We start from the raw sequence: 68,837 nt of genomic DNA, 5'->3' as shown, positions 1-68,837 counted from the left end.
GAGGCTCAGAGCAGTGAAGTGACTCGTCCAGGCTCACACAGCAGTCAGGGTTGTACTTCCCTCACTAAAGCTCTCCACGTGAGGAAGAGCTCACTGCACACAGAGCTGCTCCTCTCGCCCAGCATTTGCTGTCCTCACTTTCGGGCCTTCCAGAGACCAGGGGTCTGCTCTCTCCTCCGTTCTTCCACACACATGGCTGGGCACAGAGAAGGGGACTCGGGTGCTTATCTTGCTCAACATTCTTAGAAGAACAAATAAATTGAGACTCAGATGGGTCAGTGATGTGGCCAAGGTCACACAGCAACTAGATGGAGGAGCCAGAGCTGCCCAGGATCCTGAGGGGGCTGGGCAAGCTGGGAAAAGAGGGACGTGGCACTGGGGCCACCACTCTCCAAGCCTTGTCTGTTCTTCCTCCCTTTCCTGTGGATCCACCTCCTCCTCTCCAACCCTGCAGCCCAGCACCACCTCCTCTGCCCCGACCAGGCCTCTTAGCCCTTGCCCGCACCATTGCACAGCCTCTGAGAGCTCCCACTGGTCCATCCATAAACCTGCCTATTCCACACTCCTGCTCTTCGACAGTTCCTCATCTCCCCTAAGGTAAGGGTCACTCTCCCTAACCTGGTTTTCAAGTCCCTTCTTGGCCTGGACTTGCGGCCACTACCCACTTGCATCACTCTCAGTCCCCAACCCCCACCAGACACTCTAGTGAGCTTTGTAGAGGTCGCGACATGGGCTCCCTTGCCCCAGGGCCTTTGCACATGCAGAATCTCTTGCTTGTATCACTCTTTCTCTTTTGCCTGATCCTCATCCTTCCTGGCTAGATAAAGCATCACTTCTTCTGGGAAGCCTTCTTGGCCCCAGGCAAGGTTAGGCCTCCTCTGGGCCCCTCTGGACTAGCTTCCCTCCATCACACCTCTGATGACACTGGGATTATAATACTCAATTTACACATAATATATAGACCAGCGCTCTCCAATAGAAATATAATGTGAGCCACAAAGGCAAGCCACATATATAATGGAAAATTTTCTAGAAGCCACATTAAAAATGCATAACAAAACAGGTAAAATTAACGTTAATAATTTATTTAACTCAATATATTCAAAATATTATCATGTAATCAATATAAAAATGAGGTTTTATGAGATTAATATTAATAAGATATTTTACATTCTTTTTGGTACAAAGTCTTTAAAATCCACGTACACTACAGTTTACACTTACAGCACCTCTCAGTTTAGACTAGCCACATTGCAAGTGTTCAGTAGCCACGTGTGGCCACCGCATTGGACAGTGCAGGTGTGAGCTTCTTAAGGGCAGGAGCCCTGGTGGTCTGTTGGGTCCTCAGTGTCCAGCTGTGCTTGGCCCTGGGGTGGGCCCCACAGCATTGTGGTTAAGCCTGAGCCGGGAGCTCGGCTTTGCTGCTTCACAGCTGTTAAGCGGGATTGGCCAGGCCCACTAGGGCCTCAGCTGCTTCATCTATAAAGTGGCAATGATGATATTTTCAATATGGTTTATAATGTTAATATAAATTATTTTTACAGATACAGTTTACAGATCTTTACAGATACAAAACTGAAGGTGAGGGAGAAAAAACAGCCAGGCAGTGAGTGCACAGGATATGCGGGGAGGACCCTTCTCCCTGGCCTCCTGCCCTGAATTTGGGGCCTGGGCCTGGGCCTGGGCCTACACTCCGCCTCCCAGAGTCCCGATCTGGGAGGGGTCAGACAGAAGGTGGGGCGGGGGCTCTGGTCTAACGCTGGAGGCCCCAGGGGCTGCAGGCTGCTGAGCTGCCTGGGGGGTCATAATGTGCCATAGACTGGCTGAGGGTTTATTGCCCACTTGGTCAGTGGATGGGGGGCGGCAGGGTAGGGGGCTTAGGGCCAGGCTGCAGGCTCCATCTCCCACTGCTGCTCACGGCTCCCTGGAGCCAGAGCCGTTTGTGTGCTGGGCTCTCTGGTGCTCTGCCAGGCGGGTGCCGGGGCCCCAGGCTGCCTAGGCCTGCAGACCTATAGGGTGAAGCCAGCCTGACTGCTGGCCCTCTTCTCTCCCCTCTGCTTTCCCCTTTCCCTTTGGGGCCCCGTGCTCCTCGGGACCCCTTTTACAGGGCTCACCCAGTCTAGGGGGCAGAGGTTACTGTACTGGGGTCTGCCGGCCCCTCCAGACTGACGGCAGGGATCTTCCCCACCTCACCTGTATCCCCCTGTGCCCAGCACAGGGCCAGGGGCAGATGGGGCCTCACCTCGGAGAGCTGGCTGAGCCAAGGAGCAAAGCAAAGTGGTGTGAAATGCCACAGCAGACATCCACAGGAGGCTGGAGTCTACACAGCTCCTGGGAGGAGGCGAGCCTGGGGCTGGAGCGAAAAGCACAGCAGGATCCAGTCAAGGGCGGGGGAAGAAGCAGGGGGTCTGGAGCGGGCAGGGCTGTGGCTGGGACATGAGCAATGCCCACCAATCAGAGATTAGGAGGAGCTGACACTTACTGAGCACTTACTGTGTGCAGTACGTGCATCCCACTGACTCTCAGTCTCCCCGTTAGGACGGCTCTGTTACCACCCCAGGGACAGGTGAGGAAGCTGAGGTTTAGAAGGTCACAAAACTTGCCCAAAGCCACACAGCTGGAAGCCAGAGCTGCCTGCCTAACCAGACCTCAGTGCCATCGTCGGGCTCCCGGTTTACCCAGCCTCCCAGGCCCCGCGTCTTGTGAGACCCTGCTAACGGCTCTGCAGGTTTTGTCCCCAATGTAATGGAGGGAGAGGCTCAGACTGAGGAGCGGGCGTGCCGGGCCTGGCCCCTGGCTGGGCACCTGCGTTCCTGATGGCGGCAGTGACAGTGGCAGTTCGTCACCTAACAGCACCAGCTGCTTTGCATCTGTCATCTTGCTGGCTCTTCACAGAAGCTGAGTTTAGACATATTATCTGTGTTGTAAGATGAGGAAACTGAGGCTCAGCGAGGTCAGAGCCACTAAGTGGTGGAGGAGGACTCGAACAGGGGTCTATGGGACTCCAGAGTCAGTGCACCTGACCTATTGCCTGTCACAAGTTATCGCCCACAGAGACATTTTCTAAGTGAGTCCCTGTAAAGAGAACTCCAGGGACCAGCCTGAGCCAAGCTAGGCCCATGGGCTGTGGGATGATGGAACTCCAGCATCTTCCTCAATGGCCTGAGGCCACCCCCATACCTCCTGTCTCTACTGCCCCAGGGACCATGCTAGGGAGTGGTCTCCTGCAGGTGGCAGGGGTCATGTGAACACAGCAGGGCCTGGCGAGGGCAGCTGAGGGTGTGAACACCAGGAGGGTGACTTGGGAGGTCCTGGGGTGGCAGCAGCTCCATTCACTGATGCCAGACACAGAGAGTGGCTCACAGCCCCATGTGGGAGAACGACACCTTCACGTATTCCCAACCCAACCCAACCCATGCCAAGCCTGGGGGAACATAGTGACGGAGGGCCCTGGGGCATTTGAGTCTTCCCAGGGGACGCAACGCTGGAGTTGGTTCTTAGAGAAGCTGCTGATTGCACAAGAGAGAGGGAGGGCATTCCAGGGAGAAGGAACAGCATGTGCAAAGGCCTCGAGTGAGAAACCACTAAACAGACCCGTATAACTGGGGCAGGGGGCTGGGGGAGTTGGAAGAGAGGCAGGCCAAGTGCTGAAGATCCTGGAATGACGAGCTGAAGAGCTGGGACGCACCCTGCTGGTGCTGGCCCGCCATGGCCTGTGGCTGCTCACAGCACTGCCTGTCTCCAGGCAGCGGGAGCTCAGCAACGTCCAGGCCAAGCCTTGCCAGTCACAGTTCTTCCTGGGCCTCAGCTTTCCCTTCTGTGAAGTGGGGCACAGATTCCTGGGGGCCGGGCCTGGTAAGGGCTGTGGGAGGTTCCGCAGACCTGCCTGCAGATAGGGCTTCAGCTTACCCAACCCCTGCTCCAGGGGGGGCAGCCCTGACGGGGTGGTGCAAGGGAAGGAGGGCTCAGCAGAGCAGGTAGTGCTGAAGACAGGGTCAGAATGGGCTCTGCCTTGTGCCGGGGGCCCACTCTGGCTTCCGTGAGCCCCAGCCTTGTCCCACTGTGCCTGACAGGTGAGGTCGCTGGCGCGAAGGCGGGCTGCCTCGGCCCGCAGGCACCATGGCGCGGAGCAGGGCACTGCTGCTCCTGCTGCTGCTGCCCCCGCAGCTGCAGCTGGGCCCTGGGCTGGCAGTGAGGGCCCCCGTGTTTGGACGAAGTGACGCCCACAGCCGGAGCCCTGAAGAGAACGAGTTCGCGGAGGAGGAGCCGGTGCTGGTCCTGAGCCCCGAGGAGCCGGGGCCTGGCCCAGCCACCATCGACTGCCCCCGGGACTGCGCCTGCTCCCAGGAGGGTGTTGTAGACTGTGGCGGCATCGACCTGCGCGAGTTCCCCGGGGACCTGCCGGAGCACACCAACCACCTGTCCCTGCAGGTGAGGCGGCTGCGCGACGGTCGCTGGGGCTGCCCGTGCGCTCGTGGTCCCAGCCCAGGAGCCCCCGTACTCATGGCTGCTTACCCCAAATGCAGGTCAGCTGCGGGGTCTGGCCCCGGCAGGTGCACCCCTGGTGTCCGTCACAGAGCCCCGGGTCCTGTCACCCGCTCCCTTTCCCTCGGAGGCGTCTGGGCCGAGGCCGTGGGTGGAGTCAGGTCCCGTCTGAAAATGACACAGCCCAGCAGTGTACCCTCCGAGTGGACAGTCAGGGCCTCAGACACCATCACAGGCCAGGAGAGGAGGAGCAAAGTGACCCCAATACAGGGCTCGGGGGCTCTCCCCAGCTGAGGCACAGGCTAGATTTGGGAACCTCGGGAAGCAGACACGGCTTTCCAGATGGGGGGCTCTGGGAGCACAGGTGCACCCGCCATCACCCTCATGCTGCCCAGGCCCAGTAGCCCTGGGGGAGGGGAGGGGCTGCTACACCCATTTCCAGGGGAGGTCAGGCCCAGGGGAGGAAAGGGACCCGCCCATGGTCACACAACCCTGTGGGTCTGGGCTGGCAGTGGTGGGAACCCAAGTCCGGGGGAGCCTATGAGGGAAAAGGACAAGCTCAAGACAGCACTTGTTTCATTTGCTCATCAGCTGTTCATAAAGCATCTCCAGAGTACCTGCCCTAACCCCTGGCCTGGGTGGGGTGCCAGGCACGTGGGAGGATTCAGACATGCCCTGCCCTTGAGGCCTCACAGTCTGTGGGGGAGGCAGAGACAACCTGGTAGAGAGAACAGATAGAGATAGGAGGACTAGTGCTATGAGGCCTGGAGCACCTCCTAATCCAGCCCCCGATCCAGGAAGGCTTCTGGAGGAGGCGGCACCTGACGCAGGTTTTTAAAGCATCCCAAGGGGAGTGGGGAGGGTGGTGTGGGGATGCCTGTCACCAAGTGGGAACACGCAGGGAACAGGTCTGGAGGGGAGATGGCCCTCCACGGGTTAACTGCCCAGATGCCTGTGGGTGTGTTTCTGTGGTGGGGGGCTCCTAGAAGGCAGGACCCTCACGTCTGTTGTGGTCACTGCTGTGCCTCCAGCGCACAGATCCAGGCCTGGCTCAGAGCCAGCACCCAGGCTCTGCCCACCAGGGGAGAGAATCCCAAGGATGGTGCCCAACAGAGGGACCAGCTCCCGGGACTGGGGCTGAGGGTGGGGTGGGGCTCTCGTGGGGCAGGAGCCCTGTGCACCTCCCCTCCCCCACGCCGCCTCCCCACCCCACAGAACAACCAGCTGGAGCAGATCTACCCCGAGGAGCTCTCCCGGCTGCACCGGCTGGAGACGCTGAACCTCCAGAACAACCGTCTCACTTCCCGAGGTGAGGGGCCCCGGAGCCCAGGACAGGACGGGATGCTAGGCGGGGCCCCGGGTGCCCCTGGGGGAGCCCCACCCTGCAGACCCTGGGATGCGGAAAAGAGGAGGGCTGGGCTGGCAGGGGGGCCTGAGGCCTGGGGCGGAGCGGGGAGGGGCTCAGACACCTTGTCACAGACTCTTCAGCTCGCAGAGGCCTTTAGGATCAGAGTCCTCAAATTTTAAAAAGTTATTTTTTCTAATGATGAAAATAATTTATGATTATAATAGAAAATCTGGAAATATAGAAAATAAAATGGGGAAGAAAAAACCCACTCATAATTCTGCCACTTGGAGTTCATCCCTACTGACATTTGGGTATATTTCTTTCCATTCTTTTGAAAAGCAGCTTCATTGAGGTATAATTTGTATACCATAAGATTCGCCCAGTTTGATGAGTTCTAGTAAGTGTATACAACTGGACAGCCACCACCACACCCAACCCAGTCTTTTTCTTCTGTGTCTTCTGGTTCGTAGCTGAACTTAGATATTGGATATGGATATTATCACTATAGCAAGTGCTTTGTTTCTAACCGCTCAGCAGCGTTTCTCTTGTTGCTGAGAACTCTGGGTGGCCCTCATTGCACACAGTGGCGGCAGAGCGTCCCGTGGAGGGACACTGCCCAGTTTACGTAACTGTTCCCTCTCGTTAGATACTTGGGCAAGTCCCAGCATCTGAGGGTCTGGGAGCCTCAGGACTGGAGAAGGGCCAGCCTGGCTCAGCTCCCAGTGACAGTCGCGTCCTGACGCTACATCTGCCAGATGGAGCAGGGGTGGGCCAGGTGGTGGGGAGGCTCAGGGGCCACAGGCCTGTCCTGCCAGGGGGCCAGGTATAAAGAGGGTCTCTGGCCCTCTGGGCTGCCCCTGAGGCGAGTACTCCTTCCTGGCAGGGAAGGGTCAGGCTGGGGCCTCTGCCCCATGGCTGTCTTGTGGGGACCCATTCCTGCCCAGGCGGCCCTGAGCAGGTGCAGGATCAGTCATCGCTCAGCAAACACATCCCAGCTGCTCCTCTGAGCTTGGGCCCCTGTGAGCAAGGGGAAGGCTGGGGGCCCAGGCAGGCCTGAGGGGACTGGCTAGGAAGGGATCGGAGTGGCTCTTGTCACAGGGTGCGCCCTCCCAGTCCTGGCAAGTGGGGCGGCATGGGGGTCAGAGGTGGTGTGCTCCCCTGTAGCGTCTCCTTCATCCAGGGCTCTGACCGATGCCTGTCCTTTGAAGGGCTCCCAGAGGAGGCGTTTGAGCATCTGACCAACCTCAATTACCTGTACCTGGCCAATAACAAGGTGAGGGCCCACGGCAGGGTGGGGCTGTGCTGCCCCAGCCCCCAATGTCGGGGACTGAGCTCAGGGAGCTTTCACCAGGGCCTCTGCTGGGCTGGCTGCTGGGTCCCCATTACTACTCAGACGTGGCCCTGGGAGGACAGACCCAGACCCTTCACTGGAACCCAGGGCATCAGAGTGGTCAGATAATGAGGACAGAGGCCACGGCCTTCGGGAGTATAAGAGAGATAGAGCTCGTCCCCACAGGGATGGGGCACTTTAGGGCTTCCTGGAGGAGGTGGCATTTGAGCAGGGCCATGAAGGGTAGCAGGATTTCAGGCAGGGGCCCCGAGGGGGAGGGCACTGCCGTGGAAGGGACAGTGTGAGAAAAGGCACAAGGCGTTCAACCTCAAAATACTGGTGTGCCCCAGGGCTCTGTCCCAGCCCTTCTTGCTGAACTCTCTCAAGGGCCACACCGCCCCCCCCAAGCTTTGACGCCCATCCACATCAAGGCCATCACGGCCACATCCAGGGGCAGTCTCCAGCCCTCCGAGACTCAAAGATCTGCTGCCTCCTCGACGTCTGCCCTGGATGTCTGATGGAAGGTCTCCAACGACCTGCAGCCCCACTGGTCTGCGCCCAGATCCGGGAGTGCCTCACTCACCACATCCAGTCTCACAGCAGGCCTGAGCTCCCCCGCACAGGTCCGCTGTCCCCCACCAGGACGCCTCTGCCTCCTCCTTTGCTGCCGCTTCTCCTCGGAGCATCCAGGGTGACCTTTAAAAATCACTTCTACCCTTATATCCCTTCGGCCCACTTAAAACCCTCTCACGCCTTCACCTTCCACCCAGAATGAGAGCCACACTTCTCTGTGGCCCCCAAGGCCCATGGTCTAGGGTGCCTGCCTCTCTTAACTCATCTCCCCACTCGCTCGCTCCCACTCCACTCCGGCCCTCACACTCCCAGCAGCCCCCACGCAGGGCTTGCACTCGCTGTTCCTGCTGCCAAGGATGCTGTCCCCTCAGATGGCATTTATGGGGCCATCATCTGTGAAGGTCATTGCAGGTGACCTGCAGTGTCACCTGTTCCCTGAGCGCCTGACCCGTCACTCTCTGTCTCAGCCTGTCTGAGTCCCCTGCATCACAGTGATCACTGTCGGATACTGTCCTTGTTCATTGTCTTCTCCACAAGGATGTGAGCTTTTGGGGGGCAGGAACTTCTCTGCCTCGTTCCCCGGGACATGCCCAGAGAGCTCCTGGAACCGTGCCTGGAATGTTGTGGACTCAGTGGCTCCCGTTGAATGAATGAAGGGTGGACTCTGTGGGCTGTGTCTGAGGAAGCGTGGTGCTCACTGTGGCCGGACAGAGGCCGTGTGGGGGAGCAATGAGGGGAGAGACCAGGAGGACAGGCCGGGCAGGGGACAGGCCAGAGGACTTTGCATGCCATGCTCAGGGTTGTGGGGGAGCCGTAGAGGTTCTGTTTCTGTGTAACCAGGGCAGTGGATGGGTTTCCGTTTTAGACAGATAGCTCTGGCTCCAGGGGGAGAAAAGTTGAAGGGGCCCAGGTGAGCAGCAGGCAGGGGGGCCCTGAGCTGGCCTCTGCCCCTCCATGGGCCTTTCTGCCCCAACTCTTCCCTTTCCAGCTGACCTTGGCACCCCGATTCCTGCCAAACACCCTGATCAGTGTGGACTTCGCTGCCAACTATCTCACCAAGATCTATGGGCTCACCTTTGGCCAGAAGCCAAACTTGAGGTCAGAGGTCAGAGGGGGCCCTGGGCTCAGGTTGGGGAAGGGGGAGGAGCTGAGGCAGAGACTGCCTGCCCTGAGCAAGGCAGAGAGGACCCAGACGTGCCCTGGAGGAGGGGCGTGCTGTGTAGTGCGGGCTCAAAGCCCCTTGTTCACGGCTGTGGTAAGGGACGCCCAGGGGCTTCAGGCTCACTGGATCTGAAGGCTGAGACCTAAAAGATGAGGAAGAATCAGTCCAGGGAGCAAGGACAGAAGGCGATGTCTGCGGAACTGTGGGGAGCTGGGTGAGGGCGTTTGCCCCCTCCCCAGCCCCTGGGGGAAGGAAGCATCTTCCAACAGGCAGACCAGTCCCTCACTGAGAGCCACTCTGGGAGGAGTGCCACCCCACAGCACAGGTGGCTGAGCGGGGCAGGGTGGTGCTGGGGGCTCTGGCGCCACTTCTGTCCCTGAATCTGTCACCTCTCTCAATTCTCTCCACCCTCCCTGGGGAGCCAGGGTCACTGTGCATGGTCCCATCCCACAGATGAGAAGGCTAAGGCCCAAGAGAGGCCATACAGCAAGAATGAGCTCTATCTTCAATGGATTTCTCTCGTTCCTGTCTTCTCTTCCTCTAGGATGTCAGCTCCCTGAGGGCAGGGCCTTGTTGGTGTGTCCACTGCCATATCTTCAGAGGCTAGAGCAGTCCTAGCACGGAGGGCACTCAGTACATATTTGCTGAATGAATGAGGGGTCACCTCCTCTGAGCCATGCCCTGTGCTGAGCACCGGGGACAAAGAGGCGGCAGGGACAGTCCCCATCTTCAGGAAGTCCCACAGAACTCAGCGCCGGCTGTGTGGGGTTGACAGGCAGGGACTACAGGCTGCAACAGTCAGGGAATGACTGGGGACCTTGGAGGATATGGAGGAGCACGGGCTGGGGGTCAGGAAATTCTATTTCTGCCACTGACTTGTGGGGCAACCTCTGGTGGGTCCTTGGTCCCCTTGGCTGCTATCAGGGACTGGATTAGGCAGGTCTGAGTTTCTTCAAATGGGACCAGGGCTTCCTGGGCCCCAGGCCCAACCTGAGCAAGGTTTAAAGACTCACCAGGTGAGCTGGTGCGGGGGTGGGTGGGAGGTGGCTTGGGTGGGTGAGGACCTGCACCTCGTTCCCCAGGTCTGTGTACCTGCACAACAACAAGCTGGCGGACGCCGGGCTGCCGGACAACATGTTCAACGGCTCCAGCAACGTCGAGATCCTTATTCTGTCCAGCAACTTCTTGCGCCATGTGCCCAAGCACCTGCCGCCTGCCCTCTACAAGCTGCATCTCAAGGTGGGAGGGAGAGAGCAAGAAGGGGCTCCCAAACAGCAGGGACCCTCAGTGGGGGAAGAGCCCAGGCCCACGTGGGCACCGTGGTGAGGCTGGGAGGCCTGGGGCACATGCTGGAGGGCACAGCGTCTGCTGCGGAGAAGCAGGCAGAAGCCTGGGCACCTGGCCATCAGACCCACACCCAGAGTGCTCCAGGCCTGGGCCCCTGCCCCAGGCTCCCCCAGACCTCATCCCCAGGCTCTGCCCCTGCCCTTGGCTGTCCCTCATGCTCCCCTCCCCACCATACCACCTTCCAGAACAACAAGCTGGAGAAGATCCCACCAGGTGCCTTCAGCGAGCTGAGCAGCCTGCGTGAGCTGTACCTGCAGAACAACTACCTGACAGACGAGGGCCTGGACAACGAGACCTTCTGGTGAGCCCCCACCTGGCCCGCAGGGTGAGCACGGCACCTGGGACGCTCCCCTCAGGGCCCACCCAGCAGGCCTCCTTGCACATATCCCTCGCCAGCCTGGCCCTGGTCAGCTTCTCTGGAGAAGGAACTTGGAGGATTGTGCCTCTGCTGGCATTTCTGTCCCCAAGAATAAGAGCTATGTATAGAGCAGGTCTGCCAAACTTCTAGTGTACAAGACAGAATTCTTGGTACAAGATAGAAATTTAAGCATTCTTGTTGAAGGCAAATATATTTTCATTTTTTAGGACCAACAGTAGCCTCAAAAGGCCTTAGTTAAACAACTGGTCTCAAATGAACCCCTAGGTGTCGGAAACCATGCTAGCTCTTTCCTACACCAATATATCATTGAATCAACCCAATGAGAGGCTTGGAGAGGGTCGAGGTCCCCCAGTCAGTTAGTGGCAGAGCTGGGATGAATTAGAGGCAGTGCCCCTGCCACCTCCCTTGGGAATAATGGTGGAAATGAGCGCCAGGTGGGCTCCTGCCAACGGCCTTAACCCCCGCGCCCCCCAGGAAGCTCTCCAGCCTGGAGTACCTGGATCTGTCCAGCAACAACCTGTCGCGGGTGCCAGCGGGGCTGCCGCGCAGCCTGGTGCTGCTGCACCTGGAGAAGAAGGCCATTCAGAGCGTGGACGCGGACGTACTGACCCCCATCCGCAGCCTGGAGTACCTGCTGCTGCACAGCAACCAGCTGCACGCACACGGTATCCACCCGCGGGCCTTCCAGGGCCTCAAGCGGCTGCACACGGTGCACCTGTACAACAACGCGCTGGAGCGCGTGCCCAGCGGCCTGCCCCGCCGCGTGCGCACCCTCATGATTCTGCACAATCAGATCACCGGCATCGGCCGCGACGACTTCGCCACTACCTACTTCCTGGAGGAGCTCAACCTCAGCTACAACCGCATCACCAGCCCGCAGATGCACCGCGACGCCTTCCGCAAGCTGCGCCTGCTGCGCTCGCTGGACCTGTCCGGCAACCGGCTGCACACGCTGCCGCCGGGGCTGCCGCGCAACGTGCACGTGCTGAAGGTCAAGCGCAACGAGCTGGCTGCCCTGGCGCGCGGGGCGCTGGCCGGCATGGCCCAGCTGCGGGAGCTCTACCTCACCGGCAACCGGCTGCGCAGCCGGGCCCTGGGGCCCCGCGCCTGGGCCGACCTGGCCGGGCTGCAGGTAAGCGGGAGGGGCGGAGGCAGGGCCATGCCCGTGGGGGCGCGCTGCTGGTGTGGCTACCCTGAGCCTACCCATCTGCTGGGCCCGGGTGAGGGGTGGGCAGGAGAGTTGGGCCCTGAGGGAGGTACCCGCTAGGGAGGCTGGGCCTTAGGGGAGGAAGGCCTGGGCCATGCAGAGGGTATGGCTGGCATGCCAGGGTACAGGAGTGAGGGGCAGAGTACAGTTGGTGTGGCCAGGCCAAGCTCACACATGCAGGTACAGGCTTGAGGAGGGCTGTGGGGATACGGGGAGGTCATGGCTGCAGGTAGTGGGGCCCACGGTTCAGGAGGACTGGGGGTCAAGGGCAGTTCAGGTGGCATGAGCTAGTCCAGCTCACTCACCTGCAGGCACAGGAGTAGGGGCCTGGAGAAGGCTGGGCTTGGGGAGGGGAGGGGAGGCAGCCACCCTCAGCAGCCTGTGGAGGAGACATCTGGGGGCTGGTCAGAGTGTGGTTGATGCGGCCACAGGCAGGGTCAGGTGGGATACCTGGCCATAGGAATCTAGCCTTTTTGCTTACAAGTGAGACCTTCCAACTCAGAGAGGGACTGAAAGGGCACTTTACTAGAGAAACCTGGGGGTCAGGGCTGAGCTGCGAGGTCAGGGATGCTCCCTACCAGGCCTGTCTCCCCAGATATTCTCAGGGCTTGCTCCTCCCGCCTTCTCAGGGCTCTGCTCAGATGTCACCTGCCTCTGCTCGGTTTTTCTTCATAACTCTCCTCCCTGGGGCATTAGGTCATCTGCTTGTGTGCAGCCCCCTCTTCCCATAGAAGGAGGGCAGGCATTTTGGAAAGTTGTGTTCACCGCTGGCCCCAGGGCCCTGGCATGGTGGGCTCACAGTACATGCTTGTGGGGGCAGCTGTCAGGATGGGATGTCTGAGTGGAGTGCAGAGGAGAGGCCCAGAGCAGGGCAGGGTGAGGGTGGGGGATGCGGGCAGAGCACTGAGGGTGGAGCCTGTGGGAATCGGGGAGGCAGCTGGCCCTGCAGGAACAGCCGTCAGCTGTTAGCTGGGTCTCTCCTCACCCAGAAGCCCTGCCTGGTGCCAGACACCAGGGTCCAAGCCCCGTGCCCACCCCTCGTGGGTATCCCTCAGGGACCTGTGCTCCAGGGACTCCAGCCCCTCTGTCTTCTCCTCCACACCTGCTCCTCCTGCTGCATTTCCTAACTTGCTGAAGGGGGCGACGTCCACCCAGGTGCCCTCAGGACATCTGGACACTGCCCTTGACATCCCTTTCTCGAGCTGTCTACCCCGCAAGGCCCGTTGTTCCTAAACCCTACCCATTCTACCATCGCATCTCTCAATCTGTCTGCATCTCTCCATGCCGACTGTCCATCACCCCAAGCCAAGTCACCCCTATTTCTTGCCTGGATCCCAGCTTCCTAGGCGCTCTCCACTCCTGTACTCCTTATGCAGTTGGAGGGTGTCTTGAAAAACACATGCTCACCTTACGCTCCTGCCCAGAACCCTCCCGTGGCTCCCCATTGCCCTTAGAACCCAGACCAGAATCCTTGCCACGGCCTCCAAGGCCTGCTCTGCTCCTGCTCCCAGCTGGGCTTCTGTTTCCCAGATGCACCAGGCTTTGCTCATACCAGCCCCTCTGCTGGCAGGACCTTCTCCACTCTGTTGACACCTGCCACTCATTCATTCCACAAGCCTGTACTGAGCCCCTGCCCTGTGCCAGACACAGTTCTAGAACTGAGGACTAAGTGGGGAATAAGACAGGTGGAGGAGGTTCACCACCGTCCTGGGGCTTTTACTTAGGACTCAGCAATGGTGTTACCTCCTCAGAGAAGCCACCAGTGATGGGCAGCTTAGACACCTTCCTGGGCCTGCATGAGTTCAGTCAGGGATGGGGTGTCTGGTGGTGGAGGGAGTTCTTCCTCTCACTGCTGGATCTTTCTACAGGCAGCGGCTCCTGCTGCTTTAGAGCCCCCACCTGTGCTGACTGCTGTCTGCTCCCCTGACCTGAGGCTGGGTTGGCCCCCTCCCCTGCCGGAGCTTCGTCATCGTAGCCCCATTCCACCAGCTGTCATTGTCAGATCTGGTGTTCATCTCCCCTGCCAGCCTGGATTCCTGAGGGTGGAGGCAGCATCTCAGTGGATTCCATGTCCCTGCCACCTGTGGGCACTGAGAAAGTTTGGAATGAATGGGAATGTGCTGGAGCTGTGTGGAGGGGACACAGTGGGGAGCAGGGAGCCCCACTGTCTAGGGGAAGTGATGGGGAGGCTCCCCAAGGTGCGTGAAGCTTGTGTTCCCCTTGATTCTTGACGCCACCTGCCTGGCTCTCTGGATTCACGTCCCCCAGTTTCCTGACGGTGAGCCCCAGCTTTTGGGGTAAGGAAGGGAGCTTAGAGATGGCGGAGTCCCACTGTGGCTGCACAGGTGTGTGTTGGCGTGAGGGTGTGCTGATGGCCTGAGGGGCAGTGAGCAGGGCCACGCGAGTCCAGGTCTCCTGCCCACAGCAGGTTTGTTCTCCTCCCTGGGAATCCCACCCCCATTTCTCTGGCTGCCTGCCTCCTGGACTCTAGACATGTGATGACCCTGAGACTGACCAGCCTGGGGCGGCTGCCATGCCAGGGTCGCTGTGGGCCTGGCACCCTTGCTCCTGGCCCCTGCCCACATGGCCCCTGAGGTCCACAAATGAGCAGCCCCACCCATGCGGCTCCTCACCCCTCTGCTCATTCAGGGCCAGTGGGGCGAAGGGCCCCTGCCCTTCTGGGGCCTTTAGTCTGATGGGGGTGACAGGTGTGTTATGGAGGAAGGACTGTGACACCCAGACGTCTTGGCTGTGAATTTCTGTAGGAACGCAGAAGGAGCTGGGTAGGACATACACAAATTAGAACTAGGGTTTGGAGTCAGGCACACTGAGTTCCAGCCTTGTGCAGGCTGTGTGGCCTTGGACAGACCTCTGAGCCTCTGTTTCCCCCTCTGGAAAATGGGGATAGTTGTAGACCCCGCCTCCCAGGGTTATCGTGAGATTTAGATAGGCCGGGCTTGGTGGGGGCTTTGTAAGCTGTGAAGTGCTTTGACGTCCCTGCTCACCCCTGCAGCTGCTGGACATCGCTGGGAATCAGCTCACAGACGTCCCCGGGGGGCTCCCCGAGTCGCTCGAGTACTTGTACCTGCAGAACAACAAGATCAGCTCCGTGCCCGCCAACGCCTTCGACTCCACACCCAACCTCAAGGGAGTCTTTCTCAGGTAGGAGGGCGCCTGGGGCCCACCCCGGCTCTAGCGGGATCTGAGAGGCACAGGGGAACAGCTGGCTGGTAGAGGTCAGCGTTCAAAGCCAAGTGGCGCACATGGGCATTATTGAAGTTACCATGGCAGGAAGGGACCCCACAGAGCATCTTCCCAGTTTACAGCTGGGAAGGCCGAGGCCCAGAGAGCACAAGAGACTGCTGTGTCCACAGCTGGCTGGACTGGGCCTGGGACTCAGACCCAGGACAGCAGATGTTCAGTCCCTCGCTGGGCTCTGGGGGTTTGTCTCTTGCTCCCTGAGGAGATGAGGAGCTTCCGGACAGCAGAGTCCAGGTGGTTCTTTCCAACATCCCCACCTCCTACCCGTTCAAATCAGAGAGAAGGAGACAGATCAGGGAGAGGCAGAATGCATGCTCCCTGGGCTTCATGGCCTAGAAGGCCCGGGTTGGGCAACATTGGGATGGAGTGTGAGCTGTGCCGTGGCTCCTGCAAGGGACTGAGGTACAGAATGTTGAGGGGGCCTGAGATCCGAGCCCGGCCTCTGCCTTCCCACAACCCAAGAGTGTCCCTGGCCCAGCTCGGTCCTGGCCTTGCCTGCCTGCCACTCTGCACCAGGCACCAAGGTGACTCCCGGCTGGCAGCCCAGGAGCCTCAGGCCTCAGGGTTAATGCCAGAGGGCGGGCTCAGAGCAGTCGTGTGCGCCACTCCCAGATGGTGGTGAGACGGTATGCAGAGGGAGGCCTTCCCCTCCCTGTGTGGATGGGAGGCCCAGGGTCAGCCTTGCCTCCCATGCTGCGGCCACACCGGACGGCTCGGACTCTCCAGGAGATGCTGTGCCACTCAGCCCCTGCCTTTGACGCTTGCTGTGCCATCTTCCTGGAATGCCCATTCCCTCCCCTTTACCTTCTGGGGTGGGTGCATGTGGGGACTCTGAGGGCTGGGCTCCTGGCATTGACCCCACGTGGGTGGCCGCACAGGTTTAACAAGCTGGCCGTGGGCTCTGTGGTGGAGAGCGCCTTCCGGAGGCTGAAGCACCTGCAGGTCTTGGACATAGAAGGCAACTTTGAGTTTGGTGACGTTTCCAAGGACCGGGGCCGGTTGAAGGAGGAAGAGGAAGAGGATGAGGAGGACGAGGAGGATAAGGATGAGGAGGAAGAAGAAAGGCGATAGTGACAGGGTGAACTGGATCTGACATAGGTAGGTGGTCTGTGTGGGGCGCACTCACCTCTCCTCACCAGTTTCCAGTCCCTGACCCCAGTTTAGGTCACCCTCTATCCCCTGCTGCATCGTTCATTTTGCAAACCTATTAGGAGCACTTGGGATGTGCCAGGCCCTAGTGAGAGGTTGGCTGTGACAGCAAGCCTGCGGGAGGCTGGCCCATGCCCCGGGACTCTCTCCAGGGTGATAGTGCTGTGCCGGGACATGCACAATGGCTGGGATGGTGGAAGCGGGGGATGGGTGTGGGCCGGGGGGAGGCTGCTGCTGTGATCTAGGCCAGAGGTGACAGGGGCCGACAGTGAGGGTGCAGATGAACAGACGGGCCTGAGAGGGCTCCGGGGCAGACTTGAGGGCCTGAGTAGCCCTGTGGGACATGGAGTGAGGGGAAGACAGGCCAAGCTCCAGCCTGGAGTTCCAGCTGGATGATAATACCAAGAGGAGCAGCTTCGGTGGGGCAATGTTGAGTTTGAGGGGCCTGGAGGCTTCTTGGGGAACTGGCCAGAGGTGGGCTGGATGTATGGGTCTAGAGGTCAGGAGTGAGGTCTGGGCTGGAGATGGATATCCAGGCATTATCAGCCTTGAAACAGCCCCTGAGGCCACAGGAGGCTGGGTGAGCCCTCCCAGGGGGAATGAGTACTCCTGCATGGCCGGGCCACAGGGAGCCTGCAGAGGGGGTGAGATGCAGCAGTCAGGAGGGAGGGAGGAAAGCTGCCGACAGCAGAGGACAGAGGGTGTTTACACATACATGCACCACAAGCACCTGCACACGCACATGAGTGCACCAACACACATGTACCCGTGCTCTCCCACACATGCCTAACCATGCACACACAAAGCATGCACTCACAGAAACCACTGCACATGTGCACACACTCCATGCTGCATTCACAGTTGCAGAGCATGTGCACACTTGTGTGCATGCGAGTACATACATGCACACATCCCCATGCACACAGGCCCCGTGCACACAGGGGTACACATCCATGCACAGGCTTCCCCAGAAGGGGGAGAACCAGCTGTGCTAATGCTGCTGAGAGGTGGGTAGAGCTGAGCACTGCCAAGGGCTGACTGGATTTATCCACACAGAGGTCATCTGTGACCTCCTGGGAGCAGCCTCAGGGGCGAGTGGATCTAGGGAGCATAGACAACTCTGTCAAGAAGTTTGGCTGTGGAGAGATGAGAGAGGGTAAGAGCAGGAAGGGGGCATGAAGTTCAGACAGGGCTTGGTTCACATCATGCCCTTTTTAAGGCATGCTGGTGTGGACGCCGATGGGGAGGGGCCAGTGTGGAGGGAGGAGCTAAGGTGTAAGAGAGGAGAGCCGTGTGTAGGATCCCGGTGGAAACAGTAGGAGGGACTGGCTTTGGCAGGAGGGTGAGTGCTCCCTCCACTGTGGCAGGAGGGACGGAGGACAGAGTGGCTGCAGTCACAGGCAGGTTAGTGGCTTGGTGGCTGGACATGAAGTCATGTAAGCCCGATACCTTCAGCCTTCTGTTTCCTCAGTGCAGCAGGGGTGCTCAGCAGACCAGGGTGGGTGTGGAGAAGATGGGCAATTGGATCTATCCATGGCTGGGCTTTTGGCCAGGTGTGTGGGACAGGAGAGCAAGGAACAAGGAAATTGAGTGTATTGGCAAGAGAATGGCTGCAGTGGTGGATCCCGGGGGTCCGGCTTGGAAGGGAAGGAGGTGCAGACAGAAGGAGTCGGTGGGCAGGACCACTGGAAGGGGATGTTGGAGAGTGGGCACGGTGGTGGCAAGTAGCCAGGAGGAGAGGTGTAGGAAGAGGGGATATCCGAGTAAGCTGACCGAGCTGGGGTTACAGAGCCAGGTCACAGAGCTGGTGGCCGTGGGAGGGGCCAATGTTAGGATGTTGAACTGAAGTAGGGCCTGGGGCAGAGAGGATCCTGAAGGGGGTTGAGGATGGGGTGGGTAGGTGGAGAGGGAGTTGGGGAGAGGGGTCCAGCTGATGATAGAGAAGAATGTGCATGGGGACAGCTAGCCGAGTGTGGAGGGCAGCCCAGAGGCCACGCTCAGGGTCACCCTCCTCTACTCTGGGGGCCTGGGGTAAGATGGTAGAGCCCCTTCTTTCGAGGCATTGTCTCAGGCAGAGCCAGGGGTCAGTGTCACGAGTGACTGGCCGTTCAGTGAGGATGCTGTGGCCCTCACGAGGAGAGCTGTAGAGTCCTGGGTTGGGAGAGAGTCTGTCCCCTCTGGAGGACATTGGCCATGGTCAGGTCAGTTGAGCGAGGCCCCAGGAGAGGCCCTCCAGTTCACACCTGGCCTGGCCACATTTCCACAAGCACCTCCCAGAGGGCAGCCCACTGGCTCTGGGCTCCCAGGGGCAACTCCCCTTTCTGCCTGCCATCACCTGGTCCTTCTAGAGCCCCCTCAGGTGGGCCCCCCAGCTCTAATCCACTTCCCCCAGGCTGGTCGGGTTGGGGTCGGCCCTGGCCTCCCCTGACTCTCCCATGTGTTCTACAGGATGATGGACCGCTGGACCCCGTTCTGCAGCACGTGCCTGTGCCCTGTGAGCGCCCACTGTGCCATGCTCACAGACACACCCAGCACTGCACCCACAGGGCCCCCGACACAGCTGAATCCACAGCCTCCCATCCTCAGCCCTCCCTGCAGTGCGTTCCACAGCCAGACACACGCAGACACCACAACACACATACAGCAGCTGCACGTCGCCCCAAGCCCACCACCGCCATCATGCCCTCTGAGTCACACAGACACGGGAAGGGTCGGACCCCACCCTGGCACACATGGGCACCTGCTCCTCCCCTGTGGACACACGTACGCGGGTGCTCGCGCACACACTTATACACACGCACACACACACAAGTCACGTGCAAAGAGCCCTACAAGGCCTATGCCACCGACAGCTCTTGCCCCAGCCAGAACTGACCAGAACAGCTAGCTATCTGTCTGTCTGTCTGTCTGTCTGTCCGTCCATCCCCCGGAGAAGACACAGAGTTCTCTCTGGGCTTTCTGTGGCCAGGTGCCTGCGCCCCCTGGAACTCACAAAAGGTGGCTTTTGTTCCTTTCTCTCTCTTTCGGGACAGGAACCTTCTGGACTGCTGCCCTGGCCCGTCCGCCCTACCCCCAGCTTCTGAGCCAGCCACTCCCTGCCATGCCCCGGGCAAGCCCCCCTGAGGCCACCGCAGAGTCTCCGGGGCAGCTGTGGGCTTTGGGTGGTATGAGTGAGGCGGGGCTGGCTGGGCAAGGAGGAAGGCCCAGCCGCACCAGGGGACGCCTCTTCCACTCTCTGGGCCTGCGGGAACTTCTGGGTGCCTTTGTTTTTTTATTCTTTTTTAAGAAAAACAAAATGATAAAAACTTCAAAGCTGATTTTTCTTGTTACAGAAAAGCTAATATAAAAGCATTACCCCGTCTGGCAGCCCGTGGCCGCGTCTGTGTGTGCTTCCTGCCAGGCGCCAGGCGGGTGCCTGGCTGGGGTGGGCGGGATATAGGCACCTCGTGCCTGTCCAGACCAGCAGGAGTCGGCGCAAAGTTCAGTTCTCGGGGCCCACAAAGCAGTCCCACGGGCAGAGGCCCAGTGACACGGGTTTATTTGCAGCTATGCAGGCCTGGAGACGTGTGTGGCCCATCCACTAGGTGGGGGTCAGCAGGTCAGTCTGGGACTGCCAGCCCGGGCCTGTGAGCTCATCCTGCACTCCCAGAGGCTGAGCATCCAAGCAAAGGGGCTGCCAGCTTCAGGCTGCTCAGGGCTCACCTGTAGGGGCACCTGTGCACTGAGTGGGCATTACCCATGGAGTCTGTCCCATAGAGGACAGCCAGGGTGGGAAGGGCACCAGAGGCAAGCCTGGGAGCTGGAGCAGAGCCGACTTGGGGGCCCAGGTCTCTGCAGGCCTGTCCTAGAAAGAGAAGACAGACGTGCCCAGTGTGCCTACCACCCCAACAGGGCCAGAGCTGGGACCAGGGGCCAGCACCCAGCTCAGAGCAAAGGAGAGCCTCTGGCAGGCAGGGCTGCCCCACAGTGGATGGGATGGCCAGGAAGTCATGGCGCCCCTGCTGCTGGAGGCTTGTGGGCATGCTCCTGTCAAGCCTAGTAGAGCAGATTCCTGCCTGGTGGTGGGGCGGACTCCATGCTCAAAGGCCTCAGGGACGTGACACAGGAAAGGGGCAAGTAAGCCCTTACCTGATGGTGGGAGTGACTGATAGCTTTTCATCTGACCTCTCCTGGCTGATTAGGTCTTAAGAAGGAAGGATGCTCCCATGGTGGAGCCTCAGCCCCTGGCTCTGCGGTGGGAGGGAGATCCTGGGGTCAGGGCCCTTCCTGGACTCCTCAGACTACAGCCCTGGGAGGAGGATGGGCAGTAGTTCAGGAGTCGGGGCTGGGAGGCAGAGGCCCTCCCGATTTTCTGAGTGACCTGGGGAGGTCCATCCTCTCCCCTGTCTTTAATGTCTTCACAGGTTCCATGGTACAAACCCATGGTGCATCTCTCCTCCCCAAAGTGCATATAGCATGAGCTGTGTGGCCTTTCCGTGTCCCCTGCGAGACTCCTGGAGGCACCCTGGGGCTGAAGAGAAAGAGGGGGACAGTCTGGAAATGTCCCCTTCTTAATGCAAAGCATTCACCAAAGAGAGCAGACTGGTTGAGGAAGTTCCTTTTCAAGGGACTGACCTCAGGGCCCTACCTGCAGAACGGGGCCCAGGCTAGGGCAGAGCAGTCTGTCCCCACCGTGGCTGTCGAGATAGGCCCCTGGGCAGGCCCGTTTGCTCTCTGCCTCTTGCAAGTGACAGCTCAGACAGGCCTGTCCCCACACTTTCAGCCCAGACAGACCTGTTTACACTCTTGTTACACGAGCGATCTTGTTTATATTCTGGCCACCTGGACAGGCCTGTGCATACTCTGGCTGCCCAGAAGGCCAGTCTGCCCTGTGACAGCCTTTCTTAGCCCAGTAAAGAAATGCTGGCCAGAGTATGGTCACTAAGCCCACAAGTCTTAAAAAACAAAATACCTTTATTTAGTTATCACTGAATTTGCAAACACAGGAAGGAACAGATATCTAACTCCACTTCATCCCACAGGCTTTTGGGGAGTGCTGACCCCAGGGCCACATGGGCAGCTTGACCACAGTGTCCCAGGCGAGCCTGCCTCCTGGGTCCCGGCTGGCCCACCATCCCGTGGGAGGCTGGGCCCGATGTTTCTAAGGGCCCTGCAACTCCGATGAAGACACCCCTGCCTCCACAGCGATGGGCTGTCGAGAGAACTGGTGGGAGGGGAGGCTGGCCAGCTGTGGCACGTGGAAGGCAGCGGGTCCTGCCTTAGGGCTGGACCTGTCCTTGGGGAGAGCTGTTTGTCTGAGGCCACGTGTTGCAGGGCAGGGTGGGGGCCGGCCCGGGCCAGGACACAGCTGGGGAAGAATCAGGATGTTATGTCTTCAGAAACGGAAAGCAGTGACTGCAGGCCTCCTGGAGAGGGGCAGTCTTTCGGCATCTGGCCCTGCAGGCCCCCTGTCCTCCAGGAGGGAGTGGCCAGGCTCAAAAGACTTGGGTTAGAGTTCTGGCCCTGACAATACTTGCCCTGAGACCTGGGGCGAGTGTTTGTAGCTCTCAGAGCCTCCACTCTGCGATGCAGCAAGTGCGGACCGTAACCCCTGCCTGCCGTCCTCACAAGCCAACCAGAGGACACGGCACAGCCGGGCCTGGACCATGCGGGCCCATCACTCTCCGGCTGGGGCTCCCACATGCGTTTCCCTGCTCTGACTCCATTTTCCTTCCAGTGGGGCTGACTCTTGCCTCCCCAGGGTGGGAAGGACATGTGTGCCTGGCCCCTGTCACTGCTCAGGAAAGTAGTGACTTGAGGTCCCGCCCTCGGCCCTTAACCCTGGAGCCGCGTTGGCCCCACCAGCTCTGCAGGCTCAGACGTTCGTCTCGAGCTCACTGATCTCGATGGTGCAGTGGTCCAGACTGGTGGCAGCTGCCTCCTCGTCCTGCTCCACCTGGACGGGGACATGGTGGGGACAGGCGGGGCCCAGGGTCAGCTCCGAGGCCTCAGCCACACTCTTCACACAGCCGTTCTGCTGTGCCGCCACGATCTCCTGGAGGCTCACCGGCTGGGTCTCACAGGGCGGCAGTTTCTGGGGAGGGAAACAGGCCTTGGTAGCAGCAGGAGGGACTGTGGTTAGACACCAGGGAGGACTGAATGAGCAAAGGGCTGGGAAGCACGTGATTGGTTTTCCTACAGACATGCTGTGGGACCTTGATAGGTCACAGGGCCTCTCTGGGCTCCAGTTCCAAGCTGTCCTGCCTCCCTCAAGACTGTCCTAGTAGAGAAAGGGACCTGACCCACAGGGTCCAGTGAAGGACTTGGTGGCTCCCCTGCCTGGCCTCAGCGTCCTCAGGGGGTGGGGCAGCCTGCTCGCCGTGTTTCCTGAAGCAGCCCTGAGGACCGTGCGGCCTGGGCCGACGTCCAGATATGCACATTGTTGCCAGCAGCACCGACAGTACCCACGGCAGGTGCAGGCTCGCTTCTCTTGCTTTGTTCCTCACTGCGCCTCCTGTGCCTGGGCCAGCCACAACCGGCTGGCAGGGGAATCAGTCACCCTGGACCTAACCAGGAGACCAAGGCCCCGAGGCACAGAGGCACGGGCTGAGAGCTGCCCGCTGGGCCATCCCTGCAGATCTGGTGCCCTGCCCCCCGACCCTGCTCCACCCTGCCAGGCCCTTGGGGTGCCGGGCTGGGAGGGAGGCACTGCTCTCACCTCAGTGCCCGCGTCCTGAGCAAAGTCCTTCCGGCAGATGTGGGCCATGATCCCCGCGGCCAGCGCGTCACCCAGCACGTTAATCATGGTGCGGAAGCGGTCCCTAGGGAGCCGAGGGGTTGGTGAGCGTGGGCGCCGGACTAAGGGGGGCTGGAAGGGACAGCGTGGGACAGCTGCCAGGTGGAGCCCACGCAGGGCGCCTGCTGGGTCTGCTCAAGCCCACCCCGCTTGGCGCTGCTGAAGCAGTTGATGCAGGCGGGCTTCGTGGGTGTGTGACCGCAGTGGCACAGGGCCTGTGCTTAGGAGGCCCGGGCTGGCTCTAATGCTCTGCTCTCACCCTCCTGAAATTCCTGACAATTTTTGAGCAAGGGATCCTCCACTTTCGCTTTTGAAAACTAGGCCCCACAAATTATGCTACCAGGCTGGTATTGACGAGTGAGCACCCCCACTGTGCCAACCACTGCTGCTCCCCTGCCTGCCCCCAATGCCTGCCGCCTGCGGGGTGGAGGTGGGGGCGAACCCCACTCACAGAGCCCAGTCGACAGCGATGATGAGGTTGATGTCGTCGGTGGGGAGTCCCACGGAGGTGAGCACGATGACCATGGTGACCAGCCCAGCCTGGGGGATGCCAGCTGCCCCGATGCTGGCCGCGGTGGCTGTGATGCTGCAGGAGGGGCAGGAAGAGGAAAGGAGGAGCACGAGGGGCAGGGCTCGTTGCCCCGGATCCAAGAAGGAGGCCAGAACGCCAGGCCTCTGGGGACTGCCGCATGGAGCAGTGGTTGTTAGGAATGCCACCCCAGGGAGTTCTCAGGGTGGTGGGGCACGTCCCTGCTCAAGGTCCTGCGGTGCCATGGGCCCCCAACCCTGGCCTCAGCAGAACCTCCTGAGAAGTGTGTGGAAAACCCTGTGTCCACAACTGCTGCCACGCCCAGAAATTCTGATCGTCCACTGGCACACCTCTGCCCATACTCCCTCTGGGGCCTGGTCCCCAGGGTCAGACTCATGCCCTCAGCCGGCCTCTGCCTCTCACCCCGGCACCCTTTCCTCAGCTCCACCACATCAGCGGCTCCTTGGCTGTCCCTCATCCTGCCCCTGTCCTCTGCTCCCCTGTGCCCACGTACAGCGCCCTCCCGGCCCTGCGAGTCTGGAATGCAGGCCCTCCTTGGGGCTTCAGCTTCCCAGCCTGCTTGAAGCCCCCTCTCAGCAGGGCAGCCCTGGGGAAGGAGTCCCATGCCCTGAGTCACTGGGGTCAGGACACGTCCCAGCCCCTGCACCGACTTGCTGTGTGGCCTAGAATGAGCCCCTCACCCTCTCTGGGCCTCAAAGACCCCATCAGATTTGGGAGCTCGAGAATCCTGAAGGTTCTTCCAGCACCCGCCCCCCACAATCCATATTGGGCGTGGGGTGTCAGGAGAGCACCTGATGGTGATGATCTGGCCAAAGTCGAGCTCATAGTTGTTGACCTGGGCAATGAAGATGGCCGCCACAGCCTCGTAGAGTGCGGTGCCATCCATGTTGATGGTGGCGCCCACGGGCAGCACAAAGCGGGCAATACGCCGGTCGATGTGGTTGTTCTCCAGCAGGCACTTGAAGGTGATGGGCAGTGTGGCTGAGCTGTGGGCAGAGGGGCCAGTGTCTGCCCGCCACCCTCATCCCGATGGCCAGGGCCTCTGGGCTGGACAGGAAGCTCGCCCCGGCCCTGGGCAGCTGGCCCATCACAAGGAGAACAGGCCAAAGGGGCTTTGATAATGGTCATGAGTGGCACCCTCCGGGGGTGCGGGATCGGTGGCCAAGCCAGCCCCACCCAGGCCCAGGCCCGCAGAGCCCAGCACAGAGGCTGGAAGCGAGTTCCCACGCACTGTGCTGGGCTCTGTGTCACGCTCTCATCTGATCCCCACAGCTTCCCGTGCGGGAGGGTTTGAGTCCATTTTACAGACGAAGAAACCAAAGCCCAAAGGGCCAGAGGGGCTGCCCGGTCACACCGCGCTGGCCGGGGTGGATGAAGGGGCTACCGGCAGGCTCCGGGGCTGGCTCGCAGTTCCCATTCCAGCCTCCCGCTCACCAGGCAGCCCTGCCAGCTTCCTCCCCTGTGTGCGCCTCAGTTTCCTCGTCCCAACAGCGCCTAGACCACAGGGCTGTCGGAGAACCCAACGGGGTAAGCGCTAAAGCATCTGCACGTCGCAAGCCCTCTGTCACTGAGCTGCTACCGTTTGGTCACTGTGTTGCCTCCTGGAGTGCCTGGAGGCAGTGCGGGGACGAAGGCTCAGGTTGCTGTGGCCCCCGAGCCCTTCGTCTCCCGCAGGTTGCTGCCTGGGGAGCGCCCCCCACATGCCGGGGCCTCCGAGGCGCCTAGACTTGCTGGGCCCGAGGCCATGGCTCCTGCTCAGCCTGTGGCCGGGGGCAGTCACGTGGGACTCCCTCTTTCCTCTCCAGCTCCTGGCCCCCACCCTGGCGGAGGTTCCTGGCTCCAGGGCTTTTCCTCCCTGGGGCTCCGCTCCTCTTGAGTCCTGCGGGAGGGGCTTCTGCTGTCAGGGTGGGGTCGCTGGCTGCCAGGGAAGGAGGTCTGTGGGGGCCCCACGCCCATCTTACAGATTGGGAAGCTGAGGCCCAGGGAAGAGAAGGCAGAGGGTTGGAGGGAAGAGCCAGGCTTTGGCACTGGAGAGCTTGGGCGACTTCCTCCATGTGGAGCTGAGACACTCACTGTGGGGAGGGCCACCCTTTCCTCACAGGCTCGATGCTCCGAGAGGAAGTGACCACATCCTCTCTCGGCCCATCGACAGCCAGGGTTGCACGACTCGAACTCATGGGCTCATTGGCACTCGGTTCAGGGATCCTGAGGCAGGTGCCACTTTGTTCAGCCCAGACTGGCCTTCCGCCACAGCAGCCCTCTGAGGCAGAGGCCACAGTGGTCCCCAGTCTGTATATGAGGAAATTTATGTCCAGGGAGCTCAAGTGGCTTGCTAGTCACACAGCTAGTGGGCGATGGAACCAAGGTTCAAATCCCCACGGGCTCGCGACACTGCCCAGGTTGTGACGGGGCATCCAGCCAGGACGTCCCAGCGACAGTAGACAGGCAAAGACCCTAAACAGTGCAGCCCTGACTCCAATGGAAGTGGCAGCGAAAGGTGACAGCAGTTGAGGGTCACCACTCTTCAGCTGTCCCTGGCCCTGACGTGTGGGAGCCGACCCCCACGGGGATCGAGCGTACCGTCGGGATGGGCAGTCGGGGAAGGGAAGGCCTCAACAAAGGCTTTCTGCCATCCGGGCAGGTGGGGCCTCAAGCATTACATTTCAAATATTGGTCTCGTTACCATCGCTGCCCCGTTTGTGAGGCAGGGACTGACACTCTGTGCTTCTATGGCTACGGACAAATGATGGCTGGACAGATGGACAGAGGTCAGCCGCTGCCACCTCCCCTGTCCTGCCCGTTGCCCATGGCTACCTGGAGGAGGTGGCCAGTGCGATGAGCAGGGCCTGGAGGATGCCCCGGATGAAGACGATGGGGTTCTTTTTGGTGATCAAGAAGTAGAGCGTGGGCAGGATGAAGAGGCCGTGGACCACCAGGCCACACACCACGGTGACCGCATAGAAGCCCAACTTCTTTCTGACAGCCGTGGGGTCGTCCATCTCCAGGATCTTGCCAGCGATGAGGAATACAATGCCAAAGGGGAAGTACCTGGGGGGGCAGCCGGCTCAGTGCCAGGCAGGCAAGGGTCCCAGGCAGCCGGGCACCGACTGCCTCACTGCCTGGCCTGATCCCCGAGCCTCCCAGAGCTCCCGTGCGGACAGAAAGAGACTGTGTACCAAGGTGGCCCGCTCATGGCAGCAGGAATACCACCACCGTCCCCCAGCCCAACTCTGCACAGCCTCTGCCCCTCTGCCTTCCCATCCAGGCCTCGGAGGAGTGCCCCCACCCTCCATAGACCCACGTTTCAGCCCAGCAACGCCACAGCCTCTGTGCATGACCTTGGGCAGGCCTCTGCATTTCCCCATCCGAACTGTGCAAGGTCGGACTAGAAGATTCCTAGGGTCTGAACTCTGAACCAAGGAGCGGCAGCTGATTCTCACTTGCAGTGTTCTTTTTCCTCCAAAAGCTGAGCCGATAAGGCTCCATGTGATGGGGAAACTGGGCCAGGAGGGCAGAGCCAGGCTTTGCTCGTAGCTCCTCCAGAGGGCCTGACCAGGCGAGAAGTGGCAGGCCCAGGCTGACACTAGGCCTGGTTAGGGCCGGGGGACCCAGGGGACCATGGGCAGCTCTGAGGGCCCCAGGGCAGGTCTGAGCCTCCTGTGTAGCTTTCTGTTCACTCCTAGGAGGGCAGAGGCTGGGACCATGGTGTCCCTCTATCTGCCCAGGGCAGGGCTGGAAAGGGGTAGGGTGGGGTAAAAGAGGACACCCCCACGGCCCACAAGGCTTACCACACAGCCACCGCCACAATCTTCATGACGGACTCATTGAGGCACTGGCAGAAGCTGACCAGGGGGACCCCACTGTCACCCATGCGGCCCAGCATGATGCCTGTGGGGGCAGGGACACATGAGCATGTCATAGATGCCGCAGACTGAGGCTCAGGCATCCTCAGTGCCCACACGTGCCAACACACGCTGGTGGCAAGGCAGGGACAGCCCTGCAGGCACATGGATAGCAGCCTTTGACGCACCGCTGCCTCCCCTCCACTCTCTCCTGTCCTCTCCTCACCTCCACCATGGGACCAGGGCGGTGAGCACAACAGGACCCCCATCTCTTCCTCTTCTCCCTTCTCCACAGCAGCAAGTGTCATCTTCTTAAGACAAACACTAGCTCCCCAAACACCTGGACTGTCACCGAGCTCCCCACTGCTTCAGGCCTCGCTGGATCTGACCCGTCTACACCTCTCACCTCCCTCTGGCCCTGCTCTTCCCTTCCTCACTATGCCCCAGCGTCATGGCCTTCTTCCTGTTTCTGCAATAGTCAAGCTCTTCACAGCCTCAGGGGCTTTGCCCATGTAGTCCCAATGCCTCAAACATTGCTGCCCAGCTCTCCACGTGGCCTGGAGGCCCAGCCCCACTCCCCTTGGCAAACTCCCTGTTTATTCTTCTCTGTCTCCTCTCTGATCCCTTAATATCACTTATTACAACTTGTAACTTTTATTTTCCAGCTGTTTTTTCTGTCTCCTCTGATAGAAGGTCAGCTCCATGAGGGCTGGAGTGACCTTAGGTGGCACCTGGTAGGGGCTCAACAGTGATCATTGAATGAATGAATGAACAAATGGGTGAGTGACAAAGCCTTTCCCGAAGCCCCTGTTATTCTCCCCTTGGGGCTCTGGGACCCCCACGTGGGAGGTGTTCACGTATGTACTGCTGTCCCACGGGTGAGCTCCAGACAAGTGGGCACGCCAGACCACTCCTGAAACAGTGACGAGTGACTGCTCTCCCTTCTGACGACCCAAAAGTGGAGAGTAAAACACACACTGTGAGGCCGGCCCCGCCGCACAGTGGTTGAGTCTGATGTGCTCTACTCTGGTGGCCTGAGTTCACAGATTCGGATTTCGGGTGTGGACCTACACCACTTGTCAAGCCATGCTGTGGTGGTGACCCACATACAAAAAATAGAGGAAGGATGGGCACAGATGTTAGCTCAGAGAGAATCTTCCTCAGCAAAAAAAAAAAAAAAAAAAAAAAAAACCCAACCCACAGGCTGTAGCTGCCCTCGTGCAGCTTCCTGTAACTGCACTCAGAGGTTGTCCGCTGACCCAGCCAGGGAGGGCAAGCCAAGGCTTGGCCCCTGGCCTGTGGGACTCCAGAGAGGGGCTTCTCCTGCGCCAGAAGCCCTGAGCCCACCCCGTCCATGGAACAGTTACCACACAGTGACGGGATGAGGTGGGGGCCCTGCTGGGGTTGGCAGGACAGGCCTGAGTTGGAGGTGACACAGGGCCTAGGCCAGCCCAGCTGGCCTGTGGAAGCCTGGCTGAGCTCACACCCGGGTCCCTGCCAGCTCTGTCCCTCCCCAGGCTATTCCTCATCAGGCTCCACTTAGATTTCCCTGGCAGCACAAAAGGGCTCTGGCTTGCTGGGCACTAGTGTGCATGGGACCCAGGGTGGGGCAGTGGCCTTCCTCCAAGAGGCAAGGCCAAGAAGGCCTTAGCATCAGCCCCAGCCCAACATCAGGGAGGAGATGGGAAAGGAGGCTAGGTTGAGAGAACCAAAGAAAGCCCCATTTGGAGGAGCTGTGCAACTGTGCTTGCTCACACTCAGACATGGGCACACACCGACACAGGCACTACAGATGTGGGCACACCCTGATGTGGGTTCGCACAGATGCAGGTACAGAAAGAATGGGACACACACAAGCAAGGCACAACCAGATGTGGGCGCCTGCTGACCTGGGTTCACATACACAACTAAACACTGATAAACAGACAGTTACACGTGTTCAGCAAACACTTGGTGAATGTAGTCGAAGGGTCTCCAGGGTTTCATTTGCTCTGCCAAGAGACACCCTTTCCATATGTTCCCACCCCTAAGAGAGAGGCCATGGCTGGGGAGGAGGAAGAGTGTCCAGAATTGGGGACTGTCAGATGTGCTGAGGGCGCTTCCCAACACTGGCTTGTCACACACTCAGTCACTGAGGTCCTGGCCTCTGCACACCTGCCCTTTTGGCCAAGATGATAAGAGCTCCATTATCCATCACCGCCCCTACATCCATCCACCCGTTTCTCCAACAGATTCCACTCAGAGCCTGCTCTCGCCAGTCGCTGGTGGGCTGCAGGGAGGAGTGGAGGACAAGCCAGGCCCGTCTCTGCCTGCACGGAGCTTATACCAGCTGCCACGCAGACATTCAACAATTACACAATCATGCAACTGCAATAGGGTCAAACGTTGAAGGAGCAACACAAGGCACCTGACCAGTCTAGGGCCTTGGGAAGCCTTTCCTGAAGGTGTGCTGCTTACACAGAGACTCCCCCAAGGATGAGAAGGGTGCAGGGGAGAGGAAGGGGCAGGAGCCACCAGGCTGTGGGAAGAGGGAGGGTCCTCAGCGAGCCCCTCGCAGTGGCGGCATGGCTGGGGGAGTGAGTGGGACCCGGTGGCGCAGAGGCCTGCAGGCCGTGTGCGCTGTTTGGGCCCCTTCCCAGTGCAGTATGGAGCCTCTGGACACTTTACGCAGCAACGTCGTGACCCTGCAAGGTGGACACTCCAGGACAGGGGACTCCTTAGGCAACTTTTGCAGAAACCAGGCCAGAGATGACCGCAGCCTTAGGCCAGGCTGTTGGCAGTGGGCTGAGGGAGGCGCAGGGACTGGAGGGGCATTTCAGAGGCAGACCTGATGGGATCTGGAGGCGGGCTGAGGCAGGGGGCGCAGGGAGGAAGCCACCCCTGGATTTCGTGCACGAGCAACCCGGAGGATGGTGAGGCTTCTCCCTTGGAAGAAAACCCTGTGGAGAAGTCAGGGAGCGGGAGAAGACCTCCCAGGCCCTTGGCTGGGGCGATGGGGAAGATGGATGCCAATTTTAGAAGAAGACTCATAATGATCCCTGGCATGGCCTAGAAGGACAAGATTGAGCCTGACAAGGTAGATTGTTCTGGATGGGTTAGGAGTTGTCCCCAAGAAGGAAAATGATATTGCACGTGTGTTGGCGTTGGTGGGGACACTGCAAGCAGAGGCATATCCAGAGGTTTTGTGGGATCTGAAGCTTATACACTTTGGGGCCCTCTTTAGGAAAAAGAATACAAAATTAAAAAAAGATACAGGCCTCAGAAGGGGCCTGTGCAAGTTGAACTTCACCAGCTTCACGGCAAAGAGTCAGTGGCTGGGGCTTGGGGGACCCAGAGAAGAGCAGCAAAGAGAAGGGAGTGGTCAGGGAGCAACTGTGGCCCAGACACAGCACAGACAGGTCTGAGGAGAGAGGGGCCACGTGCGGCCCCTGTGACTGGGGATGGAGGGCAAGGGTCTAAATAAATAGTGACAGCTGATAGTTCTTAGATTTTTCCCCCTCCTCATCCTCCCCCGGCCTGCCCACCGGTATCCCCAGACCTCAGGAAAAAGTTCAGGAGCAGGCCGCTGGGAGATACCGGAGAAGGCGGAGGCAGGGTCTCCCTTCAGGGAGGGCAGACACACCTGGAGGCAAACTAGCACCCAGGGATGGGGAATTCCAGCACCAGCTTGGGGGAGGGCTGGAGACACCTCAGCAGTGGAATGGGCCTTGAGCCACTCTGTTGGAGAGGAAAGGAAGGAACGCCTGCAAGACGGGAGGGTCCCAGGTTCTGCGGATACTGGATGCGGGGTTGCAGGGAGGGACTGGCTCCAGGGCACCGCTCGGGGGGCGGGCAGCACGTACCCATGGTGGCGGAGAAGATGACGATGCCCAGCACGTTCATGCCATCGCTGGTGCCAGGCTCTGACTTGTAAATGACCTCGGGCGGCGGGGTCAGGTCCAGGGCGAAGTTCTGCACATGAGAGCCATTCTCTTCCTGGACCCCGTAGATGAGCATCCGCCGAGCAGGGGCCTCCTCCGATGCCATCTTGGGGGACTTGATAACGGCGGTGGTCTTGGTGCGGTACTGGTGGGCGACACCCCAACCGGGAAGGAGTCAGGGCCAAGTGTTGTTATTAATATCAACAACAACAACAATTAAAACATCTTGGAAGTGCATTTGTATCCACTCATGAAATATTTGATTGACAACACCCCTGTGAGGTAGGCAGGACAGGCATTATTATCAATATTTTACTAAAAAGAAAACTGAGATTCCTTCATTCCTCTACACACTACCCAGCCACCCCTTCTTCCCTCTTCTTCCTTCTACGCATCATTACACCCAGCTGGGTCCCTCTCTAGCCGTCCGTCCATCTCCTCACCCGCCCGGGTAATTTTCCATTCACCCATCTTTCCCTTCCAACCATCCCTATCCATCCACTGAAAAGCCAGCCAGGCCTGCCTTTCGCTCATGGAACCTTGAACCTTCTATTTAAAAAGCTCAGCTTGCCCCAAGCCTTCTTGGTGAGATGAGGCCCCAGTTGAAAAGAATTGAGCCACTGAGCAGCTTACCTTTCCTCCTCTGCCCCCAGGGCATTCCTGGGTCTTTCTCTCTCATTCCACAGGTACTAGGAGCCCAAACAAGGGACTCCCCTATCCTCCCAACAGCACTTATTACCCAAAAAGATAAGCCTTGGGTGGGTTGGGGTGGGGGTGGGGGAGACCACTAAAGAAATATATGGGACCTAAAGTTTCTGTGCTTCAGTTTCCTTACCTGTCAAATGAGGGTCATAATAGTACCTGGCTCGTTAGAGGAAATGAGAACAATGTATGTAAAGGGCTTACAACAGGGCCTGGCATACAGTCAGCCTCACGTAACCATTATTGCTGTTATCACCACCACCGCCACCATCCTCATCATTCCAGTGTTGAACACTCCGTGCTGAGTGTCAGGGATACAAAAATGAACCAGACATGATTTCTGCTCTTAGAGTCTTAGGGAGGAAGTGACTTACTCTTTCTGAGAGTCAGACAGCTTCACAAAGAAGGGGACATTTGATTTGGGTCTTGAAGGATGGGTAGGAGTTTGCCAAAAGAAAAAGGGCATTCCAGGTAGGTATGAGGTAGAGCGATGTTCTCTCTTTCTCTCACACCTTCAATAATTTCCATCACTGTTGGAACACAATCCAAACTCCCTCGTTTAGCATTGAGGGCCCTTCACCATCTGCCTCATTTCACAGATGAAGACCCAGGAGGTTAGGAAAGATATACTGATTAGCTCAAGGTTTCACTGCTCCTTATTTTGGAGCCCCCTCTCCAATCCTCAGCCATCTCCTTTGTGTCCCTAGACCCAATGCAGGGCCCAGCACAGGGAAGGGGTTCAGGAAATGCTTGCCGGATTGAGTCAACCAACCAGCCGACATTTTAGAAGGGGAAGAGAATTAGAAATTATTAGAAGTGCAGACAAACATTGGTACACAAGGATGTGTACTGTAATTTCTAAAAGGACAAAACTTTGAAAACAACCTAAAGGACCACCAAAAGGGAAAATGTGTAAGTAAATTACAGCCCAGCCTTACAACAGGCTATTATGGCACCACAAATATTGTATTTTTAAGAAACACTTAATAACTGGGGAAAATGCTCATGATATAACAGGAGAGAAAAAAAGCGCAGAATGCACACTGTATATGCACTATGATCCTACTTTTATTTTTGAAAACATATTTATGCAGAGGAAAAAAAAATACTAGAAGCATACCGACTCCTACGTCTATTGATAGATGCCAGAACGAGAGAGGATTTTTATTGTCTGCTTTATAGTTTTTAGTATTTTCCTAATATTTTATAGTGAAAGTTATTATTATTACTATTAGGGGAAAAAAGGACTATTTTAACAAGGAAGAGAAAATAGGCTTAGAAGCAGACAGGCCTGGGTTTACCTGCTTGCACTAACATTTACTAGTGGTCTAACCTTGGGTAAACCCTTTAATCCTTCTGACCCTCCCTGAGGGCAGGTTATCGAGGGCTGAGTGAAGCCTGAGTGTGAGCATGGCTAACCCTAGAGCAGAGGCTTCCCTCCACCCTCATGTTTTTCTTGCGAAAAGCTGGAGCCCAGGGCAGGGGTGTGGCCATGGGAGGATCTAAGTCCCCCTGCCTCTCTGCCCTCTAGCATCCCGCCCCCAGGAGACAGGGAGACTTGCTGGGGAAGCCTGTCACTTCCCAGCTGGGCCCAGGCCCCCCCGACTGCCCTCCCCTCCATCGCCCAGGGACCCACTCACCTGTTTGAATGTGGCTTCCACCAGGTTGGCTGGGAACATGTTCCTGGAAAGAGAGTCAGGAATTGAAGAATTCCAGAGCCCAGGCCAGGAGGGCCCTTGGGGTCATCTTAAATCCTCCCTTGGCAGTCGAGGCCTTCCATGGCTCAGCTCCCCCTCCCTCTTCCATCTCACCTCTTCCCACCTCCGGCCACCCCCACTCCCCAGACGTAAAGCTCCAACACTAATTGCATACAGTTCCCTAAAAGCGATGCATACTTTTCCAGCATCCAGGCCTTCATCCACACTGTTCCTTCTGCCTGGAATGCCCTTCCTGCTCCTCTGGCTAACTCCTACTCCAGTCAATCAGAGGCCAAGTCTTCTCTGTCTGCTCCAGGCCGACGCCTTGGCCCACCCCTGTGGGTCACCCATCTCCAGCACGCTGCAGTGCGTCACTGGTCACGCGTCTGCCTCCCCCAGACTGGCCTCCCTGAAGACGGGACTCGGCCTTTCATAGAAGTTGGATCCTTATTTACCCTTTGCACCAAAATAAATTCCAGATGGTTTAGAGAAATAAATAACTTTAAAAATGAAACTGTAAAAAGCTAGAAGGAAGGATGGGTTAATGTTTTATCAGCTCTCAGGATATGGAAGGACTCTCTAAGAACCAAATGGGCAATAAAGAATCACAGATTTTACTACATTCAGATTAGTTTTCTAAGCGCAACATGGTGTCCTGGATTGGATTCTAGGACAGAAAAAAAGGACATTAGTCGAAAAATTGGTAAAATCCAAATAAAGTCTGTCATTTAGTTAATAGTGCTGTACTAATTTAATTTCTTAGTCGACAAACGTGCCGCAGTTATGTAAGCTGCCAATGTCGGGGAAGGCTGGGCGAAGGGTGCATGGGAGCTGCCTGTACCAGCTCCGCAACTTCGCTGTGAACCTAAAATCATGCCAAAACAAAAAGCTAAAAAAATTGAGAGGCTCTCTAAGACAGACTAAAATACAAATAAAATTATAAAACAAATGACAAACTAGGGAAGCCATATGACAAAGTGTTATCATCCTAAATCTCCGAAGAGCTTTTACAAATCTTGTCCTTGTCGCCGTGTTCACTGTCTGTGCCCCTCATCAGATCGGCTCCCTGGAGGGCACCGATCTCCGCTTTGTTCTCTGCTGAGTCCTTGTACCTGGAAGAGCGCCTGGGACATAAAAGGCCCTCAGTAAATATTTGCTGCATAAATAAATGGACCACAAAAACGTTAATACCCCAACAGAAAATGACTGACAGTCAGGACTGGGCACTTCACTTTGCGAAAGAGGAAATGTAACTAGCCAAAAAAGCTGTTCAAAAAAGTTCAACTTCATCAATAAATTAAAGACATTTTCATCTATCAAACTGGTAAAAATTTTTTTAAATAACAATACATGATCCTGAGGAGGTTTGGTGACATGGGCACCCTCACGTGGATCTGGCAGCAACATTCTGAAAAGTAATTTTCAATTCATATGGAGGGTCTTAAAGGCGTTATATCTTTGTCCCTAGGATCCACTTCTAGGAATCTGTCCTAAATCAGAGATGCTAATAAAGGTTTCATGCCGTGCTTGTACTTCCTGGAACAGGCCACGTGCCCACTCTCACGCTGCCTCCTGCGTCTGGACCATGCTTCCCACCTACTCTTGTTCTTGGCAAATCTCTTCTCCTCTTTCAAGACTCAGCTCACACACCATGGAGTTATATATGTGAATATGAGTGCACGTTACTTCTCAAATTTACACCCCAGTAGCCGCTGTTGGAAAGCAGAATCTATAATTTTTTCACTGCTACTAAAATACAGGTTCAGTGTAAGTGTGTGGCAGGAGGAAAATGAGCCAGAAGACTGGGAAAGAATGGTCATGGCTTTTCCTCCTAATTTCAGCTTTGTCACAAGGGACAGAAGCAGCAGGAGTCAGAAGCTGAGATCCCAGAAGCTCAAATGAGGCTTTTTTTCAACGAGCTATAAGCAGAGTTCTGCCACCAGAACAGTAGCTGCCTGCAAAGGCTTTTGACATCCTGCAGACCCACAGCCCCAAAGCCAAAGTTAGCGCTGGGGGTGCACCGCGCACAGCCCGCCAGAACACAACGCTCTAGCGGCCTCGGGTGCTCAGGACCACAAGGGAGGAGTCCCACACGGCACCAATGGCTAAGAGCTTGGAAATCTCCTCTGGGCACAGCCCCAGGAGGGTGGAGGGGCTTACAAGGCAGTTTTCTAATGAAACATACAGGGAAGGCTGCTTCATCCTGAGCAGAAACTAAGAACATTCAAAAGGTCGTAAGAAACCGAATGGAACTTACACCCAGTATGTATACTTCTTTACAACTTCCTTTAAAATTAGAATAGTTTAAAATGTGTGCTGTGGCAAGGATGGCAGTTGAATGGAACGTCCTCATTCTCTTCTCCATCCTTTCTAACAGAAGACCTGGGATGCTACGGGGACCATCAAGGCCCCACAATCAACCCCCACTTCCCAGCCTCTTTTGCCAAAGGGGTGGCTGATGAGATGTGAGTGAGAGCTGCCAGGAGCTCCTGGAAAACTCTTGAAAAGGTGCCCACTCAGCCAGGACCCTTTAGTGCTTTCCTCCAACTTTCTTCTTCTGCTGGAACACAGACGTAGTAACAAGAGCTTCAGCAACTTTGTTGAACGATGAGACAGACTGATGATAAAAGCCAAGTGCTAAGCACGGTAGAGGGAGTAGAGGATCCTGCTAACCACGAGCTGCCCACCTCTGAACGGTCTGTTTGGGAGAAAATGCAAGCCTTACCTATTTAAGCCTCTGCTGCTTCCAGTTTCTCTTAATTGGCAGCCAAAAGAAATTCCTGACTAATACCTGGGCTCATACTAATAATAATGAACTTATCCTATAGATTTTAACAAAGAATTACACTTTTTTTTTTTTTTTTTTGCTGAGGAAGATTTGCCCTGAGCTAACATCTGTGCCAATCTTCCTCTATTTTGTATGTGGGGCACCACCACAGCATGGCCATGGACCAGTCGTGTAGGTCCGTGCCGGGGAACTGAACCTGGGCCACCGAAGTGGAGTGCACCAAACTTAACCATTCGGCCATGGAGCTGGCCCCAGGAATTATACTTTTGATTATTAAATGGGAAAATGTACAACATCTTCTTTGGGCTTTGAACACCCATGGGAAGGCTTCCTCTTTGCCCCACGAGGCCTATGCTCCTGATGGCAGTTACATAAAATGCAGGCATAACAAGCCTGGGAGACATTAACAGCACGCCCATCAAGTACCAGTGCACTCTGCCCTGGGCCTCCCTGCACTTCTCAGGGCAAGACCACCGCTCACGGGCTCCTCTCCTCACTTACTATTCGTAAGAGCCCACTGTGACTTCCAAACTCACCCTAACCCCATGTCCCCAACCCAGGTCCCAAAGGTGGGAATTGTTCCTTTCTGAGCACAGCTCCCGAGAGCTTCATGCAATCCCCGGGAGGGTAACTGGGAGCTATAAATAGAGCCAAGTCATTGCCTAATCGCTCTGGTGTTTTAATAAGATTGGAAACAAGGGAGGGGCCAGCTCTGGCTTGGGCTTTTCCTGTGAGGCTGCACTCTGAGCAGATGCCAGTTTTGTGGAACCCCAGTGGAGCCCTGGGAAATGAACCCATGTCTTGGCGAGTTGTCCAGGGACGTGGCCTGTTGTGTTCCCCTGGAATCACCTTTGAGAAATGGACGCCTGTCATGTTCCCACCCCTGAGGCGTGCTGTGGGCCTCTTTCCCCCGCCCGTTGGCCCCACATCTTTCTGACTTTTCATTTGCCCCCCTGCCCCAGTGCCTCATTCCCTGCCCTCCTTGTTCTGGTTCAGTATCAGCACTTGGTAGGCGCCCACTCTGGGCCAGAGCAGGGCCCCTGGTGTCCTCACTTTCTTCTGCACGGTCTCTCAGAAGTCTGAGCTAGAAGGGGGCTCAGAGAGGGGCTGTCCAGGGTACTCTTCCCGTCTGTCTGTCCTAAGATGGGGGACAGCGTCGTGCAGGGACTTAGATTTGCCTCCCCCCACCAGGTCCCAGCACGGGGCCTCTGCCCAGAGCAAGTGCTTAATAAAAGTGGGCTGAGTGGAACGGAAGTGCCCGTACCCCCTCCCAGGGCATCCCCTTGCCTCCAGTCACACCCTGTCCACCCCACCCTGCTCCAGTCCATCCTTCCCAAACTCACAGACTTCCTGTTCCTAAAGCACAGCAGCCACCTTCCCAGGCTGGATTCCAGGTCTTCAAGGCCTGGCTCTGCACGGTCCTCCCAACCTCATCTCCCAGACCCCCCTTCCAGAAACTTCTGCTCATGCCCTGCAGCCTCCTTACTGGTTTGTGGGCCTTTGTGTTTCAGAACCTCTAAGCTGGAAGGGATCTCAAAAGCCACTGGGGAAACTGAGGCCTGGAGAAGGGGGCGGGCTGCCCAGGGCCACCCAGTGACTTAGTGGCAGAGCTGTGACGAGACCTCACATCTCCAATGTTCTGGCTCGCTGTCCCTGGAAGCATGTGATCTCTGTCTGCAGCCCCACTCCCTGACCAAGAAACGGGGACAGTGGTGTCCAGCCACCCAGCTGTGCAAAACAGCTTGCCTCGGGGTGAGAGCCGCCAGGGAAAAGCCTCAAACCAAAAGGATCGACTTTCACCATGTGAAAAGCAACCGAGAGCAGGAACGGCTCCTGGAACATTTGACTCGGACACGTGTGGCTGATCCAGAGCCCTCAGCCCCTCAGCAGGGGAGCCCGCGGTGGGGAGGGTGGGGGCTCCCCGCTCCCCGCTCCCCGAGCACTGACTCCTCTCACCACAGGCGAAGGCTGTTCTGAATCACAGAATCCGAGAAATGATGAATCATAGTCACCAAATCTGAGAAATAATGGACCTTAGAAAGGAAGCTTCTCGAAATTCCTCTTTCCTTGGCTCCCAGGACATGTGCCCTCCTGGTTCTCCTCCTGGCCCCTGGCTTGCCCCTGCTCCAACGCTCCACGCAGCCCTGCAGTGTGGCTGTGGGCCGAGGCTTCCCCGGGCCCTGCACTGCACCTCTGCCTGTCCACCTCTCATGGCTTCAGACCCCACTCCACTGATGACCCGGTGTCCCACGTCTGTGTTCAGCAAACACTGACCCCTCCTCTGTGCCGGATGCTGTTTTAGCCTCCAGGAGACAGCAGGGAACAGATTTTTAAAGGACCAGCCTTCCTGGAGCATATTTGATCCCGGTGAGGAAGTCACAATAAGAAACAAAGACGGACATGGATGTGGTAATGGCAGGTAGTGGTAAGGCTATGAGGAGAGAGTGACAGAGGCTGGGGGCACAGAGCAGAGGTGTGAATGGAGAACGGGAAGGAGCCACGTGCGTTCTGCAGGAAGGGCCATCCAGACAGAGGCAGCGATGGGGACAGGGCACCAAGACGGGACCCTAAGGACATGTGGAGGAGTGGCGCGGAGGCCAGAGTGACTGGAGCGAGAGGAGAGAGAGCTGGAGCCGAGGGCAGAAGCCGATGTGTGTGCTGGGGGGATGGTGAACGGCGGTAGCTCTAGCGAACGCTGCGGATTTTGTCAGCAGTGATGGGCCGTGAGCAGGGTTTTGAAAGGATCCCTGTGGCTGCCGTGGGAGAAGAGACTGCAGGGAAGCCGAGAGGAAGCAGCGTGACCACGAGGAAGAGGCAATGCTGGGCTAGGCCATGACGGGAGTGGCAGAGGGGGACGGAAGGAACGAGGTTTGGGATGTTATTTTGATGGAAGAGCTGACAGAATTTGCTGACGAATTGGATCAGGATATGAGAGAAGGAGAGACATGGAACCCAGGCGGGCAGGACTGAGGGAGGGGCAGATCTGTGGGACAAACCAAGAGCTTAGCTTTGGACATGTCACTTTCAAGATGCCTTTACACAATGGAACGTCAGAATCTGGAGTGCAGGTAAGAGGGTTCCAGGCTGGAAACAAAATTGGAGAGAGACAGTGTGCAGAAAATACTCAACATCACGGTATTGGCTATCACTAGGCGAGTAAGTGTGGGTACAATAGGCCCTGCCCGGACCTCTCTTTCTCGCTCTAGACCCTGTGGGTGAGAACCATGCAAGAGGAACGGAGTTGCAAGTGTTCTTGCATCCTTAGTTCATCACACATCTCAAAGGATAAAAGAGAACTGGGAAAATGGAGGGAGCCGTGGATTGATTGCATTGATGGTCCCAATTAACGGACACTCTTTGCCTTGTGATGCCATCGTCCCCTTCCACTCCAAGTCTGGGCTTGGCCACCTGACTGGCTTCGGCCAACAGGATGTTAGCTGACTTGACAAAAGCAGAGACTTGAAAAAACACTCGTACGTTTCTATTTCCTCTCTCGCTCCGCTACCTTCATTGTAAGAATCTGACCAGGCTAGCTCCCTCTTGGAATCCTGTCACTACCGTGAAATATCCAGACTGGCCTGCTGGAGGACAAGACCACAAGTAGCACAGCTGAATGATCTCAGCCGAGATCATCCTGTTCCCCAGCTGAGCGACCAGCGACCCGCAGGCACACGAGCGAGCTCAGCTGAGCTCAGTCCCAATCAGCAGAAGCTTCCAGCTGACCTATTCACGCACAGATGTAGTTTTAAGCTACTAAGTCTTGGGTTGGTTTGTTACACAGCAATAACTAACTGATCCAGAAGGTGAGAGTTTCTTGAGAGAAAGAGAGAGAGACTGTGCTGGGCATCCATCCCCACAGGGGAGGACGGGGGTGCTTCTCCCCAACTCTAAGCCAAGAGAACTATTTGGTGATCTCAGCTGGGCCCCCTAGCATTTGAGGGGTGTAGGAGCTGGTGCCTAACTCGTGCCCACAGACCCTGGGAAACGCCTGCACTTCCACCAGGGACCTGTATGCTTCCCACAGGCCGGATGTGGCCCTTGCAGAAGGGACCCTGCCTAAGAGAGTCACCCAGAGGGGTGAGGTGACTCCAGCCGAGGAGCCGACCAGAACTTGGGCCCGAGGAGGGTATTGTAAGCAGCCAGATGGAGCAGGGATCTCCCAAGTCAAGAGAGTAAACAGATGAGAGACCCCAGTGATAGGAGGGGCCCCAAAGAACCCACAAAAGCACCCCCAAAGACATACGACCCAGGAGTGCCTAACCCGCTCCCTCCACCACCAGTGAAAGGAGACTTTCCAGCCACTTGCTCTGCTCTCTCCACTGGTCCAACCCAGTGCCAGCAACAGGGGCACAGGCAGAGCCAGAAGGTGAAAGCCACCTATGGTTGGCTTGCCACTCTGGTTTCCAAGTTTGAATCGGATGCGAAAGACTAGGACAGGATTTGTTTTAAATTGGATCTGTCTGGAGTCTTAATATTAGACCGGACTAAATTTCTTAGACCTGAAATTGGCCAGAAAATGGGAGGGACTAGAAAGAGTTCACAGAGCAAGTTTAATGGGGTATCCCTTTGAGTCCAATGAACGCTTTCCAACATGCTGCTTCCCTGGGCTCTGTCCAGCCCTGCTCTCCCCTCACTGTCCTGGGAGACCCCTCGGCCGCCAGGGATGACCTAACGTCCCTACCCGCTGATCTCTAGCTCAGGCTCTCCCACAAGATTCAGATGCACTAGCCAATCACCAGCTGACACCTCCCCCGGGATGTCTGCACTCACTCCAGCACCGTCCTCTGGCTCAGTGACCACACCACCGTCCACTCGGGTGCTCAGGCCAGAAACCTTCGTGCCGTCACAACCAGCACCACCACCTCCTCCACCCGTCCTTCCACCTTGCCCATCCCCTGCTGATTCCACCTCCTGAGCAGCCCTGCAGCGTACCCGCTGCCCCATGCCCACGGCCACCACCCTGGCCCAGCCCCTGCCTGTCTTCCCCTCCTACCACACCCCCGCCCCAACCCACCACCGCTCCGGCAGCCAGAGAGAGCCTTCTGAATGGGATCATGCCATGGCTGTGTTTACAACCCATTTCCTGTGGCCTTTGGGATAAAACACAATGTTTGCCCTGGGTCACAATGCCCTTCATGGTCCAATTTCTCCAGCAACTACTGTCCACTGCCCCCCACACCTCATGCCCCAGTCACACTGATGGACTGTAATTTCTCCCCACACTGCTCCCTCTCAGCTCAGGGCCTTTGCATAGCTGTTCCCTTCACCAGGAAGGCCCTCCCAACCTCCCCTGCCCTCCCACTCATTCCATCCTCTAACTATGGCAGCTTTGCCTCCTCTGACCCTACTCATTGCCCCAACCCACAGCCCCTGCCTGCTCCATCGCAGGCCCACCGCCACATTGTCACTCTCGACTCTTTCTCTCCTCCAGGACCAGGGCCAGCCTTGGGTGCCGGCACAGGGCTGGCATTGGTGAAGGGGTGAATGAGGGACGAGAGGAGAGGGGCCTGTAGGGAGTCAGGGGAGGGGAGTCAGATGTGGGTGCATCACCGGGCCTGCGGCACTTTCCTGGGGGGTAGCAGAGCCCGCGTGGCGCAGGCAGGGGCATCACAAGGTGAACAGCGCGGCCCACGGAGTCAGACAGGCCCGGGTTGAATCCTGGCTCTACGACCTGCATCACATCCTCTTTTTGAGCCTTATTCCCTCGTCTGTAAAAAGGGGACCAATAAGGAAAGGCAGTGGGGGAACCAGTGACTGCTGGCCTTCCTCCCCAGGGTCTGCTGCGCGGGAGCAAGTTCAGTCTGTGACTGGTGCTCACTGACACCTGCTCCAGGCCAGGCCGCGTGCGTGCTGGTGCTGGGCTCCCAGAGGAGCTGACCCTGTCCTGCCCTCCACGTGCCCCCAGCCTGACCGAGGCAGACAGTGGATGTGGGCCCAGCGGGGAGCACATGGCCGAGGGAGCAGAGACAACCTTTGCAGGGCCTCGGTGGCGGCCCCCCTTGTTACCACGAGTGATGGAGAGCAGACGTGGAGCCCCCCACCCCCTTGCCTATCCTGCCTCTGGTCGCATTGCGGGGCTGGGCCTGGGAGCGGTGGCCCCAGCCCGGGCACAGTGTTCCCCAGCAGGGTGTCAGTGGCGAGGGTTACCGGATGAGGTCCAGCAGGGCATCGGCTGAGCTCATGATGGGCTTCCCAGTCTGCTCTGTAATCTCCTTCTGGGCCGCCCCGCCCGGGTGGATGACGGAGACCATGATGATGCCCACAATGACTGCCACGAAGGTGGTCCACAGGTAGTATGCCACGGTGAGGATGCCCAGGCGGCTGGAGGTCTTGGCATCCAGGGAGGCGAGGCCGGACATCAAGCTGGGAGAACGAAGTGGGTCAGGGTCTGTGGGTGGGGCAGGCCCTGCTCCGGCTCTGCCCAGCACCCTCACAGTGCTCTGGGGAATGTGCAGGCATGGGATCCCCCCAGTAATCCAGGCCTTGTAACTCCACCCAGCCTCTTTCTGCTCTGCTCTCTCCCCCATGCCCAGGGTCACTAGCCAAGGCTTTCACGCCTCTAGACCTTTCCATGTGCTGTTTCCTGTTTGGTGCCCTAACTCCTACCCACTAGGTTAGACTTAGTGTCACTTCTTTGGTGAAATCTGTGTGGACTACCTGCCTCTCCCTGAGTTAGGAGCCCCTTCTGAGGCTCCCACAGCCCCCAGCGTCCTCTGTCATGACCCTGGTTGTCACTGTCTGTTTACCTGTCTGTCTCTCTCATCAGATTGAGGACATGTGGGAAGAGGGGCAGTTCTGACTTCTCTGTGGGTCCCCAGTGCCCAGTGTGAACTCTTGGTGCTGCTACCAAGCAGCTGGCTCCTGCAGGCTTGCTGACTGAACCCATGAGGGAGAGTGAGTGAGCTGGCATCCTGGGCTGGGAGCTGGTGACCTGGCTCCTAGTCCTAGCTCTGCTCACTGGCTATGTGACCTCCCCCACCTTTGGGCCTCAGGAGCCCCATCTATAAAATGGGGCCATGGTTAGCTTTTCCCCGAGAGGTGCCACCCTGTGGCCATCATGGGTTAGTACCTGGGCCCAGACTCCCCTTCGAGGGAGGTTGTGTTGAGGGGGCTTGTGGGTCTCTCTCCTCTTGGGTCCTCTCCCCCCTGCCCACCTGTGCAGGTCAGCTTGGAGCTCCTCTCCTCGTGGGGTAGAGGGTGGGGTGGGGGTAGGGGGGAGTGGGAGACTAGTTAAGGAGATGCTTGTGCTTTGCTGCCAAAAGGATTTTTCCCCAAAGCTCTTTCATTCTTTCAGATAATGGAAGTATTTGTCTGGTTTTAATCATGTAAACAAGAGCGGATAATCCTCCCGTCTGGTCCCGCTCCTCTTATCGTCAGGCTGCAGACAGGCCGCCTCAGCATCAGAGCCGAGCTCCGGAGCCTCCCCCACCCTCACCCAGGCTGGAACGGCTGCCTGCGAGCTGCTCTTTCCTGCTGGCTGTAGCGAAGTCTCGCTCTTCTGTTAAGTCACAGTTTAAGGGGCCTCTCCTCCAGGAAGACTTCCCTGACCATCAGGCAGGGTGAAGCCCCGTCTCTGGGCTCCCATAACCCCCGTGCTGCCCACTGTCTCGGCCCCACCACACTGAGCTGCTGATTGTTTACTAGAAGCGTCTCCAGGGCTGGGCCTGGGTCTGATTCAGTGCTGGGTCTGCTGAGCCAGGCGCTGGGCCCTGCTGAGGTCAGCTTGGTAGCAGTTTGCTGAATGAAGGAGTGAATGAATGAATGAATGAGTCAGTGCTTACAAACTCCATTCATCCTTGTCTTCCAGGACGCCATATGTTAGTGACGGGCTTAGAGTGGGTCTCAGACACCAATCCTGAAGGGCTCATAATGAGATTGTGCGGCCAAGGGAAATGGGGGCGCCCTGCAGTCACTGTCCCCGAGAGGGATCATCCCCAGACCAGGGCCAGCACGTCAGCCTGGGACTGAACAGTCCTCTGACCACCACAGACTCCCCCAGGGCCAAGTCCAACTACCTCAGGCCACAGGGAGGCCACGGCCCGGAGAGGAGGACCTGCCTGAGGTCACACAGAAAGCTGGTGGCCACCTGGACCAGAACTCAGGCCCCAACTCCAGGCCTGTCCTTTTTCATGCCTGTAGCTATTCAAACCTTCAGGGCACTCCCACTCTGTGCCATGCCCTGTGCCCACAGAAGGAAATCAGAATCAGTCCCCAGCCTCAAGTAGCTTCTGGTCTGGTGGGCCAGCGGGGAGGAGACAGACACGGACACTTGGGACAAGTGGACTCAAGTAGCCAGTGGACAAGGTGGATGCATCAGTAGCATAAGAGAGGGGATAAGGACATGCTGCCTTTATTCAGAGGAGGGAGGGATCGTTAGTGGCTAGGAGAGTCAGGAAGGGCTTCCTGGAGGAGGGGGTCCTTGGAGTTGGTCCTTGGAGGATGAGGAGGATTTGGAGATGTGGCAGGTGTGCCAGGCAGTGGGAGAGCAGAAGCCAACAGGGAGGCTGAGAGGCTGGAAAGTGTGGGGACACTTGTTTAATGTGGCCAGGGCTTAGGTCATATTTGAGGCACAGCGATATGTGAGGCAGAAAAGGCAGACAGAACTCAGCAGTGAGGGAGGCCATGAGTGCCAGGCCAAGGGGGACACAGGGGAGAGAGGGGTCCAGCACAGCTCATCCAGCAGAATTTGCTGGATGTCTGAGAAGGAAGAACTAAGATTTGAGAATACCAAAGTAAAAAGGAGGATCATTTTTTTAAGAGCAAAAACCTGGGACCGATTTAAGAAATCATCAATGCAGATTAGATGAATAGTTACAGCACATCCTGGGGCTGGCCCTGTGGTCTAGTGGTTAAGTTTGGTGCATTCTGCTTCGGGGGCCCAGGTTTGGTTCCTGGGTGCAGACCTGAACCACTTGGCGGCCATGCTGTGGTGGCAACACACATACAAAATAGAGGAAGCTTGGCACGGATGTTAGCTCAGGGCGAATCTTCTCAAGCAAAAAGAGGGAGATTGGCAACAGATGTTAGCTCAGGGAGACTCTTCCTCAAAAAAAAAAATTACGGCACATCCACGCAATGGAGTTAGAAGTGACGGTGTCACTGGAGAGATGTTCCTATTTAATGCTACATGGAGAAGCAAGGTACCAGATAGTTGAGGCTCTGCAGGGGCCTTGGAGCTCCTGTGAAGAGACCCCTCTCCGGGCCTGCAGTCCAGACATACACAGACGTGCTTGGGCAACTGTGCAGGAGAGGGGTGCAGATGAAAATCAGATCAGAAGGGGGCAAAGCGCCCCTCAGAAGGCCACCCTGAGCAAGAAGAAGCCTAACATGGGGGTGGTGCCACCTCAGGGGCAGACAGGATGTTGGAGGGAGGGAGCGCATGTTCCAGATATGACAAGAGGGGGCCCCTGCCCTAGGGGCTCTGGGAGGGAGGGAGTGATGGATAAAGCAGGAAGAATTCCTTCGCCTGCGACCCAAGCAGTTCTGCTCTGGAAGCTGCTCCCCTCGCAGATGGAAGGGGCCCAGATTCCACGTGAGACAAGGTCCCCCACCGGCAAACGCACAGCAACAGGAAGCAGGGTTGGAGGTCCTGCTATGTAGCTGGTGGTGGCTCCTCAAGGTCGAGAATTTCGGGCCACGCTGTTCACGTGACCTCTCTGAAAACCTCTAAGCCCAGGCAGAGCAGTTTGTAGGGAATATTAGGTCACGTGGACGTGCAGAGAAAAACTCTACAAAGTCTCACAGTAGCTGTCTTTGGGTGGTGGGTTATGGGTAATTCTCGTTTTGTTTTTAATGTTTTTCCACGTCCTCTGTTATTTCTAGAATGAGCATGTCCTGCTTGTATGATGGAAAATACAACCTCTTGTGTACCCAGCAGCCACGGAAACCGTAATTGTCTGGAGCTTAACTGTCCCAAATGCCCGAACATCCACCTCGTTTGAGCCTTAACGTTCTGAGTCAACGCTGCTGACCTGGAGTTGTAATGTGGGCCACATCCGTCACTGTAAATTTTCTAGGAGTCACAGTAAACCAAGTCAAAAGAAACAGGTGAAATCCATTTTTGGTGAAATTAGTTTTGATAATTATTTAACCTAGTATATCTGAAATATTATTTCAATGTGTAATCAATATACAAATGTTTATAAAAACTGCTTCAGGTTTTAAAATTTTAAGTTAAATTAATTTTTTAAAAAGGTTCAGTCCCTCAGTTGCGCTAGGCACCTTTTAAGGGTTCAACAGTCACCTTCAGTCACATGACCAGTGACGACCTTACTGGCTGCGCAGTGGAGGTATAGATAAGGAAAATAAAGCTCAGGGGTGGAGACGATAGACCGAGCCCCCAACCAGTAAGTTGTAGAGTCAAGACTGGAACAGTGGGTTTCTGATCCAAAACCCCGGGGGTTTCCCCGTCTCCCACAGTGCCTCTCCGTGGTACAGACCTGGGTTAACCCCTGTAGGAGAAAAAGGTCTTCCGGTTTTGGCTGTGATTGCAATGTGATTCAGCCCATGTAATGCCTCTTTAGTCCAGCTCTTAGAGTTCATGACCTGCCCCATGGTTACAGCCTTCAGATTTGTGGTGGTGAGCTCCCTGTCTCTAGAGGTATCCAAGTGGAGCCTGGATGGCCACCTGTTGGGATGCTGGATCAAGGCTTCCAGATTGAGTGGGAGGTTCCATGAGGATGACGTCAGAGGTCCCTTCTGACTGATTTACGGTGAGGGGGAAATAGGCAACCTGGCCTCCCCGACTCCCAGCATGGCTGGGTGTTCCTAGGAGCCCCCGAAATCCTCGAGAGCCCTGGGGACGAGTCTCAGGAAGCCCAGAGGTCTGGGACTCCCTCCCAAGCCATCTGGCCACCCCCCACAGCCCAGGGATTGTGGTTCGAGAGATTTCGGGGATTGGGAGTTGGCTGGGCTCCAGGGCCCAGTTCCCTTCAATCTGGTAATTGCTCCCCTTGCAGGGGTGGGGGAAGGGAGGCAGCGGCTGCCAGCTCCTCACGGAGGGAGAAAACGGCACTTGCTGACCCTCACCTGGTCCTCACACCAACCCCTGGGCCTGAGGTGGTGCTCGTGACCCCATCTAACCTTGGGAGGAGCCCCCTGCTGCCTGCGCACCTCACCGTGCAGGGCGGACAGGCTTCTCAAACTGTCTGAAGTCCTTGGCGGATCCCATCACCCTCAGGAACTGTCCACACGCGTCACGGCCTTGGGTCCCACCCCTCCTCCTCACCTGCGTGGCTCCAGCCACCTGCTCTCCCTGCTGCTCCTTGAGCCACCGTGCACTGGCTGTTCCTTCAGCCTGAAACTCTCTGTCCTCCCACCCCCCACACACCTCCCCAACCTGACACATTTCCACAGTCAGCTTAGACATCACTTCCTCCGGGAAGCCTTCCCTGACCAGCCACCTCGCCCACCTCCCCAGGGCTCGCTGTGCTTCCCGGCCTGTTACAGGGCATCTGCCCATAACTCGCTCCTAAATCCCCAGGCCCAGCCCTGTTCTGGCACACGCACCCTGGCAGGAACAAGGGCCTGGGGAACAGTGAATACCGCAGGAACCCAGCCCCTGCCCCCACCCTCCCTGCTGCCCTCTCCTCCTGCTGCTGCTCATTTCTCAAGTCTCCACGTGGCACCACCTCCCTCTGGAGGGCCTCCCTGAGCCTCCAGGCAGGCTAGGCAGCTCCCATTCGCTCCTGTGTGCAGCCATCCCTTGCTGGGAGCCCTCAGACAAGCTCCTGAGCCTCTGTGCCTCAGTTTCCACTGCAGGATAAAATGGGGATAATGATGGTTTATTGTGAGGGTTAAGTCAGTTTAGAACAGTGCCTGGCACATAACAAGTATCCAAGACATTCCAACTGTTAGCATTTGCTCTGTGACGGCATCATCTGGTGGTGCCCCAGTCTGTGACCGCCTGCCCCGGCAGACTGTGAGCTCCTCCAGGGAGGGGCTGAATCTGGCTCAGTTCTGGGTCCTCAGAGCCCAGAGCCTAGCCTAGCCTGGGTGCAGGTTTGCTGCTGTGTGTGTGGTGGAATTCTAGATTGCTAAAAGGATGTCTTGTGAGCTCTGATGACCATGAGCACCCACCGTGGGTTCCCTGAGAACAAGTCACCAGGACCAGCTTTGGTCCCCTCGTCAGGTTTAGGGGAATGATATGAGCACTGTGTGTCTGTGTGACATTGAGGCAGTTGGCAGCAGAACTCTTGGGAACAGCTGGGAACTTTTGGGAGTGACTATTCCGGGCACTGCCCTCTTCTGAGTGAAGAGAAGCTGAGAGGGTCTCTGGAGGTGGACCTCAGGGCTCTGCTTTCAGCCTCTCCTTTCTGGTCATTTTCATCAATGGCTTGGCCAAGGCCACTGACAGCATGTGGGTCAGGTTTGTGGAGGACAGGAAGCTGGGAGGAACAGCTAATGGGCTGGATGAGGGAGCTGGGACTCAGCAGGCTGGGACCACGGGCCAATTCTGACAAGATGTAACTGAACATGGACACGTGTTGGGCCATACTTGGCATCAACAGCTCAGAAAACACAAACTCTGGGCGGGGGGGTTTGGGTGGATGGCTGAGCCGTGGCGGCAGCACGTGGGAAGGGGCCTCTGGGGTTCGCTTGCGGCCAGCTCCGTGAGTCACCTGGGGAATGCGGCTGCCGAAGGGCTGAGGGGCCCTCAGCTGTGGGCCGGAAGCCTGGAGAACTTGTCGAGGGGGCCAAGGACCTGCCCTGACGCTGAGACCCACTGGGAAAGGGACAGGGGAGGGTGGTACATGTCCCACAGAGGGCAGCTGGGGCAGGCGGCAGGCGACAGAGATGCAGGCCTGGGGCTGTGGAGCCAGGAACAGAGCAGACCTGGGGAACGCTGGGACTGATGGGAAAGCCTTAGGGAAGCAGATCTCAGCTCCGCCCCAGGACTTGACTATCCAGCAAACAGCGCTGCCCCGCCCTGGAAGGGAGCACCTTGAGAAGCAGTGAACTCCCACCACTAGAGGTGAGTGAGCAACCTGCTAAAGTCACGTGCACAAGTGACTGGAACCCTGCTCTACCAGCATGACCACATCCATGGCCACAACATCCTGGCACTGGGATTAGAGACAGGAAGGAGCCCTGAGCCCCATGGCCAAGTCCCTGGGCTCTGGCCTTGGCTGACCTTGCCAAGGAGGCGAGGCTCTCCCAGCCGGGGAGCCTCTCCCAGGCTGACCCCAGGATGCAGCTGCAGGGAGTCCACCCGACAGGCAGCTGGAAGGTGGTATCTGGGGACCACGGCAGTCCCCTCAGCCCTTCCAAGCATCATGGCTTTCTTCTTTCCCCTAAGCGGACGACAGGCCAAGCAGCTGACAGCAAGTGCCACGTTAGCACTGAATTACGGTTCCCAGATGGCTCTGCCACACCCCCATCCTTGAGCCAACTCCTTCTAAGACCTGAGGCAGGATGCCCAGACTCCCACTTGATAAAGTCTGGGTCGTCTGGTCCCAGCATCCCCTCCCAAGGGCAGAAATTCCTCTACTACTTCTGCTTGCACACCTCAGAGGACAGAGAACTCACTACCTTCTGAGTCAGCCCCTCCATTGTGGGCTAGCTATGCTTATTAGAAAGTCCTTCTGGTGCCAGAATGAAATCCACCCCAAGGGAAGAGCGGTCCCCACACTGGGCCAGCCCTGCCCTCTGGAGCTACACAGACCAAACCTCTTTGGTTCCACTTTAGATTCCATGGGGGGAGGTGGGGAGAGAGTGCAGGCTCACAATGCAGGAGGCAGGGTGGGAGGGGAGTTCGGCATGGAGACAGGCGTGGGCCTGGCGGGAACTGCTGCCCTGGCCTCCCCAACTGCCCTCTGACGGCCCCTCCTCCCCAGACCCTGGGCACTGGGACCGCGCTTCACTGGGACTTGCAAATAACAAGCTAGACCTGACTCGAAAGCAAACGCTGAAGCAGCCGCAGCTGCAGCCCCCAGAGAGCTCACGGTCTGAGCGCGTTCCACCGCAAAGGCTGCGATCCCGTCGTATAGGAGTCCAGTCCAGCTCCAGACTCCACGTGAGCTGAACTCCTACCTCTTTCCTTCCCACGAGGCAAAGAATGTCAGGTGTGAGGGAGCCAGAGTGTCCCCATGGATGGCTGTCACTCTGCTCTGCAGGTGTGGTCTGTCGCCTCTACCTCAGGACTGACGTCTTCGGGATGCCTGTTGTGGCTGGTTACGACAGTGCCACCAGGCCATGGTTAGGAGCCCTGCTCCAGTAGGAAGGCAAGGCCTGCACAGAGTCGACGGGACACAGGTGTCCTGCCTCCCTGCCCTCCACAGCAGGGTTCCTGGCTCCTGCCCCCCAAGGACCAGGCGGGGCCTGCCTGGGGAGGCTCTCCTGGGCCGAATGAGCCCCTCTCCAGTGCTGTGGTCTCCACAGGGAAAGGCAGCAGGCGATTTTTCAAAACCTCACCCATGTCCCCACATGCAGATATGTTGCCAGCCTGCCCCATGGTGAACACTTGCTCTGGGTCCCAGACATGAATGAGGCGGGTTTCTGGTCCTCGAGAAGCTCCACCTAGTGGGTGGAGGGACCTACAGCCTGACCCGCAAAACCCTGGGTCACGGCTGGGATCGGGAGAGGCCAGAGCAGGGTCTGGCCCAGCCTGAGATCAGGGGGAGCTTTCCAGAGGAGGTGACAGCTGAAGGGATCCTTGAGGGAGGAGTAGGAATTCTCTAACTGGAAGGGGGAAAGAGCAGGGAGTCTGTGATGGGTGATAAAACGGGGCCATTATTCGGAGTCCCCAGGCTGACGGTCTGACCCCACCCGCACCCCACAGCTGGGCCATGTTTTCCCTCTTGATGAGTAAGGCGGTCAGCTGACTGGGCAAGAGGGCCAAAGTCAGATCCCAGGGCCCCCATGAGAGAGGCCAACGGAGCTCTGCAAAGAACGGGTGCCCCCCGGCTTGAGAGGCAGAGTCCCTCAGCACAGGCTGCGTACCTCCTGCCTCCCTCCCGTGCTGTCTGCCCTGGGCAGCCCGGGCAGCTGCCCCTGCACACTTGCCCCCAAACCAGACTCGGATGGCTGCCTGGCCCAGGACCATCTCCAATAAGTTAGGACGTGGGTGTTTGGGAGTTTTCTGCCAAACTAGAGTTCCTCAGGAAGGGGGAGAAGGGAGTGTTGGGTTTCTTTGGCCAAACGTGATTTCCTGATTCTAAGAAAAGTCAGTTTAAAATTCTTACAAGAAATAGAAAGGAACACAGTACATACATAAGCCCACATATGCATGCACACACACACATACCAGATACACATGTAAAGACATACCACGCATTCACACACACACGGGTTTCTCTGCTGTGCAGTGGAACTTACAGAACATTCTGCCATGTTCAGCATCAGTGAATCACAAACACATGGATTCAGTTTTCCTTGAACGATGCCTGGTTTATGAAGTTGAAGAATGAGGGGAGGGGAGGGTTTGGCAAAAAGCGAGTGGAGAATTGGAGGCCCGAGCTGGATCCAGATGCTGGCTTGACCCAGCCCTGGTTCCTAGTGTCACTCTCTTCTAGGGTGTGTGAAAACAAGGCTCAGATGACTTCCTCAGGTTAGAAGCAAACTCCTGCCTCAGTGGGGCCATAACGGGCCACCAAAAAAAAAAGCATCTGCTGGGAACTGTTTTGCACATTTGCAGATGGTGCTGTGTCCGTGTTATGGCTGAGGCTGAGAGTGTGGTAAACAATAGAACTTGAGCTCAATCCAGAGTCCTGGGGCACAGTGACGCCCCAACAGGGTGCCAGAGCATCCCGAGTGTCTAGGACAGGAAAAGGGCTCTGCAAGCTCTGCGCCCGCCCGAGTGGAAGAGTGGAACAGGATGGGGAAGATGAGGGCGCAGCGTGGACAAGTCTTATGACATCACGGTGCATGGAAAACAGAAGAGAAGCAGATACTTATTTTTGAGGAAGTGACAGTAAGGGATCTTCCAGGAACTTAAAGGAACAGAAAGCTGCCAATACTCTTTGGGTTAAACCATAAATTAAAAGGGATCAGAGTAGCAACAAGTGGTGTTACTGGGAGAAAATGGGAAAGGAAGGCTCTGGGCCCCAAAGGCCTGACTTTTCTAATGAAAGAAGGTGTAACGAGCATCAGTCAGCAGTGGAGCACAGAGAAGCAAGCCGAGAGTGCAGACCACTCAGCAGCCATCGCAGCACCCCCCACGGGAGCGGGCCCTGGTTCCAGGACGTGACAACGCTGCAACAGGTCCTAACCAGCAGACTATTAACTCCTACACCAGTGTAAACGTGAGGCAGAATTTTCTAAATCTTGTCTGAGCCGTCTATGTTCATAAGCAGAGAGAGTAATTCTCCTCGCAGCTGATTTTGTTTTTAGAAGAATTTTTCGAATGGCAACTGTAAGAAGGCATCGCTGTCCAGGGGGAGGGAGGGACTTTGTGGTTTGAGGGAAGAGCCCCTCCCTGAGGCCTTAAGACTGCAGATTATGGAAAGGCACATCAACGTGCATGAGGGGCTCAGGGGCTCTTATGAGAGAAAAGAGACTAAGACCCCAACCCCTGCTCCCTGAGATTTGAAGTTAGGCTCAGGTGTACCCGGGTGCCCATGACCAAGGTGTTGTCATTAAAGGCCCCCAGAGCTAAGACACCAAGAGAGAAAAGGGACTCAGGGCTCCACCCCAGAAGCCAAGCTCAGGGCATGACTGCGGTGCTTGGAGGAGCAACGAGGGAGCAGGATCCTGATGCGCTGGGATCTAGGAGCCCGGGCGGGGCAGCCCTGCGGCTAGAGCAGGGAGATGCACCTGCAAGGGGCTGGGTGCAGGCTGAACCAGACCACGCAGGACCTGTGCTCAACAGCGACGCCATGTGGATGGAACCAGGGTGGCAGGGCTAGTGGTAAGATCAGACGTTTCAGTTCTCTTTCTCGAAGTGACCAGAAGCTTCCACTGAATGAAATAAGCTGACGTCAGCCCACGGGGTGCAGCCCTCGAGAGGAGGACACTGGCTTCCTGCTTGTACAGAGGAGTAGGACCATACTGAGCATATTCAGTTCTCAGGTCAGCGCATAAAGCAAAAACCAAGTATAATTAAATTTGCCCTTGAAGACCCCTTAAGCTGCCCATAAAGTTCAGGAGGTACAGTTTCACGTAAGCCCACTCCAGACAGTTGGGATGGGCTGCTGCTTCTTTAGGGGAACACCAGCTGAGGCAGTGGGCATACACTTAAAGGCCGTGATGGAAAGAACCCACAGTTTCTCTTCATAGCCTGGAATCACAGTTGCCACAGGGATGCTCCTGCTTCTAGAGGGGGCAGCGAGCCCGGCTTATGCAAAGCAGGACCACCTCTCCTGCAACACGTTCACTTGGGCAGAGCTCTTTGAATGGGGAAACTCTTGCCTTCTTTGAATTGTTTTTCTCTCTTTTTCACAGCATTTGTAATTGAATTCACTTACGTACACATATGCTGGGACTCCACCAGGTGGGGCCCCAGAAATTAACTGAAAATGGCAAACCTGGAGTCACACTGGTTATACAATTAAATAATTAGATGTCCTGCGAGCAGACAGGTTTAATCAGTGGGTTCCCCAAGTGGTGAGCCTACGGGAGAAATGCTCTGGCCAGAGGCGGTGTGCTTCTGTCCTCCTTGGCAACTGTATTCCTCTCTGAGAAGGAATAAATTGGCACTGGGTTTACTTGGTCACCTCCTGCCAGCATCAGAGGACAGGCCTGTCAGCTCAGGGCTCAGACGAGGTTGAGCTTCTGAATCAGTCAAGGACCACACCCGGGGCCTGGTGAACTCACTACCAAGAATGAAAAGGACAAACATTTACAGGAAAAAAGATAACAGTGGCAGGATTAGAGGGGTGGGACGATAGGAGGTTTTTTTTCTGTTATCCAAAACGTTTGCCATTTGCTCATGTAATTTTTTAAAGTAAAAAAACATCTTTAAAAGACAACTCCTAACCATCCTCCAAGGATCAGTTCAAATGCTGGTCATGAAACCTCCCTGAATTTTGCTTCAGCTGCCCTTCCACTTCTCTTTATTCATTTAATAAGCATTTATTAGGCACCTACTAAGTACCAGACCCTGCGGACGAGAGGGGGAAATTCATATTCTTCAGCATTCTTTGTACGGTAAGGGAAGAAACTCAGTTTCAGAAGAAACTCCTTGCTAAGCCACTGGGACCAGAAGTGGAGAAGCACATCCATACCACCCCACTCCAGGAGCAGGGCATGAGTGGAGGTGATCGGGCAAGAGACGGAGGATGGGATTTCCGTCTGGTCTTGGAGTAGGAGAGAGAAGGAAGGTGGGCAGACAGAGAGAAAGAGGGGACACACCCTGAGGTGACCCCAATTATCCACACCCTTGTGTAATCCCCTTCCCTGGGTGGTGGTGGGACCTGTGACTTGCTCCTGACAGAATATGGCAAAGGCAATCGGCTGTCACTCCCATGATTATGGTACATAAGAATTTGTCTCAAAAGACTGTAGAGTGAGGGAGCCTCCTCCTGGCCTTGATGAAGCAAAGAGCCATGCTGGGAACCACCTGTGGAGAGGGCCAGAAGGCAGGGAACTGCAGGTGGCCTCTAGGACCTGAGGGTCCTAATGTCTAATAGCCATTGAGAAGCTGAGCCCTCAGACCAACAGCCACAGGAAATGGCTTCTGCCAACAAGCGGAAGGAGCTTGGACGTGGATTCTTCCCTGGCCACATCTTCAGATGAGGACAAGGCCCAGCTGACACTTCGACTGCAGCCTCGAGAGACCCCGAGCAGAGGATCCAATTACGCCACACCTGGGCCCCTGACCCACAGAAACTGGTGGGTGATAAATGGGTGTTGTGTTGTCACTGAGTTTGTGGTAATCTGTTACACAGCGATAGATAACTAACACAGAGAGAGAGAGGACCAGAGCTGGCTGAGGGCTTACACATCTCAGGGCCATCCCCACCTGAGCTCTTCACCTGAGCTCTCGCTCCCAACTGTCGGTGAAGTCACTTGAAGCAAGGGCTGTGTGCGTGAAAGGAAACTGGCCAAAGCTGCGCCTCGTGACTGACTGTAGGAACGTGGGGGCCGAGGAAAGCGAGAGGCAGTAAGCACCAGGAATTCCTGGAAAACCAGGGGGCTCTGACAGTCATGGCAGGGGAAGGCTCTGGGCACAGGCGACAGGTGTTCTGCGGAGACACCCTGCCCCGCGAAGGCCGCCGTGAACACAGATGTTGAGGACTCAGGTGGAGGAGCTACACGCAGCTGTGTCCCAGTGTTGAAGGGGCGCCCAAGTGTGCCTGAGTCCAGGGAGACCTTCTGGAGGAAGTGACAAGTAAGCTGCAGGTGCTAAGGAACAGCATGAAGAAGGAAGAGGCCACCTGAAGGGGCTGCCTGCCGAGAGCAGAAACAGAATGGAGGTTTCACGGGACGTCTCACCTGGGCCTTGGAGAAACCTGGTGAAGCTTCAGGAGCTTAGAGAAACAGGTGGCATCCACGCTGTGTCCGGAGCTCGCTGGGGCTGCAAGTGCATTCTCTTATTTCAGTCCCAGAATAACCCTGCAAGGGAGGTGGCTGTTCTTCCCACTTTACAGATAAGGTCACTGAGGCTCAGGTGCTAAGAGATGAGGTTAAATTTGCGCAGCTAGTGATTCCAAAGTCTCTGTTCCTCTGCTGGAGCCCCTTGCGGATTCTCAGCCACGGCCACCTGTGCTGCCTGTGCATCTCCCTCCTTGTGACTTATGAAGCCACCACCGGACTGTAGCGTGCCTGTCTCAGGAGGGGCTCAGGTGAGGTGCTGGTTTGGACTGGATTCTAGAGAAAAGAGGCCCAAGAGCTGGAAGATGCCAGGTTGTGGGAAGAGCGACTGAGCTGGGCTCCAAACCAGGCCAGCTGGCCCTACCTCCCTCCCACTGGGCCTCCTTTCTCCGGCACAAAGTGTCCCAGACTGTGACTGTCTCCCTGCCAGACGGTGAGACCCTCCAAGGCAGGCACACATCTCTTTGTCCCTTGCGTCAACCCCCCGCCTCATCACCACCCACACCTCTTTCCATCTCATCATCTCTCTTTGTTTGTCTACTGGATTTCTGTCTCCTGTAAACATCTGTTACGCCGACCACCAGGAAGAGGTTAGTGTGAACAACAAGGGGGAAAATGAACCTGACCCCTCCCAGTATCTCACATAAAACACCGGGATGCACACGGCCCTTCTCCACGGAGGGGTCGGGACTACTGGTCCCACCCCTCAGCAGGGGCACTTCTTGTTCAGTGACATGAGTGGCTAGTCCAGATAGGAATGCTAATTTCTTTCTACATCATTACTGTATAAAAAAGGTGTCTGTACCCCATAATGTGGTATGCCAGCTGTGAGAGTGAATTCATTTAACTTGCAATACTGACAAACAGCATGAGGAGACAGGTCATCATCAACAGCCATTGCCCAATGAAGAGCTGGGAGGATTTCGCAGACAGAAGCTCGAGCTAGGTTGGAACACAGAGCGGGACTTAACCAAGAGGAGAGAAGGGCATTCGCGGAAGGGGAAACAGCACGAGCAAAGGCGTGCAGGCAGAAAAGCACTTGGCATGCTCAGGGACTAATGAGGTGACCAGCCTGATTCCTGGGGTGTAGCATAGGGAAGGGGTGGCAGGTTCTCCTGGAAAAGAGGTGGCAGCACTTAGAGCCAGGGGTGCCGGGCTTTGGGGCCCAGACGTGCAGGTTATTGGAACTAGAAACAAATACGCCTTAATGTGCATCCCCCCAGCGCCTGGAGCAATGATGCTGCAGAACCCCCATCTCCTGGGGTTACCGTGTGGAACCCCTGGGCCTGAAGAGCAGCAGCCCTCACGCCGGGCTCGTTAGCTGTCCCCCAAGAAGGCCTGATCCTGAGACACCAGGGGTTTTTAAACCATTAGAACACTTGTGGAGCTTTTAAAACAACCCCCTGCTTGGACCCCTTGGCGGGCCCGTCAGCCCAGGCGAGGCCTGACATCTGAATTTTCAAAGCAGCGTTGGTGATTTTGCTCTGCCCTGTGCGACGACCCGCACACCAGAGTGGTTGCTCCTTGAGGATGGTGACGCCCAGCCCTGGGCTGGCCAGGAGCAAGAGCTCAGGGAATTGTGGTCGATGGAGGGATGGGTGGATTACAGACCAGCTGAAGTGAAAGGAAGGAGGGGTCAGGGGCAGAGGGGTTTGGGGTTCACAGTGTGTCATTTCCCCCAAAGAAGGTTTGATTCTCCCTTGGCAGGAAAATTTTAAAGCACTTCCACTTTTCAGTGACACGGTTGCTCTGCGCCAGCCCAAACCATACAATAAACAAAGGAGATGCGTGAGCACACGCTGGCTTTTCTCAAGTTGACACCACATTCCGTCTCCTGCCGAGAGAAAGCACTTTAGTCCGGTGGAGACAGACCAGGATTTGAGAGCCAGGACCTGGAGAGCTGGACGGGTTCCCCAATCCCCAGGCAAGCTGGCTAAACCGAGGCCCAGGGGGAGGGCGCTCTGCCCATGATCACATGATAATTTGTGGTGGAAGCAGGTTTGGATCTGAGCCCCTGACTCTCTGACTCCAGGACTTTTTTTACGTTAAATGACGTGCCCGAGGTCACACAGCCAGGCAACGGGCCAGGATGGGAACCCAGGTCCGTCTGACTCCAGGGTCCACACCAGGGCCTTTGAAGTGTTTCTGTTCTGAGTAAGAGGTGACACTCAGGCAGGAAGGATGGTCAACGGTAAAGGATGGTCAAGCTGCCTAATACCCGTCCTATGCTTTATATTGCCATAAAACTGCAAAAAACGGAAAAAGAAGAGTCCTGTACTTCCTCCATCAACACATTGACTTAGTGTCGTGTAATCGTCTGTTTTCTCATCAGTCTCCCTCACGGCCTCTGAGCTCCTCGGGGGCAGAACCTCATCCATCTCTGTATCTGCAGCACCCAGCACAGGCCAAGCACCCAGAAAGCACAGTGCGTGGTTGCTGAACTCATTCATCGATCCACTTGCCGAGTATTAGTGAGTACCTGCTGTGTGCCAGGCACTTGGCTAGGTCCAGACTGTCTCTGCCTTTAGAGTTTCCAGCCCAGAGGAAGGGAAAGCATCAGGTCGACAATTGAATACATGGTGGATAACAACGTACAGCGAGTGCTGGGTGGGAAAAGGAACAGGGCACAAGTGAGGGAGAGTGAAGGGGTGAAGGGGACGGGCGGGGAGGGCCTTTCCAAGGAGGCAATAAGGAAGTTGAGATCTAAAGGAAGACAAGGAGGGAGAGGTGTAAAGTGCTGGAGAAGGGCCTTCCAGGCAGAAGGAACAGCATGCGTGGAGACCCTGAGGTTGGGGAGGCTTTGATCTGCTTAGGAAACTGAGAGTCCAGTGGGACTGGAGTGAGTGAGGCATGAGAGGAGGTGGGCGCAGGCAGCGGGCCACCAGGCAAGGCCTCCTAGATCAGCTGAGGAAGCGAGGGTTTATTCTCAATGCCACGGAAGCCACTGAAGGGTTTTAGGTACACGAATGGCATGGCCCAGTCAGCTTTTCACAAGATCATTCTGGAGAATGGCTGGGAGGGGAAGAAGAACCCAAGGCAGGAGGCCGGTGAGGATAACGTGGAGTCTGGACCTGTGTGGTGGGGATGAAGCTGGGTTCTATTAGGAGAAGAATCAGCTGGAGTGGCCGGTGGACTGGCTACGGGCGGAAGGGAACAAGCGAGGAGGCTTGAAGGACCGGGTAGACTGAGCTGCCGTTTGCTGACGAGCAGCAGACGGGAGAGGAGACCGCTGTGCTGGGTGAAATCTCAAGTCAGTTACGCTGAATTTGAAAAGCTTGTGAGACGTCAAGAGGAGACGATGTCAAATAGGTGGTTGGAGCGTGGCGCTCAGAGGAGAGGGCTGGCAGGGAGATCCGTGCATGGGAGCGCGGGGCTCATGGCAGGACACTGAAGCCATGAGCACAGAGGAACAGCCACACCTGGAGGTTGACGGGGGAGAGAAACGGGGGTGGAGGGGCAGAGAGCAGGCCAAAGCCAGGGGAGTGTGAGGCCACAGGGACGAGTATTTCCAGGGGGACAGAGGGCCCAGCCGCCGTCTCAAGTGTCTCCGCCACCGTGGAGAGGTAACGCGGGCAAGACCCGAGAGAGCCCTTTGGAATCAGCAACATGGAGGCTCCTGGTGACCTTGGCCAGGTCACCGACTCGGGGAATGACTCAAAAGAGGCATAAAGAGGAGACAACAGCACATGGGAGTGGGCTGGGGAGTCAGGGAAAGCTCGGGGGGGGGTGGGGGGGAGAGGGGCATTCAGGAGAGCCCTGAAGGCGCAGTCCTGAGAGACCTACATCCTGAGAGAAGCTGAACTGCTTGACGGTCTCCTGCGGGCAGGGACTCACCCTCCCCCTGTCTCCGCTTGCTCGCTCCCCAGCAGCAGGGAGGCCGGCAGGCTGCTGACCCTGCCCCAGCGGACAGAGCCCTCCCAGCCCAGGACTGAGGCTTGTCCACTTCCCCCTGCAGAGAAGTCCTGGAGATGAGGATTCCAACCCTGGCCTCAGAGCAAAGTCTCTTCTACACCAGCCGGGGCAGCCAGCTCACTGCGCATCAGAAAACCGGAGCCCAGGAGAGGGGCAGGGGCTTGCCCAAGGTCACCCAGCACTCCCGTGGTAGGGACCAGGGGATCTCCAATGATTTTCCCATGGCCCTCACCTTGGTGGGTAAAATCTGAATTCTTTAGTCTGGCATTTAAGGTCTTTCATGATTGAGCAAGAACCCACCCCCCAACTTCATCTCCCACCATCCTTCCTCACACCCTGTGATCCAGCCCTCTGAATTTTTTTTAAGAATTTCTCGATTTTTTTTTTTTTTTTTTTTTTTGGTGAGGAAGAGTGGCCTTGAGCTAACATCTGTTGCCAATCTTCCTCTTTTTGCTTGAGGAAGATTGTTGCTGAGCTAACATCTGTGCCAATCTTCCTCTATTTTGTGTGTGGGATGCCACCACAACATGGCTTGGTGAGCAGTATGTAGGTCTGCACCCAGGATCTGAACACACGATCCTCAGGCCACTGAAGCAGAGCGTGAGAACTTAACCACTATGCCACTGGGCTGGCCACCCTCTGAACGTTTAGCAAGTGCAAACAGATAGCCTCATATAGTCCTCCCAACAACCTTTTGGAGTAGGTGTTATTATTCTCATTTTGCAGATGAGAAAACTGAGGCTCACAGGAGTTTGATGACCTGTGCAATGCTACACAGTGAGTGCAGCACGCAGCTGAGCTAGGACATCATTTCATGGGTGTCTCCGTAGTCATCTTCACCCCGTGCCGTGCTGCATTCACCATAAAGAGCCCCTCATCTGGGAAGCGACCCCAGAACTCCCTGGCTCCGAGCTACCTCAGAGTCCGGTCACGTCCTATGACTCCAAATCACGAGTTCAAGTCCATTGAAATAACTGGTGCCACTGAATGACCCAGCCTCCAGCAGCCTGGGCCACAGCCTACCGCCCACGAAGGCCCCACAATCACACTGCTCCCAGGGCCTGCAGCTGCGGTGCAGCCACCCACAGCGGGAGCAGGGCACCTCTGGGATCTGCTGCCTGCTCCCCGCCCCAGACCTCCCCCACACACCCTGCTCCTCACCTGGAGACCACCAGCGGTAGGATCAGCATCTTCAACATCCTCATCAAGAGCTCTCCAGGAAACTGGAAGTAACTAATTTCCTGAAAACACAGCGAGAGCTGGGGTTACAGCAGCGGTGCAGACATCATAGTCGCCTACTTCTTTACTGTCTTCAAGCACTGTTTCATCCCCACTCTCCTGTCTAGTACATGGGCAGCAGAGGCCGTGGAGAAAGCTCTGCCTTTGGAGCCAAATAGACTTGAGTCCTTATCTTGCCCCCCTAAAACCAGCTGTGTGGTCTTAACCAAGTTACTCAATGTCTCTGAGTTTTCGTCATCCGTAACATGAGGGTAATAAGCACTTCACAGGGTTGTGGGAGGCTTAAACGAAAGGATACCCGTAAAGCAGATGGCAGAGCACCTGAATAAGTGTTCAGTAATCAGGGTAAACACAGCTCCCCTGCCTCTGCACCATTCAGCCGCCTATCCCTGGTAGGAACCTCTCTCCTGTAGCGGACGGTAGGTGGAGGGAGGGCTGGGTGGCGTGCTATTCACACATTCATCCAACCAATGCTGTGCCGGGCACCATACTGGTACCCAAAGCTGAACTAGGCACGGTGCCTGCACCGGGTTCAGCCTAGTTTAGGAGGAGACGACTCAGAAACAGCCCATGGCATCCTGAGTCAGGTCCCTTCGGCATCGGGTCCAGGCTCTAGCGCCCCTCCCCGCGCACCTTCTCAGGTCCTTACCACCACCCATCCCGCGCAGGTCTCACGTTTAAAACGAGGAGAGAGGACGGGATTGGGGTGACGAGACAGTGCTCAGGGTAAAGAGCCCCTAGTGGGCAGAGTTCTTAAGTCGGCTTCCTCATAGGCTGCCGGCCCCACCTATCCACGGGGCCCTGGATTAGGGGTCAAGTCCTTCACCAACCAGCTACCTCCAGGGTGACGCTCCCATGCCCAGAACCCGACAGCCGAACGGAAGGGACCAGTAAGACTACTCAAATCTGTACTTCAGATAAAGAACAAATATCTGTTCTTTACTTATACTAAAAAGCATTTGTTTACCTGAAATTCAAATTTAACTGGGTGTGCTGTTTTAAAATTTTCAAATTCAATTTGATTCAATTTTGCTATGTCTGGCAACCCTGGCCTGAGGCGACTTTCCTCAGAGCGAGGTTGTGGGTGAGGCTGGTACCCGGACTTCTGAACGCTGTCCAATTTCAAGTTTTGGACTTGCAACTATCTTTTTTTTAAAACCAAAGCTAAACATAATACTTGATTAATGGTCTAATGCTTTGAAAAGCCACAAATCATAGAATTTTGGTGCTGAGAAGGGGGTTTTAAAGCTCTGCTAGTCCAGCCAACTCATTTTATAGCTGAGGAAGGTGAGCCGGCGAGGGAGGTGACCTGCACAGGATGCGCAACAGTGCGGGATGGAGCCAGGCCTCCTGGTTCCCTCTACCACCGTTTCCACGCACTAGAAAATCTGCTTTAAAAAATATACCCATCGTGGCTACGTGTTTTTTTTTTTTTTTTTTTTTAAAGATTTTATTATTTTTTTTCCTTTTTCTCCCCAAAGCCCCTCGGCACATAGTTGTACATTCTTCGTTGTGGGTCCTTCTAGTTGTGGCATGTGGGAAGCTGCCTCAGCGTGGTTTGATGAGCAGTGCCATGTCCGCGCCCAGGATTCGAACTGATGAAACACTGGTCCGCCTGCAGCGGAGCGCGAGAACTTAACCACTCGGCCACGGGGCCAGCCCGTGGCTACGTGTTTTTAATTAATTTTAATCCACGTGTCTGTTCTGTAATTTGAACGGCACCGTAATGATAAAAACGCGGCCCCTTCCTCTCCCGTCTCTCCCAGCTCCCACTTCCCAACAGTGACCTCCTCTAGCTGTTTCCCTTTGCGTTGTTATTTCTAAACAATATGGTTAAAATACTATTTCTAGATGTATCTTTTTGATGTCTGTTTACTTCCCTGACACGACAGATGAGGACTTAGTTCCTACTGCCTTTTCCTCCTACCATTTCACCATTTTCTCAATTTTTGGTTAAATTAATAGTCAAGGTTTACAATATTTTGATCATAAAATATTGTTGACTATCGAGCCAAGTAATATGCTACAACCATGTCTCCTTTCTTGTACAACTTTCATTTTTTTTCCTGAAGTTAATAGTTAATCATTTGCCCTGTTTTCTGTGAACAACTCATTAATTTCTTCCAAATGTGTTATCTATTTTTAAATGCCTAACAGTATTTTCTATATACTTAAGCACATTAGTTTGTGTTTTGTTTGTTTTGCTGAGGAATATTCACCCTGAGTTAATATCTGTGCCAGTCTTCCTCCATTTTATACATGGGTGGCTGCCACAGCGTGGCTGACAAGTGGTGTAGGTCTGCATCTGGGATCTGACCCTGTGAACCCAGGCCACAGAAGCGGAGCTTGAACTTAACCACTATGCCACAGGGCTGGTCCCCATCAGTCCCTTTTTATGCCCCTGGGACCTCAGTCCAAGAGCTCTCCATCTTCCTGTTCCAGTTTGGACAGATTGGTTGTCATGGGTTTCTTCTTCGCTGTCATTCTGGAACTTTCTCCTGTATGGGATCCCCTCTTTCCTGGATCCCTTCTCTTCTTAGTTTACTTCCTTGTTTTGCTGGAACATCTCCTTTAGCAGCTTCCTCAGTAAGGGTGAATGGGTAAAAATGAGTCTTTACATGATTACCTCTGATAATAGCCTGGCCATATATAAGATTGTTTGTGTAGAAGAATTTTCCTTCCAAATTTCAAAGGTATTTCCTCTTTGTCTTCTAGATGCCAGTGTTGTTTAAGATGTTTGGAGCCATTCTTACTTCCTATTCTTTACATAAGACCTGTTTTAGTCCCTCAGAACCATTTAAGGATCATCTGTTTATCTCCAGTTTTCTGTGATTTTCATGGTGGTGTACCATGGTATGAGATATTCTTCTTTCTTTTTTAAAATTAATCGTGCTGTGCATACCTTTCACTTCTGAGAAACTTTCTTGTATTCTCTGTGAAATTTTTCTCTCCATTTTTTCTGTTAGCTCTCTTTAAAACTCTAACCAGAAAGTTGGATTTGGGGCATTCTAATTTTCTTATATTTTCTTTTTCTCCTTTCATCTCTTTTCGTTTCAGTTTTTGAGAGATTTTTGCAACTTGACCCTAGCTCTTGACATTTTTATCTCGGCTCATTTATTTTTAATTTCCAGAAGCTCTTTCTTGTTCTCAGATTGTTCCTTCTTTTTGCATCCCACTCTGTCTTGTGGTCACTCTCTCTTCTCTCATCTCTCCAAAGAACTTAAAGAAGATTGTGGGGCCGGCCCTGTGGCCGAGTGATTAAGTTTGTGCACTCTGCTTTGGCGGCCCAGGGTTTCACCGGTTTGGATCCTGGGGGCAGACGTGGCACCGCTCGTCAGGCCATGCTGAGGTGGCATCCCACATGCCACAACTGGAAGGACCCACAACTAAAAATACACAACTATGTACCGGGGGACTTTGGGGAAAAGAAGGAAAAAAAGAAAAAAAAGAAGATTGGCAACAGATGTTAGCTCAGGTGCCAATCTTTAAAAAAAAGAAAAAAAAATTGGAAGTTTTCGTCTCCTCTCTGCACTGTCTCCGCTTCGTTGGAGACCCTCTTTTCTGTTTGTTTCGTCTCTGTCCTTCACGTAGGAAGCTTTGACTTCGGCTTTCTGCTCACGTCAAATGTGAGGTGCTAAACTTCCACGTGTGTGAGCAGAACTTGTCGACCGATGGCCCCTGGAGGAAGGATGGTGATCTGGCTCTCACAGGGGTAGGGTGGGATGGTGGGGGGAGTCTCCTTTGCAGAAGTTGGGATCCTCGAGGCTTCCCTGAGAGGGGTCTCTCCCTACCTCTGACTGGGGGTGGGGCTGGGCCTATTCCCAGCTGACAGCAGTCTTATGGGGACCCCACAATCAGAATGCGGATGCCAGAATTCATTTGACGCCTCACCACCTCCCGCCCTGACACACACAGGTGAGCCTAATATCCCTGAGTCACCTCCTCTGGTTCCCTGGGCCGGGCAGTGGGTAGAGAAGGTGGACGAGGAGCTCCCTGATCACAAGGACTGAGAGGGACCGAGGGGTCTAACTGCTCCTGTTACAGAATTCCAGCCAGTGCCCCTGACGTCATCCCCCAGCCCCCCTGCCTGCAGCACCTGCATTCCAGACCCAGAGCCCTTCTGGAATTCTCCAAGACAAGCCGACAGGGCATCTACTTCCACAGACACAAGGTTTTAGCGTTCTGCGCTCTGCTAGGTGAGATATTCAACTCTATCCACTTCCCATCCTGCCTAGTTTTTTGTCGTCCCTCAACTTCCTTTTCTCAACCGCCTCCTTTGATAAGTCTCTTTGTTCTTGGGAGTTCACATCTTTAAGAATTCCCTTTCTGTAACTTTAGTGGAATTCCAGGAAGGAAAGGAGGAGGGGTGCAATTGTAAATTCACTATGGTTTAACGGGAGCTCGCAAAGTGACCTCTATTTTTACATGAGAAACTCATTTCCAAGGATAAAATGTTGTGATTTTGTAAATTTTTGTCACAAATGGGACATTTTCCCATTTTGCAAATTGTTTATGATTTTTGCCAGTTGCATAAGCTTACAAAATAAGAAGGGTTCGGTTTCTGAGTCACAGGCAGAGATCAAACAAACAACTCCTGGATTTCAAAGTAAGATGCCGAGAAAGCCAATTCCTGCCAAATAATTGGTCTGAGACTCACATCCTTCCTTCAGTTTATCTGGCAGGTTAATCCAGACCGGAACATACTTGCATTTCCAAACAGATGGGAAGGCAGCTTTGGCAAAGGAGGCCCCAGATGAGTTTGGCTTTTGATAATAGGCATTCCAATTTGTTTTCTCAAAATCATCTTCCTGCAGAAAAAATATTTTTTTTTGCTGAGGAAAATTAGAGAAAGTAGATTGCAGATTGTTTGTGCCATCGTCAGTTTAATTCAGCAAATAGTGAGGGTTCTCTCTTGACAGGCACTGGGCTGGGCTCACATTTGGGTTCAAGAAAGTCCGGGTGATCTTCAGCAAGTCAAAGTCTGAGGGGAGGAACGGACACCCACACAGACAGCTCTGAAGCAGGACAGCAGAGGGCTGGGCATGGGGTGCATGCAGGAGCGAGGATTATCTCAGATGTGGGCGGGTCTGGCAGAATGTTCCTAAGATATGGAACACGAGACGGTTGGTGAGGTAGATGGGACTTGGACAGGAGGCTAAGGGAGGGAGGAGGGAAGTCACGTTCAGGAAGCTCCCACTGCACGCCTGGTGCTGGTGAATCCTTGCTTACTCCTCATGAGAATTCTAGGAGACGTATGGTGTCCTCACTCCATTTTACAGGTAAGAAAACTAAGGCCAGAAGCCAGATAGGATTTTGCCTAGGGCCACACAGCCATTTACTGGTAGAGCCACAGTTCAGGCTTCCTCCGCTTTCACAGCCCGGGCCTGTCCCTCAATAACTGAGAGGGGCTCTGGGCTCGGGAGAGGTGTTCTCCTGTTAATGGAAGACAAAAGCTGAGGCCTTGAGCGCCAGCTGTGGAGATGTTAGATATCAGTGAACTGCACCAAGAGGAATTTCGTGAAATCGAGGATCTTCCAGGAGCCTGTTGACGAGACTCCCTCCTTGACCAAACTTTAGACAGACTACTCAGAGCCCGCTTTTTCACTAGGCCTCATCCTCGGGCCTTGTCTCTGGCCTGCCCAGCCCAGTTGTAGCAAAAATCCTGCTAAGTCAGTTTAGTGAGAATCCTGGTAGGTGGGTTTAGGAAGAATCCTCCCCCTGAGGTCTCCTCCTAGTAATTTCCTATCCCTTCGCCCCCGGCCATGCTCGTTGGCTGTAAATCCCCAGCTGCCTCTGTTGTATTCGGAGTTGAGCCTGATCTCTCTCCCGTGTGGCCTTAGTCTTGACACCTGTCACAACAGTCCTGAAAAAAGTCTTCCTTACCGTGTCAGCACGTGTCAGAATAATTTTCCTTTAGCACCATGTGAATGTCCCTCCGTCTCCTGTGCGAGGCGGGTGCTGAGAGGGAAAGGGACCCTTCCCCTGGCGAGGCACCTGCACCCAGCAGTTACACAGGCCTGAACCCTAGGGCCTGCCTTGCCTCCCTGTCCCCCAAGGCCACATCCAATCAGACACCACATCCTGAAGGTCCCTCTTTGGGAAACAATTCTCCTATCTGCCTTGTACGTGCCCCTGTCATGTCTCACGCCTGCAGCTCCCTCCCTGGGCCCCCTCACTGTTTCATCCTCCACGCAGCACCAGCGGGATCTCTCCAACCTCAGGTCTGACGGCATCCCTCCCTTTCTCGTGGGCGCCCCAAGTCCATGCGTGGTGATGGGACCTAGAGGCCTGACGGCCCATGATCTCTAGACCCTGCCTCACAGTGTACATTCCAGCTGCCGTGAATAGCTTGCTCCCCACCCCCCCCCCCGAATCTTTCATGCCCCGGTGCCTCGCTCTCGCTGTTACCTCCGCCTAGAATGCCGGTTCTGGTCTCGATTCACACGAGCTGCTTTAGAAGGTGTCCTCAACGCCTGCTTCGCGTTCTTCCGGGACTCGTTCTTCCCTCCCCCAGCTCTGAGCCCTGTGGTTATTCTAACGAGGCATCCTTGCCTCTCCTTCACCTGGTGATGCGGATTTGTAACCACTTCCCAGCCATTTTACTGGACCTCACTCTAGTCCCTCAACGTATCTGTCACACCCATATTACAGATGAGAAACTGGGACCCAGAGAGGCAGTGACTCGCCCGCTGTCATGTCGTCAGGGAGCTATGGAGTGGGAACGTGACTTCCAGATCTCTCAGACCCCACACCCCTCCTGGATGGGGCCCCGTGATGCCCTGGGTGGCTGACCTGTGGTGAGAGGCGCCGGGTCCTCAGGAAGAAGCCGAGGAGGCAGCCCACGGTGACAGATAACACAGACAAGATGAGCAGTCCGTTCCGCTTGCACACGTCTCGCCCTCGGGCCAGGATGGCCCCCGGCACCATGATGAGCCCAGCCCGCTGGCACGGGGCACGGCACCATTCCATGCACAAGGGGCCAGCCAGGGGCACAGGGTCCCGGCTGGGGGCTCCGGCTCCTCAGCGGGCAGGTGGTCAGGGTTGCTAAGCCCAGTCGCTAGCCCCACAGCAACGGCCTGTGTGGCTGCCCCAGAGGAAAGCCGCAATCCTATTACCAACCACATCATTAGGAGCCGGGAGCAGATTAGGGCCTGGGAAATTAGAGCAGGCCACGTGGTCTGGGGGTTCAGACCTCAAAGCCAAGTGCTCCTCTTAAACACGGGAGGGGACAAAGGACCGGTGGGAGGCACAAGAGGGACATTCGCTTGATTTTTATCCCCACTTCATTCCAGAAAGAATTGAAGGCAAGGCAAGAAGACACCAGCAATTGCTAACATTAATTCAGCATTTACGTGCACCAGGTGCTGGTCTAGAGGCACATTACTTGTACTAGCACATTTAATCCTAACACCAGTCCCAAGAAGTAAGTGCTGTATGTACCATTTTACAGATGACGAAACTGAGGCAAAGAGAGGTTAAGTAACGAGCTTGTGCTGAGTGCCAGGCCTGCTCTCATTGCTTTGCCTCTGCGAACATAGGGAAGCACCCCAACAACCCTAGGATTCCACCTTCATTTTCCTGAAAGGGAGACTGAGACCCCAGGAGCCAAGTGCCCTGGCCGTGGTCACAGAGCCAGCAAGTAGCAGAGTGGCATTCAGCCTGCGTGGGTTTGGTGTCCCCCACAGGAACAGGTGGAGGGGT

General features: G+C 56.2%; 2 protein-coding genes across 6 annotated transcripts in view; one reads left to right on the top strand and one right to left on the bottom strand.

Moving 5' to 3' along the window:
- PODN (podocan) overlaps window positions 1–19,610 on the top strand; it is a 22,010-nt gene extending 2,400 nt beyond the window's left edge. For 2 of the 4 annotated variants that reach the window (XM_070609589.1, XM_070609590.1), the window contains exons 2-11: window positions 4,074–4,431; window positions 5,701–5,794; window positions 7,042–7,106; window positions 8,725–8,834; window positions 9,981–10,137; window positions 10,431–10,546; window positions 11,099–11,756; window positions 14,845–14,993; window positions 15,971–16,190; window positions 18,690–19,610. In XM_070609589.1, the coding sequence (XP_070465690.1) occupies window positions 4,120–4,431; window positions 5,701–5,794; window positions 7,042–7,106; window positions 8,725–8,834; window positions 9,981–10,137; window positions 10,431–10,546; window positions 11,099–11,756; window positions 14,845–14,993; window positions 15,971–16,163 (1,854 nt within the window). In that variant the 5' untranslated portion in view covers window positions 4,074–4,119 and the 3' untranslated portion in view covers window positions 16,164–16,190; window positions 18,690–19,610. The remainder of the gene's footprint in view (window positions 1–4,073; window positions 4,432–5,700; window positions 5,795–7,041; window positions 7,107–8,724; window positions 8,835–9,980; window positions 10,138–10,430; window positions 10,547–11,098; window positions 11,757–14,844; window positions 14,994–15,970; window positions 16,191–18,689) is intronic. The other 2 variants (XR_011537349.1, XM_070609592.1) reach the window with 2 other exon arrangements.
- Window positions 19,611–21,176: 1,566 nt separating this feature from the next.
- Window positions 21,177–68,139, bottom strand: SLC1A7 (solute carrier family 1 member 7). Of its 2 annotated transcripts, XM_008531715.2 has the most exons (11): window positions 67,929–68,139; window positions 61,059–61,138; window positions 42,663–42,878; window positions 33,671–33,713; window positions 31,251–31,473; window positions 27,355–27,454; window positions 26,381–26,614; window positions 24,358–24,552; window positions 23,468–23,602; window positions 22,939–23,041; window positions 21,177–22,314 (listed from the first exon to the last, which is right to left on the bottom strand). In XM_008531715.2, the coding sequence occupies exons 1-11, from the start codon at window positions 68,103–68,105 to the stop codon at window positions 22,096–22,098; spliced, it is 1,725 nt and encodes a 574-aa protein (XP_008529937.2). In that variant the 5' UTR covers window positions 68,106–68,139; the 3' UTR covers window positions 21,177–22,095. The 2 variants fall into 2 exon arrangements, with proteins under 2 accessions (XP_008529937.2, XP_070465697.1); XM_070609596.1 differs by lacking the exons at window positions 61,059–61,138; window positions 67,929–68,139 and adding an exon at window positions 50,547–50,960.
- Window positions 68,140–68,837: the final 698 nt, after the last annotated feature.

This window comes from Equus przewalskii, chromosome 2 (genome assembly GCF_037783145.1).
Source record: "Equus przewalskii isolate Varuska chromosome 2, EquPr2, whole genome shotgun sequence".
Taxonomy (NCBI): domain Eukaryota; kingdom Metazoa; phylum Chordata; class Mammalia; order Perissodactyla; family Equidae; genus Equus; species Equus przewalskii.
This window is presented reverse-complemented; position numbering and strand designations above follow the sequence as displayed.

Bases quoted from the DNA above. Each gene is read 5' to 3' on its own strand.
- SLC1A7 (XM_008531715.2), bottom strand. From the start codon at position 68,105: ATGGAATGGTGCCGTGCCCCGTGCCAGCGGGCTGGGCTCATCATGGTG. The intron at 23,603-24,357 runs GTGCTCTCCTGA...CCCCTCCTGCAG, and splicing joins GGCCAGATCATCACCATCAG to CATCACAGCCACCGCGGCCA. The intron at 23,042-23,467 runs GTGAGTGGGGTT...TCGGCTCCCTAG, and splicing joins ATCGCTGTCGACTGGGCTCT to GGACCGCTTCCGCACCATGA.